This window comes from Benincasa hispida, chromosome 1, assembly GCF_009727055.1.
Source record: "Benincasa hispida cultivar B227 chromosome 1, ASM972705v1, whole genome shotgun sequence".
In the NCBI taxonomy this organism is placed as follows: domain Eukaryota; kingdom Viridiplantae; phylum Streptophyta; class Magnoliopsida; order Cucurbitales; family Cucurbitaceae; genus Benincasa; species Benincasa hispida.
This window is the reverse complement of record NC_052349.1, coordinates 35,328,818-35,400,906: the sequence shown is the minus strand read 5'-3', so window position 1 is coordinate 35,400,906 and position 72,089 is coordinate 35,328,818. Positions and strand designations below refer to the sequence as shown.

General features: G+C 35.4%; 2 protein-coding genes and 1 pseudogene across 2 annotated transcripts; 2 read left to right on the top strand and 1 right to left on the bottom strand.

Moving 5' to 3' along the window:
* The first annotated feature begins 39,008 nt into the window (after positions 1 to 39,008).
* Positions 39,009 to 43,982, top strand: LOC120081338 (polyadenylate-binding protein 2-like). The gene is made up of 9 exons (XM_039036097.1): positions 39,009 to 39,255; positions 40,910 to 41,028; positions 41,142 to 41,798; positions 41,890 to 41,967; positions 42,071 to 42,160; positions 42,344 to 42,481; positions 42,701 to 42,874; positions 42,966 to 43,172; positions 43,451 to 43,982. Exons 1-9 carry the CDS (start codon positions 39,009 to 39,011, stop codon positions 43,700 to 43,702), a joined length of 1,962 nt encoding a protein of 653 aa, XP_038892025.1. The 3' UTR covers positions 43,703 to 43,982.
* A 10,725-nt stretch (positions 43,983 to 54,707) lies between these two features.
* On the top strand, positions 54,708 to 55,445 carry LOC120070195 (40S ribosomal protein S16). Its single transcript, XM_039022059.1, has one exon. It carries the CDS (start codon positions 54,781 to 54,783, stop codon positions 55,213 to 55,215), a length of 435 nt encoding a protein of 144 aa, XP_038877987.1. The 5' UTR covers positions 54,708 to 54,780; the 3' UTR covers positions 55,216 to 55,445.
* A 1,607-nt stretch (positions 55,446 to 57,052) lies between these two features.
* LOC120077078 lies at positions 57,053 to 61,225 on the bottom strand (annotated as a pseudogene).
* Between the last annotated feature and the right edge of the window lie 10,864 nt (positions 61,226 to 72,089).

Genomic DNA, 72,089 nt, shown 5'->3' with positions numbered 1-72,089 from the left:
ACCAACTATTCCATTTGTATGTGTAAAAGAAAAATAAAATTTGTGTTTGCCTTCTTATTTCATGCAATCCAAGTTGGAGAAAAGCAAAATAATAATAATAATAATAATAATAATAATAACAACAACAACAAAAATAATAATAAATTTAATTCAATGGAAATGATTATACGACAAAACATTGCATCATTCTGTGTATGAGAGCAACTTTGGTGATAGATATGTAAAAACATTAAAATAAAAATTGTTGCATTATTACAATATTGAAATATTAACATATTTATTCGATAATTTGGTTAGTAACTCAAATTTTGTCTCATTATACTGTATGTATACATGGAAACATTAAAATAAACATTCTTACATTATCTAACTTCTAAAAGTTTGTGCTAACGAAAACAAAATTGTACAATATTTATTTATTACATGTTAAAAAATTATTATTTAAAAAATAATTAAAACTACAAGATTTCATGTGATGGAGTTAGATACAATTAAAGGAAAAATTCAGGATCATTAAGCACTCTAATTCATCAATTTTAGCAAATTAGTAAGCATGTTCATATCAGAAAAATAGGGTTTTAAGAATTACTTTTGAAGACCTTCTTCAAACTTCAAATTTAACTTGATTCTCCTTAGCAATTTGTAGTAGACCACCATTTGATCTTCCCTACTATTCTCTTGGACCTTAGATTGGTTGGGAATCAAAATGAGTTGAATTTAAGGGGAAAAAGAGAGAGAAGTCTGGTTTTCTGTGTAAATATGAAGAACTCTTCTTCAACAGAATTTTTCAACAAAAATCACTTGCATGACTTACTTCTCAACTCAAATTTGCTGAGTTTTATTCAGCCTCTTCATGCAATCACATTGCATTATTTGAAGGCAACAGCTACTTAGTCAAATTTGAGTAGAATTGAGTGAAAGATGTTGTGTTATTGCAAGTCGGGAGTCAACATTAATTCATTAGTTAATCTAAAATTTTATTAATTTTACAAAAAATTAATTCAATAATTAATTTTTAAATAAAATTAATAATTAACTAAACAATTTAATTAATTCTATTAATTTAATATCAAATATTTAATTAATTAAACACCAATTCCACAACCATGAATCCCTATTCATGTACTTAATATTTAAATCGAAGTTAAATATTATTCAATTCTCCAGTTTCGTTTAATTCGATAATTAAACGTGTAATTATATCGTTCCTTTAATTCGAATTTGAATATTTCAAATTAAACTCATCATTCTGTTCTAAGGTTTAATCCATTTGTGAGCTAGTAGGGGGACCTAATGGACCTACAGATTGTGGGCTCCTATGTTCTAAGATTAATTGGCTAAACTCTTTAAATTGGACTAATCAACATTTGTTAACTACCGGATTACTTCACTAAAGCCCAGTAGTTGCACTCCCCTCACTATAGATATAATTGTGTCCACTCGATATGACCATAATTAGTAAGTTTACCCTTCACAGGTTGTTTGTAATAACGGTTGAGTCAATAGTTGTTTTACCCCCGAGATTACCTCTTGTTCCTTAAACTTCACTGATTCTTTAATGAACAATTAGTTTGTGATTCAATTAGCATATCAAGTCCTTATCGGGCCAATGAGAGGGTGGGACCCCTTGTTCAAGATCTGGAGTCAGCACTTAAGAGAACAACCTCTCTATTATCTCTAAAAATAGGTAGGAGTAAATTCCATCTTGCACCTTATGTCCCCAGCTATCTACCTGATCGTACCCCTAAAATGGGAGGCTTATTGAGCCAACACTATTGAGCCAACCTTCACCCATTCACGAATAAACAGGAGTTCATAGTTAGCTAAGGATTAAGGTCAGGTTACCTAGGTCGTCGCTTTGAAATAGTCAGTCTTAAACAGTAAACATCATTATAAAGTAAGAGTGACTAATTTCTTGGTCCGATCTTATACAAACTCTTTGTACAGGACACCCCCACTCGCATATCTCCATATGAACGAATTAGGATCACTTCGTTTGTAGCAGTTCACAAAAATTGTAACATCTATAAAGTGGGTCATATCCGATAGTGTTACTAGATAAGGTCCAACCTTATTCGTATACTATAAATCATTTTGGCTATTTACTTGAACTTGATCCACTCTTATATCTCCACATAAAGTTTAAGTACTCATGTAATAGCCATATATCTTTTAGTTTATTGGATTTTGATTATTTCTAAAACAAAAGAGTAATTCATGCATTCAATAATAAACTTATTCAATCAATACTTCAATAACATTTTTATTGATCAGCAGAATAAATTTATTGTTTACAAACCACGAGTTTTAGGACATAAAACCCAACAAACTCTCATTTGGACTAAAACTCCAATGGTAACACATATATGTATACATAATATTGAGTTTTGAGTTTTTAGAAAGAAATACAATAAACTAGGGCATCACATGTTGGATTCAAGAAGCAAGCAGAGGAAGTAAAACGGGACCACTAGATATTCTAATTCATTAATTTTGACTTCAAACTAAGTATGCTCATAAATTAAAAACAGAGTTTCAACACTAACCTTTGAAGTACCTTTGATTCATAATCTTCAGTTGTAATCTCCTTCTTCTTTGGATGCGAACCACCACAAGGTCTTCCCTACTATTCTCTTGGAGCCTTAGATTGAGTTATGAGACTGAAAACAAGCTTGAATCAAAGGAAATTGGAGAGGAGGTTGCTGGTTTTACACAGTGTGAAGAACACTTCTGTAGACACAAATTCTTGACCCTCAGCAACGACTGCACTCTGTCTTTTCCACTCAAAATTCCAACCTTATATTGCATGACTTTCATGCAACTAACAGCCTTGCATGAATCACAGCTCATGCTTGAATTATTGAGCTAAAGAGGAATGAAATTGTGTATGAGTTGCTAGGAAGAAAAATGAGAAAATCCCACTTTTCTAATTTTCCTAATTTCTTCTTTTATTTTGATTTCTAAAATAAAAAAGCTATTTCAATTAAAAAAATGAAATTTTATTAATTTTACAAAATCAATTCAATAATTAATTTTCTAATAAAATTAATAAATTAATTAAATAATTTAATTAATCTTATTGATTTAATATCAAATATTAAATTAATTTGTCACCAATTCCATTACCATGAATCTTTATAAATGATTTTAATATTTAAATCATATTTAAATAATAATCGATTCTCCAATCCCGTTTAGTTCCAAAATTAAACGTGTAATTATATCACATATAATTATTAATTTTCTTAATTCTAATTTGAACGTTTCAAATCAATTTATCACGCTACTCTAAGGCTAATCTATTTATGAGCTAGTAGGGGGATCTAGTGAACCTATAGATCATGGGCTCCAACGATCCGAGATTAATTGACTAAATTCTTTACACCGGAACCCTCATTCGTTAACTACCGTGTCACTCCACTAAGCCCATAGTTGCACTCCCCTCACTGTAGATATATTGTGTCCACTCAATATAACCTTGATTAGTAAGTTAACCCTTCACAGGTTTTTCAAAATAATGGTTGCGTTAAAAGGCTGTTTTACCCCCAAGATTACCTCTTGTTCCTGAAGTCCCACTCATCCTCTAATGAACAATTGGTTTGTGATTTAATCATCAAACTAAGTCCCTCTCGGGCTAATGAGAGGGTGGGGTCCCTTGTTCAAGACCCGGAGTCAGTACTTAATGAAACAAGCTCTCTACTATCCCTGAAAGCGGGTAGGAGTGAATTCCATCTTGCACCCTATGTCCCCAGCTATCTACCCAGTCTTACCCCTGAAATGGGAGGTTTGTTGAGCCAACCCTCACTTATGCAAATCTAAGGATAATCCCGAATAAACAGGAGTTCATAGTTAGCTTAGGATTAAAATCAAATTACCTAGGTTATCGTTTTAAAATAGTCAGTCTTAAACAATAAACAACATTATAAAGTAAGAGTGACTAATTTTGTGGTCCAATCTTGTGCAAACTCATTGTACATGACGCCCCCACTCTTATGTCATCACATGTAAAAATTAGGATCACTTCGTTTGTAGCACTTTACAACTCTTTGTAACAACTACAGAGTGGACCGTATCCAATAGTGTTACTAGAATAAGGCAACCAACCTTATTCATATACTATAGATCATTTTGACTATTTACTTAAACTTGGTCCAGTTTTATGTCTCCACATAAAGTTCAAGTATAGTTATGGAACTTTTAGTTTACTAGATTTATTTGTAAAACGAAATAAGCAATTCATATATTCAATAATAACTTACTAAATTTTCAGAATAAGTTTATTGTTTACAAACTACTAGTTTTAGGACGTAAAACCCAACAAACTCCCACTTGGACTAAAACTCCAGTGGTAATATATATATGAATATATAATATTGAGTTTTTGAATTTTACAAAGAAATACAATAAACTAGGGCATCACATACCCATGGTTTGCCTTTAGGTATCATATACCCATGAGTTTTTCTACCACTTGCCCTAAGTTATATACCTTGTAGTCCTAATCTTACTAAGAGATTCTCAAACACTTTAGCCGAGAGAATCACTGTAAACACATTAATATACAATGGATTTCTTATTAAACTATATAGGGAATGCATCTTATTTGCACAACTCTTGTTTCTTGATACTGTCACCAAGACTTGATGACTCGAGTTTCCATTAAACCCAAATAATGGCTAGGAAGTCATACATTCCTCCCATTATATCAAGGTACCCTCAACTCTTTGAGTAAGATGTATTTGACCTGTCCAAACAACTTTTGCTTACAATGTCAACTTTAATTAATAACTCTTATTAATATACGCTTGCTCTTATGGAAACTAAATAATACATGGTGATCTCTTATACTTTTATAGGAAAATTTAGTGTTTGTCAACACAAACACTTGATTTTTATTTTACATGAAAAGTATACTACTTTTTGGATTGCTACAAATAGGCATGTTATTTGAACGGTATTCCAATACTTAAGGTTTCGACACTAACATATGTGCTGGATTTCTGAACTATGTAAATATCTTTTACATTTCATAAAAAACTTTTATGTGCTCTCCATATCTCATATGGTTTTTCAGAAATACCTTTAAGATTGAAATAATGTTCAAAACAATTAAGGCAACTAGGTGTAGAAAGTTCTGATTTGATTTCATGTTCTATCATAATAGCTATAGAAATCTCAAACTTTTTATATTCCTTACTTTGATCCAATCGAAGTATACTGGATTTTATTTTACCTAATACACTTTGAACCTTTCAAGTGTTCTGAACTTATAATATAGGTTAAATAATTGTTTGCCTTTATTGTTTGCTCGTTTTTAAATATCTAAATATTTGCAAATGGCTTTTAAATAGATTGGTTCTAATAGAAGTTGCTTTATAGTAGAACAAATATAACTTTTGCTAACGAACATTTCATTTATAATAAAAATTTTATACAATATGTTCTTTACAACAATATAAAATAACTTTCATTACAATAACAAAAGGTAAATTTTATCTTCTAACAGCAACTGTAACATCTCCCACTGGTCATTTTGAGATATGCTCCTATATACATAATCTGGAGTACTATCTCACAGCAAGTAACCCTCAGGAACTAGTTTCCTTGTTTTGCTTTCTCTGCTCTTTTTTTCACAAGGTATTGTGGGCAGTTTCTCTTCCACTACCCTTCTTCATTGCAGTAGAAACATTTTCCTTTATCTGCAGCATTTGCCTTACCCTTTCTGCCAGTAGTTTTCTTCTTCCCTTTCCCCTTATTTTTTTTTGCCGGAATATTTTTATTCTTTGAAGAAGAGGCAATATCAGGCTTTTTGAGGACAATCCTCTTTTGTTAGCAATAATAATGTTTACTTCTGATTCCAGTCCTTTAGCCCTCATCATGATCTAGTAAGTTTGTAGTTCATTAAGAAGCGTAGTCAAGTTATACTCTATTTTATTCATCAGTGTGTTCGTACAAAACTACAATAAACTCTTCAAAAGAGATTAAAAAATAAAACCAACTTGACTCTTATCATCAACGACAATACCGTTTACTTTTGCTACGTTGAAATGGACCATCATGTCCAGGACATGTTCTCTAATAGAGGCCCCTTCTTTCATATAGCAGTTGTAAACGTATTTGATAGCATCATACCTCAGGAAAAAGGACGGTTGTTAAAACATTCTATGCAGAGATTCCATTATCTCCCTGGCAGTACTCATGCTCTCGTGTTTCTTGGCCAATACATCGGATATGCTGGCAAGGATATAGGCACGGACTTTTTCATTAGCCCATATCCATTTGTTGTATGTATCCCGAACATTTCGGTTTGCATTTAAGCTAGGAATGGGAGGACACTCCTCTGTTAAAATGAACCGAAGGTCATCTATCACCAGTATAGTATTTAGGTTTGATTTCCATGTAGCATAGTTATCTCCAGTAAGTTTATCAGAAGCCAATAGTTATACTCGTCATTATGAAAATATAAACAAATTTAGTTAGAGAATTGCTTTTAAACCCAATCATGTTTTAGCAAAGTGATAATGTACCCAAAATTTCATTATTTTTGCAACGATACTATAGCAAGACATTCTTGACTAAATACTATCCCCAGAATAACTCATATTCCAATAGTCATTTAGCTACCATTTTTTGTTAGAACTTACTAACACTTTAGTAATTTCGTAAATGTAACCCTTCGTTTTTCAGACCTCGGAAATCGGCCCCAATGATGCTACCTAATTGGAAAGTCAAAGTTGAAAACAACCTAAGAAATCCTAACCATTTCTTGAGTTTGAGTTGTTCTGAATCCTATGTTACAACTCTCTGAGGGGATAGCTGTCATTAAACGACTAGCTAGACCGACTTAAAGACAACAAGCAGGCACAACATAGGAATCTCACGGTCCAAATAAACGAAAGAGACCGTAGGATACGTTGACACATATCCTTCACCCACTTACTTTGAACTACTTCCCTCATTCACCTTGATATTGACCTATACAAACACTTTTCGAATGGAGGTTACTCCTAAAGTGACACGAAGTGTCATATGAATCTCACGGTGTGAACGTTCTAGGGATGTGAGAATTGAAATCAATATATCGTATATTTGATTTTACATTGAACAACTTCCCCTCATTCACCTTGATATTGACTCATGCAAACACTTTTCAGATGGAGGTCACTTCTAGGGTGGCCCGAAGTATCTCATGAATCTTACAGTGTGAAACTCTTAGGACGTGAGAATGAAAATCAAAATATCACTTTTGATTTTTTTGTGAATAACTTCCCCTATTCCATAATTTCGATTCATGTAATCACTTTCCGAATGGAGGTCACTCCCAGGGTGACACGAAGCGAAATATGGATCGAGATTGTGAACCCTTAGGGACGCGAGAGCTAAAAAAATAACATATTGTATACGTTATTAATCTCTCATTGAAGCATTCTAAATTCCCACTGAAGTGTTCTATTAACATATCATATATGCTATTAAACTTCCACTGAAGTGTCCTAATATTTGTTTGGGTATAACTTTACTCAGGTTTGTTTCGTCTAATTAAACAACCTAAGTCTATGTTTTAATCCAAGTATAACATTTATATTTGGATTTAACCTATGATGTCTAAATGATAAACCAATTTTAAAATCTCACACCGCTCACGTATTGCTCATAAAATTGGTTAACAATGCTCAATTATTCAACCATAATCTCTAGGTAGGAGGTGTTCCATAGACCATCAACTTAAATACCCTCAACCTTAGACAGGATTATATACCGATTGAGTTTGTAACCATATTGTACAAGATGTTGACCTATTTTAACTATTAAAACAGGTGATTAACCTACATGAGCATGCAACTTATCTTTGTTATAGATTTTAAATGTCTAACCCAATTTTATAACAACTTACAAAAATCTAGACATGCTAAGAATCCATAACATACATCAAAGGCATTCAACATTTAATATAACATTTATATTAAAATATTTGAAACCTTATACATGTATACTATATATTATAACACTTTATAACATAATTTCAATGCATGTAACATGCTTCCTATTGTGGGATTTTAAATCTACATGGCATACTTTATGTACATACAAGATTTATTTAATTATAACATACATCACATTCATAAATAATTAAACATAAACTGATATGGTTTTAGTTTTGGCATTTTCAAGCAAGCAAATGCCTAATTATTACAAAAGGCAGTAAAAACCGATGCCAAAACACTTCTGGATTGCTCGAACTGCCTTGAACCAAAATCGAACCTCTCGAATCGGACCTTCAATGCTGGAAACTATGCTAAACCGGGCAAAAAACTACCGAGTACCATCAAGCATCGAGTATGCCTTCAAGCACCATTGTGTATCGAGTATTTCACTAAATACCATAGAGTATTAGCATCGAGTACCATCGAGTATGGTAACATGCATTGAGTATTTAACGAAATACCATCAAGTATGAGCATCAAGTACCATCGAGTATGACATCGTGCATCGAGTATTTCACAAAATACTATCGAGTTGCTCATCGAGTATGGCATCGTGCATCGAGCATCGAGTTTTGGAGCATCAAGCATCGAGTGTTGGGTAGTTGCTAAAACTTCAGTTCCTGTTGCTCGACCTTCTTCACTTTTTTCTTCAATTACAACCTAATTGCAACTCTAATGACTACATATGAATTACAGACACTTAAACATACATTAAGGCTCATCAAACAAGAGCCAATTACAAGAATTACAACATAATCAGAGAGAAAACAATGCCAGAACTCAGAGAAATCATATCAGTTCATTATTTTCATACAACTTATGAAACAACACACACCAAGCCAAAGTTAAACTGAATTGAATGCTTAAATGATGCTCTGATACAAATTGTTTGATTCAGAAAGCAAGCAACAGAAGTAAAACAGGACCATTAAACACTCTAATGCATTAATTTTGGCTTCAAACTAAGCATGCTCATAAATTAAAAACAGAGTTTCAACACTAACCTTTGAAGTACATTTGATTCACAATCTTCAACTACTCTCCTTATTCTTTGGATGTGAACCAACACAAGGTCTTTTCTACTATTCTCTTGAAGCCTTAGATTGAGTTGTGGGACTCAAAACAAGCTTGAATCGAAGGGAATTGGAAAGGAGGTTACTGGTTTTACACAGTGTGAAAAACACTTTATTTAGACACAAATTCTCGGCCTTCAGCAACGACTGCACTCTGTCTTTTCCACTCAAAATTCCAGCCCTGCATTGCACGACTTTCATGCAACTAACAGCCTTGCATGAATCACAGCTCATGCCTAAATTATTGAGCTAAAGAGGAATGGAATTTTGTGTGAGCTGCTAGGAAGAAAATGGGAAAATCCCATTTTTCTAATTTTTCCTAATTTCTTCTTCTATTTTGATTTCCAAAATCAAAAGGCCATTTCAATTAAAAATTTAAATTTTATTAATTTTACAAAATCAATTCAATAATTAATTTTATAATAAATTAATAAATTAATTAAATAATTTAATTAATCTTATTAATTTGATATTAAATATTAAATTAATTTGTCACCAATTCCATTACCATGAATCTTTATTCATGAATTTAATATTTAAATCATATTTAAATATTAATCGATCCTCCAATTTTGTTTAATTTCAAAATTAAACGTGTAATTATATCACATATAATTACTAATTCCCTTGATCCTTATTTGAATGTTTTAAATAAACTTATCACGCTATTCTAAGGTTAATCCATCTGTGAGCTAGTAGGGGGACCTGGTGGACCTATAGATCATGGGCTCCAACGATCCGAGATTAATCGATTAAATTCTTTACACTGGATTAACCCCCATTTATTAACTACCGGGTCATTCCACTAAAGCCCATAGTTGCACTCCCCTCACTGTAGATATATTGTGTCCACTCGATAAAACCATGATTAATAAGTTAACCCTTCACAGGTTGTTCAAAATAATGGTTAGGTCAAAAGGTTGTTTTACCCCTGAGATTACCTCTAGGTTCTTAAGTTCCATTGATCCTCTAATGAACAATTGGTTTGTAATTCGATCATCAAACTGAGTCTCTCTCGGGTCAATGAGAAGGCGGGCTCCTTGTTCAAGACTCAGAGTCAGTACTTAAGAAAACAACCTCTCTACTATCCCTGAAAGCGGGTAGGAGTGACTTCCATCTTGCATCCTATGTCCCCAGCTATCTACCTAGTCTTACCCATGAAATGGGAGGCTTATTTAGTCGACGTTGTTGAGCCAATCTTTAACTATGCAAATCTAAGGATAATCCTGAATAAACAGGACTTCATAGTTAGTTCAAGATTAAGGTCAAGTTACCTAGCTCATCATTTTGAAATAGTCAGTATTAAACAGTAAACAACGCTATAAAGTAAGAATGACTAATTTTGTGGTACAATCTTGTGCAAACTTATTGCACAGGACGCCTCCACTCATCATGTCATCACATGTATGAATTAGGACCACTTCGTTTGTAGCACTTTACAACTCTTTGTAACAACTACAGAGTGGGCCGCATCCAATAGTGTTACCAAAATAAGGCACCCAACCTTATTCATATACTATAGATCATTATGGCTATTTACTCGAACCTGATCTACTTTTATGTCTCCACATAAAGTTCAAGTACTCATATAATAGTTATGGATATTTTAGTTTATTGGATTTATTTCTAAAACGAAATAAGCAATTCATATATTCAATAACAACTTATTGAATTTTTAGAATAAGTTTATTGTTTACAAACCACGAGTTTTAGGACATAAAACCCAACATTATATACCCATGGTTTTGTCTTTAGTGGGTATACCTTAGGTATCAAGTACCCATAGGTTTTTTTTTTCCTCTCTTACTTGCCCTAAATTATATAACTTGTAGTCCTAGATTCACTAGGTGACCTTCAAGCACTTTAGCCGAGAGGATCGTTGTAAACATATCAGTATACAACAGACATTAAATAATAAAAAAAAAAAATAGGGAACACATCTTATATTCTCAACTTCTTGATTCTCGACGCCAACACCAAGTATTTGATGACTTGAGTTTCTACTAAATCCATATGATGGCTAGGCTATCATACAACTGTCCCACTATGTCGAGGCACTCTCAACTCTTTGAGTAAGATACACCTGACCTGTCTTAACAACTTTTGTTTCAGGGTACGTTTAATCAATAACTCTTGTTGATTTTCTATAACTACTATGGAAACTTTGATACAATAATGCATGACCTTTCATGTATACCTAGTTGGGGGATGCCCTAAATCTCATAGGATTCTGTAGTTTGTAAACACGTGTATGAATAAACATTTGTGATATGAATGAAATATTTTCTTCACTGTTGTCTATGAAATATGAGATGTTTTTGTTGCATTAACCACAAACCAATAAACTAAGATTCCTGGTTATCGTTGTAACTTAAGCATGTATGTGGAGACATACAAGTGGATCATGCCTTAAGTGATAACCTAAACGGTCTGTAGTATATGAATAAAGGAGGGAAACCTAATCCTAGTGACACTACGGATACGACCCACTTTGTAGATGTTACAAGTGTTGTAAAGTGCTACAGATGGTTTGATCTTGATCATTCATGTGGAGATATGTGAACGGAGGTATCCTATACAAAGGAGTTTGTATAAGACCAAACCACGAAATGTTTAGTCTCGTTATATAACGTTTTCATGAAAAATACTTTCATTTCACTAGGATGACCATAGGTAACATGACCTTAATCCTGAGTGAGCTGGGAACTCCTGCCATTGAGGGTGGTCATTTTATTTGCATGAGTACGAGTGGCCAGATTGCCGACTCAAACCTACCACTTTGGGGATTCGTCTAATTGGGGAGTTGGGAACTCAGCTACACAAGATGGAATTCATTCCTTCCCTGAAGCAGGGGTGATTAGATAGATTGCTCCCTTAGGGGTTGATTCTGGGGCTTGAACAATGTGATGCCATACACTTTCTCATAGCCCGAGAAGTGTTCACTCATAGTAGGACTATAATGTATTGTTCATTAGAGGATTCAGTGGTACTTATGGAGTTAGATGTAACTATAGAGGAAAAATGGTAGATTTGCCCAGTTGTACTTACGAGCGATCTATGAAGGGTTATCGTATTATTGATTGATTATATCCAATGGACATAGAAATATATCTACAGTGAGAAGAGTGCAGTTATCAATCTTTAGTGGAGTGTGCATCAGTTAACGGATAGTGGATATCGTGATTAAAGAGTTTAGTCAGTTATTCATGTATCGTTAGAACTTCAAGCTATAGGTCCATAAGGTTCCCTTAGTAGCTCAATGGATTCAAGTTGAGAATCAATTTTTGTGTTAGTTTGAAGTGTTCAAGTTAACAAGAGGGAATTTGATTATATATCATATAATTAAATTATTTCAATTATATGGATATAATTGATTTGATGTATTAAATACATCGATTGGGGGAATTAATATAAATATGATTTATATTAAATAAAGGAGAAAAAAACTATGGTTTATATATTATATATGATGTGATATTAAAACTATAGGTTATAAATATAATATGATAAATTAGTTATTATATTTATTTATAATAAAAACAATTATAAGATAATTGTGATTGGTTTCTCCTTTAACCGTGTAAGTGGGAGGTTATTTTTAGTTTTAATAACTGAAGAATAAAATAACAAGAGTTTTCATTTTTGGACAATAATTGCATTATTACATACTAATCAATCGAGTGAAAAGAGAGAGCTATATGATAGCTCTTTGAGAGAGTGAACGATGAGCAAGTTAGCTACATGACCATCTCGTTTACTAAACGATCAAGTACTCACTATCTATACGATAGACTAACCTTTCTCTCACTTACTCAATCGTATACTTCCTCCTTCCCTTTACCAAATTCACACGGAGCTCACATCTCGTGAATTCTCACTCTGAGAATACCAAGGTTACCGATTGGTAGTGTCGAGTGTTGTTGTTCGAGGGTCGAGGATCAAGTATCACTCGATTGCATTCGAGGATCAAACAGTTCGTGATTACACTGGGTGTTCGTTGTGTTCATGATTGTTTAGATTTTGCTGGGACGCTTGACCAGTGTAGATCAAGGGAATACATGAAGAAGAGTTCTTCAAAGGTATGTCTCTCGATTCTCTTTGTATGTAAGTTAAGAAAGAATGTTGTAATTTTCTCTAAGATGCATAACTGTGGTTGTTTGTTTGTTAATGTTGTATTCTTTCACAATGGGCTTGGAAAGATTTTGCTTCTGCTCACTGGTTCTGTTGAATAAGAGTTCCTTCATACCTCTTTAAGTAAAGTAGCATTTGTCAATACAAATACTTTATTTTCTTCTGGGTTGAAGAAGTATACTATATTTGGGAAGCCTATAGATAGGCATACTATTTTGAATGATGTTCCATTTTCTTAGGATTTGACATCAACATACCTGTCGGTCTTTCCTAAATTCTGAAATATGTAAACATCCTTTACTTGTCATAAACAGCTTTTATAACTTCTCCATATTTCATATGAAGTTTCAGAAAACCTTTTAATGGATTGATGTTCAAAAAGTATATAACAGTCACTACTATATACTCCTAAAACAATTTAGCAACTGAGCATAGCTCATTTGTCAACTGAACCATGTCTAATAGGATTCTGTTTTTCTTCCCAATACACCATTCTACCGAGGCACTAGGTGTAGATAGTTTTTAATGGATTCTATGTTCTATCAAATAGTCCTGAAAATCTCATATTTTTCTATTTTCCACTTCGATCTGATCAAAGTGTCTTAATCATATTACCTAATAAATTATTATACATCTTGAACTTTTCAAGTGTTTTAAACTTATATTTTAGGTAAAGATAATTGTACTTTGAATATGAAGGAACTCTTAAACAAGACTATCCATGAGCGGGTTTACATTTTTCCTATTTTATTGTGACCGAATTACCACACACACATTCTAACAAACAGGTATGCATTGTAACACTAATTATAGGCATGCTTTAACAATTATAATACAACGAATTGAGTAAACGTACCAGTTGAAGACAATCTTCACTAGAACTTAATCCAGCGGAAGAGACTCCTTTACGCTTCTTATCGCCCAGCAATCAGTTTCCTAACAACACCACGATCGTCTACACGAACGGCAATGCACGAACAAGCAGCAACTGGGGACGACACCACCACTCAAAGCCCTTGGTATTCTCAGAGTGAGAATCCAAAGAATGGACTTTGATGGAAATGATAAAGGAAGAAGGAAAGAACGGTCGTGTAGAACGAACAAGCAAGTGAGAGATAGTAGATGACTATCGTATATTCGGGTGTTTGTCGCTTAGAGAAAGGTACGCGATTGTGTAGATTTTACTAAGCGGTCGTCTAGTCAATAGTAAGCGATCATTTAGAAAAGCTCGACGCGCTAACCAATCGTTTAAAGAAAGTGAGCGATCATTTAGAAAATGCGTGCGATCCTTTAGTGCGCGGGTGTGCGATCCTTTAGGCGATGGGCTCTATCGTATAGGCTCTCAACTAAGCGATCGTGAAATTTCCACACCGTGAGCAAAATTTTCGAACTCTTTACAAAATGAAACCAATTTTCTTTTTATTCTTCAGTTATAATAACCAAAATTGATCTTCCCACTTGCGCATGATTTAGGAGAAATTCTCGGTCAATTATCACATAACCGACTAATTAATTAATTATATTATATTCTTAACATATAGTTTGATATCATATATCTACTATCGTAATTTCTCCTCTACTTGATATAAATCATATTTATATCTAATTTCCTCCAAAATATACGTGAATAGTTGACTAAACTCTTTAGCCAACATAGGATTTCTCCAAGCTAAGCACGCTTAACTTTGGAGTTCTTATGATTGAGCCATCGAAAAGGAAGGTGCATCTTGTTGGTATAGGTAGTAACTTTCAATTCTTTTAAGCATTTCTTAACCATACTTTCATGTCCTCAGGATCCATCTCGTTCGGATGTGATACCGGTTCATTCATGTACCCCTCCTGAACTCGGGTCGTTACATGCCCACACTGTAACGACCCGACCCCCTAGGACTTAGGTTAGGTCGTTACTAAAATAAATGCATGCATAGAATTTGAAACAACAATCGGTTATGTTGAAATAAGTGCTAAATAGACAAAGAAGTTCAAAAGCCATTTATTAAATGCAATTGTTAAAACAATAATAGGGTACCCATAATTCGTAAAGACTATTAAAAGTATAAAAAAACAATCCTTCATAATAAGTTTCAAACAATAAAACTAAACATTAAGGGAAAAATAAGGACTCTAAATTTCATGATGCGGAAGCGAAAAAAAGCTAGTCCCAGTGGCACGATCACGAATTCCACTGCGCCATCGCCGGTGCATCTCTACCTTTACCTGAAACATCAACATAAGAAATAATGAGTATGAAATACTCAGTAAGTAACCCCACCACTAGGGTCAGGCTAGGCATCTATGTCCTCTAGATACCCACCTATGGCACATATACACACATGAAACAGGTAAGAGACTGAGTCTTATCCTACTGTAGTTAAGTATGCCCACTACCTTTGGTGAATCCCATAGGAAACACAAACTGGTGAATCCTGAAGGAGACACAAACTGGTGAATCCCGAAGGAAAACACAAACTGGTGAATCCCGAAGGAAACACAAACTGGTGAATCCCGAAGGAAACACAAAACTGGTGAATCCCGAAGAAAACACAAAACTGGTGAATCCCGAAGGAAACACAAAACTGGTGAATCCCGAAGGAAACACAAAACTGGTGAATCCCGAAGGAAACACAAAACTGGTGAATCCTGAAGGAAACACAAACTGGTGAATCCCGAAGGAAACACAAAATTGGTGAGCATCTAACTAATCAGTGAGGACATTCACACAGTCTCAACATTAAAAAATCAACACCGTACGAATCTATGACATACATGTAATCCTCGATACCATGGCTCTACCACATACACATAATCCTCAACAACATATTATATAACATTCATGTATACCTTAACATCATAGATCCACATCATACAAGTATGCCTCAACATCAGCAGATCATATACCAACATATGGAAACACATACCACCTCTTACTAACAATCAAGTGCCTAGGTGTATATTTAAACAAATCAAAACTCGTGCCAGAACATACTTTGATTCAGGTCGTACTATCAATCAACATGCTAACATTTACCATAACATACACTCATCATGCTAGCATACGACTAAAGCCTAGCCTATGGGTAGTTCCAGTGGTAAGATTACTTACCTTAAACAAAACAATACGGATAACAAAATAAAATCAGACGGCAAAACTATGTCAGCAACCCAAAATAGCGGTCCTAATTCTGAAAAACAACTCAAATAATTTCAGTTCAACCATAACAGCCAAACTTCGGACCCAAGTCCAAAATATCCAAAAACTTACCCAAAGGATGAAGATCACTTCCAACCTCCCTTGACGACGCTCCCTCTAAGTGCAAGCTTCGCTAAAACTCACCTTCACATAAAACCCAACAATTATGAATAAAAAATGACGAAACCTAACGTTAATGGCTAAGAGATTGAACCGAACTACCTCAACCTTACCTAAAACAATCCGACGGTGACAAAGGAAATGGCCAACGACGGATTTGGGTCTGGCGAAGTGTGAAGAGGCGGCAGTTGATTGGGTCTGGCCAGCGAGGCGCGAGGGAACGACGGTTGGACAGATCGGACGAACGGCGAGCTAGACTGAGGACTTGAAATGATGGGTTTCTGACAGAGGGGTGTGACGAACGAAAACGACGCCCTCAGCTGGGCGACTGGCGGCGTGTCTGACCGACAGTTGGAGTGGAGTGACTAACGGGGCGTTTGATCGATGCCTGCGGTGAAAGAGAAGAAAAACGAAGGGAGGGTTTCACGTGAGAGTGAGGTGTAAAGGAGAGTTCTTCTTTTTATTTATTTTTTAAAAAATAATAATAAGAATAAAAGGAAAAGTAGTACAATTATAATTAAATCCTTTCCTTATTCTACCTTATACCATTTAAATTTCTTTCCTTTTCTAAGAAAATAAATTCTTTCCATAAATTTCCAAATTGAGTTTGACAATTGAAAAGAATTTGAATAATTTCCACGCCAACACTTAAATCCTCGCACTTATACTTTAAATTCCAAAAATTCCAAACGTGCCCTTCCACTAAGGATAATTACTGAAAAGGGAAAAATTACATTATTATTAAATAAAAAGGCGCGGGATGTTACACTCCCACTTGCTCTTGTCCAACCGCAGGCGATCCTATAGACCCATGCTTTAAAGGTGACCCTCAAACACTGTAGCCGTGAGAGCCTTCATAAACGGGTCAACAACATTGTGCTCCGAAGTAATCTTCGTGATGATCACGTCCCCTCGATACACTATCTCGCGGATCAGATGATACTTTCGCTTTATGTGTTTGTCGCGCTTGTGACTCCTAGGCTTCTTGGAGTTCGCCACTGCCCCATTATTATCACAATAGAGGGTAATGGGCCTAGACATATTTGGAACAACTTCCAGTTCTGTTAAGAACTTTATGAGCTAGACGACCTCCTTAGCAGCTTCCCAAGTCGCTACGTACTCCGCCTTCATAATGGAGTCATAGATACACCCCTTCTTAGTGCTTCGCCACACTACAGCTCCTCCCTTAAGAGTAAAGACTAACCCTAAAGTGGACTTGCGAGAGTCCCTATCAGTCTGAAAGTCAGAATTCGTGTATCCAATAAGGATCAAATCCCTAGATCCATACACGAGCATGTAATCCCTCATTTTCTGAAGATACTCGAGGATTGTTTTCAATGCGGTCCAGTGACCCTGACCTGGGTTAGATTGATACCTACTGACTATGCCCATAGCGTAGCATATGTCTGGTCTAGTACAGAGCGTCGCGTACATCAAACTGCCAATGGCAGATGCATATGGGACCCGTCTCATCTATTCAACCTCTTGAGGTGTCTTAGGACACATGTCCTTAAACAAAGTGACTCCATGCCTGAACGACAGTAGACCCCTCTTGGAGTCCTGCATCGAGTACTTGAGCAACATCTTATCAATGTACGATGCCTGAGACAGTNCATGCCTGAACGACAGTAGACCCCTCTTGGAGTCCTGCATCGAGTACTTGAGCAACATCTTATCAATGTACGATGCCTGAGACAGTGCTTGGACTTTTTTCTTACAATCCTGAAAAATCGATATACCCAGAACAAACTGAGCCTCTCCCAAATCTTTCCTTTAGAATTGGGTCGCTAGCCAGTTCTTAACTGCAGTCAGTAGACCTACATCTTTCCCAATGAGTAGATATCATCTACATACAATACTAAGAAGACTACTGAAGCGTTAATGATCTTCTTGTAGACACAAGGTTCATCAATGTTCTGGTCAAAGCCATACAACTTGATCACAGTATCAAATCGTATGTTCCAAGATCTAGACACCTGTTTCAACCCATAAATTGACCGATTCAACTTGCAAACCTTTTGCTCTTGACCTTGGACTATGAATCCCTCGGGTTGCACCATGTAAATGGTCTACTCAAGATTGCCATTCAGAAAGGCCATCTTGACGTCCATTTGCCAGATCTCATAATTATAATAAGTTACAATGGACAGGAGGATGTAGATTGACTTTAACATGGCAACAGGCGAGAAAGTCTCCTCATAGTCGACTCTCTCTACGTGGGTATAACCCTTTTCCACAAGTCGAGCCTTAAAGGTTTGCACATTCCCATCAGCACCCCGTTTGCGCTTATAGATCCATTTACAACCTATAGGTCTTACCCCATCAGGCTGATCTATAAGATCCCATACTGATTGAAGTACATCGACTCCATATCGAGATCTATGGCCTTGACCCATTCATCCTGATCGACATCCTCTATTGCCTTCTGATAAGACAACGGATCCTCAACATCGCCATCTGCTACCATAGCAAGGATTTTCGTGAAACCCAGATAGCGAACGGGCGGGTTCGCAACCCTCTCACTGCGTCGAGGTTCCTTCAACTCTTGAGGTGGAACCGACCTACTAGATGAACTACCATCAACAACTCTTGCTGATGAAGCAGGCTCTTCAAAACTCTTGTTGAAGTTTCAGTAGTTTTATTGGAAAGCTCATGCAACACGACTTTACTTCGTGGACTATGCTGCCTAATATGATTCTCTTCCAGAAAAGTAGCATTCATGGAAACAAACACCCTATTTTCTGACGGATCATAAAAATAACCCCCTTGTGTACCTGGGGTAGCCTATGAAAAGGCATAACCTCGACTGTTGTTCCAACTTCTTAGAATTTTCCTTAAGCACATGTGCAGGGCAACCACAAATTCGGAAGTGACGTAAATTAGCTTTACCCCCGTTCCACAACTCCAGAGGTGTTCTCGCAACACTATTAAAGGGAACACAGTTGAGTACGTATGCCGCAGTCCACTGCGAAACCTCAAAACAAGCCCGGTAAGGAAGCGTAACTCATCATCGAATGAACTATGTCCAACAAGGTTCTATTTCCCCTCTCCACTACACCATTCTGCTGAGGTGTACCCAACACTGAGAGTTAGAAAACGATTTCATGTTCTATCAAATAGTCCTGGAATGCCGAGTCCAAAAACTCTCCACCTCGATCTGATCGAAGTGTTTTAATCCTTCTATCCAATGCGTTTTCAACTTCAGCCTTGAACTCTTTGAACTTTTCAAAGGATTCAGACTTCCGTTGCATAAGATAAACATACCCATACCTAGAGTAATCATCAGTAAAACTGATAAAATACTCATAGCCACCTCGGGCTCGCACATTTAAGACCACAAAGGTCAGAATGTACTAACTCAAGAGGCTCTTTGGCTCTATAACCTTTTCCGGTAAAAGGTCTTGTAGTCATCTTACCCTCAAGGCATGATTTGCATACCGGTAAAGAATTTTCTTCTAACTCACTTAGAAGCCATTCTTCACCAATTTCTCAATCTTATTGAGATTGATGTGCCCTAATCGAAGGTGCCAAAGTTGGGCATTTTCTTTTGGAGAAATTCGTTGACGTTTAGTTTGAGTTACGACAGTTTTAAACAATTCTATGTTATGGAGGAAACTAATGGCTAATGATCTTAACACATACAAGTAATTTTCCAGATACCCTGTATAAATATTAACACCATCTTTATGAATAAATGCTTTATCTACATTAAATGAAATAATGTATTTACATAGTAGCAAGCACTTTATAGAAATAAGGTTCCTTTTAAGTTCAGGAACAATATATACATCATTTAAAACAAGAAACCTATTATGTAAAGTTAATTGGATCCCTCTCACTGCCACACCTGAGACGATGTGCCCGATGCCTACTCGTATCGTTATCTCACCAGCCTCCAGCTGTCGCCAGGATCTAATCCTCTAAAAAGAAGAACAAACGTGATTAGTGGCGCTCGAATTAATTATCCACGCAGAATCATCATTCTCCACTAAACAAGATTCAAGTACAAGTAAATCATATTTACCTTTATCTGCCTTGGCCTTAGCCTTGGTGGCCTTCCTTTCCTTTAGCCAGCGAGGACAGTTCCTCTTCCAGTTCCCATCCTAGTTGAAGTGGGAACACTTTCCCTTTTCAACCGGCAGTGGACGCCTTCTTGGGGCGACAGGTAACGGGTTAGCAGGCGCCTTTCCTTTCCCCTTACCACCCTTCTTCTTCTTCCCCTTTGCAGAGTTAGAAGTAGAAGGTGCAGACTTCGTTCCTGAAGTTGAACCTCTATAAAACGTCCTGGAAGATAAAGCAACATTTGCCTCAGTCTTCTTCCTCTCCTTACTATTCAATAAAGATTGGTAGGTCTGTAACTTGTTGAGGAGAGTTGTAAGGTTGTATCTCAGTTTGTTAAGAATCACATTACTAACAAAGTGCAGGAAGCTCTCCGGCAAAGAATGCAGGATTATGCTAACCTGACTGCTCTTCTTGATGGTAGACCCATTCAACTCTGCCACATTGAAGTGGACCATCATGTTAAGCACATGTTCACGAACAGAGGTGCCTTCTTCCATTTTGGAGTTGAATATATATTTAAGAGCCTCATGCATAAGCTGTTCAGATAGTTGTCCAAACATCCCTTGCAATGACGACATGATTTCTCTTGCAGCTGTCTCTTATACACATCTAGATGTGTATAAGAGACAGTTCACGAACAGAGGTGCCTTCTTGAATTTTAGAGTTGAATATATACTTAAGAGCCTCATGTTGGAGCTGTTCAGAAAGTTGTACAAACATTCCCCGTAGAGACTCTGATCTCACGTGCTAAGACCATGGGCTCATGCTTATTGGCCAAGACTTCATTAAGACTTGCCAAGATATAGGCTTGGGCCTTCTCATTTGCCCGTGTCTGTCGCTCTTATGCCTCCTGAACATTTCGAGGGACATTCGGGGCTGGAATAGGAGGACAGACCTCCGTAAGGGAAAACATGAGATTCTCAATTATTAGTATCGTCGTGATCATGTGTTTCCATGTTGAAAAGTTATCGCCAGTTAATTTCTCGGCACTAAGCAAAGTTAATGTGGCTATGGCCATTGTCAAAAGATTGTTGCTGAAAAACGAACAAAACTTTTATTAGATTTTGCTAAACCACATTTTAACCAATTAATTTTGCAAAACAGTTTCAAGTACCCTAAGTGAAAGACTTCTATTTTTCAATGATGCCCCAATGAGGAAGGACAAACGTCACCCGTGGGGTGATCAGATGCCCCTTCACTGGGATAAGACCTTCTCAACCATTAGGCATAACCAACTTTTGGAACTGAACCTAACAGCCTCTATTTATTTGCAGAACTGTTAAACTTTAAAAATTCTGCGTAAGTGTGACCCCTCATTTTCGGTGCCAAAGTCTCACCCTAATGAGCCCACAGTAGGGAAGAAGTAGATTAGGACAAGAGACTAAGTAACCTTATCCTCTTACAGGAGTTCAAATAAAGAAACGCGCAAAACTGTCATCCTATAGGGGGACACTCCCGGGGTGTTTCGAGGCGATGCGCAATAACTTTATTCAATCCAACGAGGGAGATCGAGGGATATGCTGTCACACTTCCCACTCCCACTTACTCTGAACTCTCTCTCCATCCACCTTGATATTGACCTACCCAAACACCATCCTTTAGGGGAACACTCCCAAGATGCCACGAGACCAAGGGTAATCTCACGGTGTGGACTATATAGAAGAAACATGAAAGGTTTAGATGAAACATCATGTGCCCCAAGTACCTCCCACTGAATGTTTTACCTGGGGGTTCATTAACCTAGACAATCCGACTACTGATTTTAGTCTAAGTCATCTTTTTAAGTCTGCTCATAAACAACTTTTGTCAATGAAATATGAACAAGTTCAAGTAGTCACATTTAAACACTTTAATAGACTGTCTTTAACTTGCATGCATGCATCAAATCTATCTAATTTACCTTTCCAGGTAAGTTCCCATGTAGGGGTGTTACGTTTTCATCAACTTAAATACCCCAGCCTAGACAGAATCTGCCTTAGACAAAAGGTCCCTTATAGATAAATTTGTTACACTTTAATCTTTTATTAGTCAATTTAATCCTATTAAACAGATTAAACTATTAAAGCCTAAGGATTGCTAATTATATTAGAACCATGATCTTAGGTCTATGTCATCCAAGTTTTAAACATTTTAAAACCATGAATTAAACCTAAGTGAGCATGCATGTCTTTCTTATTGCTTTTAGTTCTAATTTCTCTTTAACCTTTAAAAAGAAACAACTAAAAAACATCACGCACAACTAGGTATTTATAACGCTTATAAAGAAACCTATGTGTCATGCTTCATAGAATGTTCGATCAGTACTATACATAACTTTTATATATACGTAATAACCAAGCAAACATGCTTTCCATACACCCTTATATTGTAACAATTATAATATAAAGATGATGCATGTCAATGCTTTTATGCATGCATAAATATAACTCTTATATTATATGATGCATGAGCATGCTCTTACATAATTAAATCATGCTTCTCTAAATTATAACATTTACAATAAAGAGATGATACATGACTAATGCATAACCTAAGGTAGGATTTACTATATGTGCATACCATATGACATATAAATAACCATACATCTCATGTAATAAACCAAGGATTAATGGACCGGGATGAACCTTTACAAAATTGGAATGAAATAACTCTATCTATTTCATTTTCCATCGAGTAAACCGATTCACAGGCAAACCGGGTCTTGAACCGCCAGGAGAACCTCCATCGTTTAGCAAACGCCGCAGGTAAATGATTGCTTAGCGAACACTAGATAATAGTACGAAAAGCTAAATGATCACTTAGACAACAACGAGGCTGGGAAACCTAATCGTCTAGGTGATCGCTTAACGCGGTGAAAGGTAAATGATTTACTGTGCGTTACTGTGCGATCGTTTAGTCAGTTACTAAGCGATGAAGCTTGTTGAGCTAAACGATCGTCTAGCGCACGCGCGCGTTAAACGACACCCAAGCATCTGATACTCAATGATCACTTACCCCATCGTCTACACGACCCGATCAACCCTTGATCGTCTTCTTCCTCGGAACAACAACCCTTTCTCCGAACTTCTTCATGAATGACTCAAGACTCAAACTGACTTTGAATTACATACTCGATAAGAATCAATTGTGCCCAAAACCGCAGGGGCCTTTACAATTAACCGAAAATGCAAAAGAATTAATCAAACTGAAGGTTACATCCCAGAAAACTCCATTAATCCGTACATCCATAAACAATTTAACAATTAAACAGAGAGCAGATATGCACCCACCGCGAATATATATGCAATTCTTTGCATCAATGGATTTGGAATATAAAAAAATCTAGCTCTGGTACCAATTGAAGGAGCTCTTAAACAAAAGTATCCATGAGCGGGTCCGAATCTTTCCTACTTCATTGTGATCGAATTACCACACACACACTCTAACAACAGGTAGGCATTGTAACACTAATTATAGGCATGCCTTAACAATTATAATACAACAAATTGAGTAAACGTACCAGTTGAAGATAATCTTCACTCGAACTCAATCCAGCGGATGCGACACCTCTACGCTTCTTATCGCCCAGCAATAAGTCGCCTAATAACACCACGATCGTCTACACGAACGACAACGCATGAACAAGCAGCAACTGGGACGACACCACCATTCGAAGCCCTTGGTATTCTCGGAGTGAGAATCCAAAGAGTGGACTTTGATGGAAATGGTAGAGGAAGGAGGAAAGGACGATCGTGTAGAACGAACAAGCAAGTGGGAGATAGTAGATGACTATCGTATAGTCGGGTGCTTGTCACTTAGAGCAAAGTACATGATCGTGTAGGTTTTACTAAGCGATTGCTTAGAAAAGCTCGGCGCGCTAAGCAACCATTTAGAGAAGGTGAGCGATCATTTAGAAAACGTGTGCGATCATTTAGTGCGCAGGTGTGCGATTGTTTAGGCGATGGACGCTATCGTATAGGCTTTCATCTAAGCGATCGTGAAATTTCCACACCGTGAGTGAAATTTTCAAACTCTTTACAAAATGAAACAAAATTTCATTTTATTCTTCAGTTACAATAACTGAAATTGATCTTCCCACTTACGCTCGATTTAGGAGAAATTCCCGGTCAATTATCACATAACCGACTAATTAATGAATGAATGAATATAATCATATTATATTTTTAACCTATAGTTTGATATCATATATCTATTATAGTAATTTCTCCTCTACTTGGTATAAATCATATGTATATCTAATTTCCTCCAAAATAATGTATCTCATATATTTAGTCAATTATATCATATATAATTAACCAGATCAATTATATCATATATAATCGAACTCCCTCTTATCAATTTGAACATTTCAAACTGACCGAAAAACTTATTCTCGACTTTATCCAAGCTACGAAGGAGACCTTATGGACCTGTGACTCGAAGCTTCAACGGTACGTGAATAGCTGACTAAACTCTTTAGCCACGAGATCCACCATCTGGTAATTGCCAGACATTCCACTAAAGACCAACATCTGAACTCTTCTTACCATAGATATATTTCTGTGTCCATCGGATATAACCAATCATGAGTACGATGACCCTTCATAGATGCTCGTAAGTACAGCTTGTCCAATTTACCGTTTTCCCCTATAGTTACATCTCACTTCTTAAGTTCCACTGATTCCTCTAATAAACAATATAACATAGTCCACTATGTGTGAACACTTCTCAGGCCAAAAGAAGGTGTGTGGCGCCACATCATTCAAGCCCTGGAATCAGCCCTTAAGGGAGTTATCTATCTATTGCCCCTGCTTCAGAGAATGAGTGAATTCCATTTTGTGTAGCTGAGTTCCCAACTCCCATATCAGACGAATCCCTAAAATGGTAGGTTTGAGTCGGCGACCTGGCCACTCGCACCCATGCAAATCAAAAGACCGCCCTCAATGACAGAAGTTCCCGACTCACTCAAGATTGAGGTCATGTTACTTATGGTCATCCTAGTGAAGTGCAGTCTCTATCATGAACGGTGTTAACGAGACTAAACATTTCGTGGTCTGGTCTTATACAAACTCTTTCTATAGGACGTCCTCGCTTGCATGTCCCCTACATGAATGATCAGGATTAGACCATCTGTGACAAGTCACAACATTTGTGACCATTCCACAAAGCGTGCCGCATTTGTAGCGTTACCAGGATAAGGTTTCCCTCCTATATCCATATACTACAGACCATTTTGGTTATCACTTAAGACATGATCCACTTATATGTCATCGCATACATGTTTAAGTTACATATAGATAACTAGGGATTTTAGGTTTATTGGTTTGTGGTAAAGCAAATAAAACAAACAACTGAGCAAAATCAAGAAGTGGAGTAAAATATCATATATTATACTTCACAATTATTCGTACAAACTACAAGACAAGAGACTTTAGGGCATCAACCCCAATAGAATAATCATCACTAAAACTGATGAAATATTCATACCCTTCTTGTACCTTGACAGTCATCATACCATAAAGGTCTGAGCACTAAGGGTTCTTTGGCTTTTTAATACTTTTTCTTATAAAATATCTTTTAGTCATCTTATCTTCAAGATAAGACACACATAGTGTTAGAAGATTGTCTTCTAACTTATTTAGATGATCACTTTTAACCTTTTTCTTAATCCTATTAAGACTTATGTGACAAATTTAATTGCCAAAGATAATTACTTGAAGAAACCTTTGCCTTATGTTTTCAGCTGTTTAAATATCTAAATATTTGAAATGGCCTTCACTTTGGTTGGTTTTAACATAGAAGTATAACAAATAAAAATACTTCTTTTGCTAATGAACATTTCAGTTATAACAAAAGGATACTTTTAAGACCATTTGTTCTTTACAAAAGATAGATACAAAATTTTTCAATACATTAACAAGAAGTTCATTATCTAATAATGGATCCATCTTTTGATAACAACTTCAGGAACTCCCACTGGTTTTTCTAAGACAACCTCCCTTATTCATAACTTTGAGAGCTATCTCTTCTTTTGCAAGCAATCTTCAGAAACTGATTTCCTTGTTTTGTTTTTTTCGCTTTCTTTTCCACAAGGTACTTCGGGCAGCTTCTCTTCCATTGCCCATCTTCTCTATAGTAAAATCATTTTCCTTTATCTGTAACTTTAGCCTTGCCTTTGTGGCTTGTAGAAGCCTTCTTTTTCCCCTTACTATTTTTTATCTAAACAGTTTTATTCTTAGAAGAAGAAGTAGAGTCAGGCTTTATCTTAGAGAACGATCCTCTTTTATCAGCAGTGGCAACATTTACCTCTGCTTCCTATCCCTTAGTTCTTAAGATGGATTGAAAAGCCTGAAGCTCATTGAGAAGAGTGGTCAGGTTATATTCTATTTTGTTCATCAATGCGTTAATGTGGAATTGCAAGAAGCTTTTTAGAGGAGACTCTAGAATAATACTGACTTGACTTTTCTCGTCTATGACAGCTCTGTTTTCTTTTGCCACATTGAAATGGACCATCATGTCCAGGACATGTTCTCTAACAGAAACCCCTTATTTCATATGGTAGTTGTATACGTATTTGATAACATTATGTCTAAAGCAGAAGGACGGTTGTCCAAACATCCCCTACAGTAATTCCATAATCTCTTTAGAGGTATGCATGTTATCATGTTTCTTCACCAAAACATCAGATATGATGGCAAGAATATAGGCTTGGGCTATTTCATTTGCCTTTGTCCACCCGTCATATGTTTCCCAAACAGTTCGATTTGCATTTAAGTTAAGGATTGGAGGACATTCCTCAGTTAAAATAAACCTGAGATCATCTATTACCACTATCGTATTCATATTCAATTTTCATGTAGCATAATTGTCCCCAATAAGTTTATCAGAAGCCAACAACTATATTAATGAGCTAATCATTCTGAAAATATAAACAAATTCAATTAGTGAATTGCCTTTAAATCCAATCATATTTTAGCAAAGTAATAATGTACCCAAAAATTCATTATTTTATTTGCAACAATACTATAGTGAGTCAGAATAAGTGTTACTGAGGGGAAATCAAATACTCCTTCACTAAAGCAAGACATTTTTTTACTAAATACTATCTCCAGAATAACAATTATTCCTATAGTCATTTAGTTACCGTTTTCGGTCAAGAACTTACTAACACTTAGTAATTCTGTAAGTGTAACCTTACATTTTCAGACTTTAGAGTTTAGCGGCCCCAACGATGCTACCAATTTAGAGAGTCAAGGTTGGGAATCGACCTAAGAAATCCTATCCATTCCTGGAGTTTGAGTTGTTCTGAATCCCATGTTACAACCCTTCGAGGGGATAGTCATTGTAAAACAACTAGCGTAGATCACATAAAGTTGAAAAACAAATGCAAGATAGGAATCTCACGATCCAAACTAATGGAAGAGACTACAAGACACGTTGACACACATCCTTCACCCACTTACTATGAACTACTTCCCCTATTCATCATGTTATTGACCCATACAAACACTTTTTGAATGGAGGTCACTCCCAGGGTAACACGAAGTCAAACGTGAATCTCACAGTATGAATTCTTAGGGATGTGAGAGCTAAGAACAACATATCGTATATGTTATTGGTCTCCCGCTGAAGTGTTCTATTAGATTTGGGTAAAAATTTACTTAGGTATGTTCCAGCTTATTAAAACAACCTAAGTCTGGTTGATTTTTCAAGTATAACGATTATATTTGGAATTAACCTACAATGTCTAGGTGATAAACTAGTTTTAAGACCTCACATCGCTCACCTATGCTCATAAGATTGGGTTAATAACGCTCAATTATTCGGCCATAATCTCTAGGTAGGAGATGTTCTGTAGACCGTTAACTTAATAACCTCCAGTCTTTGATAGGATTATATGCTGGTTGAGTTTGTAACCAATGTTTTACAAGATAATAATCTATTTTAACTATTAAAATAAGTTGTTATTTGTTAACCTATGTAAGCAAGCGACTTATCTTTGTTATGGATTTTAAATGTGAACCCAATTTTATAACTACTTATAAAACTTTAGACATGCTTAGCCTCCACAACAATCATCAAGCATTATAGGATTTAATATAACATCTTATATTAAACACTTGAAACCTTAAACATGCATACTATATATTATAACTCTTTATAACATACTTTTAGTGCATGCAACATGTTTCCTGTGGTGGGAATTTAAATCTACAAGGCATGCTATATGCATGTACAAGATTTATTTAATTATAACATACATTCATAATGCATAAATAATTAAATATACACTGTTATAGACCAGTTTTGGCATTTTAAGCAAGCAAATAGCCTAAATTATTACAATTAATTATCAAAATTGGCTTCAAGAAGCTTCTGGACCACTCAAACTGACCCGAATCGGACCTCCAAGGATTGTAAACAGGTTGAACTAACCTAAAATGGGTTGAACTAAACCTCCCAGACCTGAACTAGCTAAACCGATTCACTTGAACTGTCGGTCGGGTCACATGTGCGCTTTTTAAACTGGATGAGCAGCGTTGCAACACTTCCTCCCAGCGTTACAACACCTCAGGTTCTTGAAGAATAGCATTGCAATGCTTCCTGGCAGAAGCTTCACTCCCAATTTTCTACTGCTGACCTTCTTTGCTTCTTTCTTCAATTATAACCTAAATGCAACTCTATTGACTCCAATTTTCAGACCCTTAAGCACACATTAAGGCCCATAAAAAAAGAGCCAATTACAATAATTAACACTTAATTGAAGAGAATTTAATGTCAAAACTGGATAAAACCATATTTGTCCATCATTTTCATACATCATATGAAAATCATCCACCAAGCTAAAATTAACTTGAATTGAGTGTTTAAATCATACTCTGATACCAATTGATGGAGTTAACATGCAATTGACGGAAGAATTCATGATCATTAAGCACTCTTATTCATCAATTTTAGCAAATTAGTAAGCATGTTCATTTCAGAAAAATAGGGTTTTAAGAATTACCTTTGAAGACCTTTTTCAAACTTCAAATTTAGCTTGATTCTCCTATGCAATTTGTAGTAGACCACTACATGATCTTTTCTACTATTCTCTTGAACCTTAGATTGATTTGTGGGAATCAAAATAAGCTAAATTTGAGGGGGGGAAAGAGAGAGAAGTCTGATTTTCTGCATAAATATGAAGAACTCTTCTTCAATAGAATTTTTTAGAAAAAATCACTTGCACGGCTCACTTCTCAGCTCAAATTTGTCAAGTTTTATTCAGCCTTTTCATGCAATCACATTGCATGAATTGAAGACAACAGTTACTTAGTCAAATTTGAATGGAATTGAGTGGAAGATGTGGTGTAGTAAGTGGGAAAATCCCAATTTAGTGGATTTCTTCAAAAATAATTTTTCTATTAATTTTGCAATTCTTTTTCAAAATATTAAATTTTAGCATTAATTCATTAATTAATCTGAATTTTCATTAATTTTACAAAAAAAAAAATAATTCAATAATTAATTTTTAAATAAAATTAATAATTAGTTAAATAGTTTAATTAATTCTATCAATTTATTATCATACATTAAACTAATTAAACACCAATTCCACAACCATGAATCCTTATTCATGTAATTAATCTTTAAATCGAATTTAAGTATTATTCAATTCTCCAATTTCTTTAATTCAATAATTAAACGTGTAATTATATCACATATAATTACTAATCTTTTGATTCAAATTTGAACGTTTCAAATTAAACTCATCACTCTATTATAAGGTTTAATCCATCTGTGAGCTAGTAGGGGACCTAATGGATTCACAGATCATGGGCCTCAAAGATTTGAAATTAATCAGCTAAACTCTTTAAACTGAACTAATCAACATTCGTTAACTACCGGGTCACTCCCTTAAAGCCCAATATTTGCACTCTCCTTACTGTAAATATAATTATGTCCACTCGATATAATCATAATTAGTAAGTTAACTCTTCACAAGTCGTTAGTAACAACGGCTGGGTCAATAGCTGTTTTATCCTCGAGATTACCTCTTGTTCTTTAAGTTCCACTGGTCCTCTAATGATCAATTAGTTTGTGATCTAATCAACAAACTAAGTCCCTCTTAGGGCAATGAGAGGGTGGGACCCCTTGTTCAAGATCCAGAATTAGCACTTAAAGGAACAACCTCTCTACTATCCCCAAAAACGAGTAGGAGTGAATTCCATCTTGCACCCTACGTCCCCAGCTATCTACTCGATCTTACCCCTGAAATGGGAGACTTATTATGTCGACGTTGTTAAATCAACCCTCACCCATGCAAATCTAAGGTTAATCCCAAATAAATAGGAGTTCATAGTTAGCTTAGAATTAAGGTCAAGTTACCTAGGTCACCTCTTTGACATAGTGAGTCTTAAATAGTAAACAACATTATAAAGTAAGAATGATTAATTTCTTGGTCCGATCTTATACAAACTCTTTGCATAGGACGCCCCCACTCCTATGTCTCCACATGAACGAATTAGCATCACTTCGTTTGTAGCACTTTACATAAATTGTAACATTTACAAATTGGGTCGTATCCGATAGTGTTACCAGAATAAGGTACCCAACCTTATTCGTATATTATAAACCATTTTGGTTATTTACTCGAACTTGATCCACTCTTATGTCTCCACATAAAGTTCAAGTACTCATGTAACAATAATGGATCTTTAATTTATTGGATTTCGATTATTTCTAAAACACACTAGGTTCATACACTCAATAACAAACTTATTGAATCAATACTTCAATAACATCTTTATTGATCAACATAATAAGTTTATTAGTTACAAACCACGAGTTTTAGGACATAAAACCCAACATTATGTGCATTGCACGTATTTATTGACCAATATTTATACTATATATCAAGGATGGAAAAATCACAATTGTGGCTATATATATCACAAAAGTATTGCCAAAATTGTGAAACCAATAGAGAAACATAAGGGTTAATTTTTTTTTCTAAAAAAATCCATAATATCGCTAATTTCGTCGATCTATCATTTTGTGGATATATCTATTGATATCTTTATAGAAATGTGGAAATACTGTTGAAATATTGTGAATAAGTTGCCAAAATATCATGGATATATAGCCTAAATATTGTAGATATATCGTCGACATGTCTTCCGATTGTCTTTGTATGTCTTTTTTTTCTTTTTTTTTTTTTCTATTTCCAACTTTTTTAGTTTCTAGCCTTATCTTTAATTCGAAATTTCTCATTGTCAATATTGAATTTGGAAAAAAAAAAAAAAAAAAAAAACTACCATAAGTTTGCAATCGTAAATTAAACCTTTTGAATTGATATGAATTTTGCTTTTTTGAAATGACACATGTGTGCTGCAAAATTCCACATACAATTACTTTGGAAGAGCAACAATTAGATCAAGGACAATAAAGTCAAGGTCAAGAAAAAAATGAAGGTGATGATGGTAAATCCTAAACCCTTTCATTCATAGAAGAACAACAAATGATGATGCTCAAGTTGATGCATACTCACTTGTTCCGAGTATAGAGAGAATAAGTCTGGAAATTTAGTATGGACATGGACAATACGCTTGTAACAGTAATAAGTACGGTCATTGCAATAATAACTATAGTGATCATTGAAGTGACTATTGTTGTCATTGTTGCAATCGTTTGAGCGATTGCGTTAACCTGCCATTTCTTCGCTCCTGTGTAATTAATTGCGATGCCTTGAATTAAACTCATCATCGCAGTCATCTGGCTCTGCAGGGATGCAATGGCCCCGTTGTTTGCGTCATTATCTTTAATTCTAAATCTTTGATCGCTTTCTCATCAATCCTCATGATTTTTAGAAATGCGATCAAGTATACTCTTTGCCTTCTCATATGTTTTGTCGAGCAGACCACCAGCGGCTGCCGCATTGGCAGCGGTCTGCGAAGAGGGATTCAGTCCTTGGTAAAAAAAATCTCCATTTGCAGGCAGTCTTGGTAAAGCCATTATATGGATGTCTCTTACCAGCTGCTTGAACCTCGCCCAGGCATCGTTGAACGATTCGTCATCTTCTTGTTCAAAATTCGTTATTAATTTCCTTCTCCTAGCATTTTTTGTTGGTGAGAAATACTTCTTCATAAACTTTTCTACCACCTGTTCCCACGAAGTTATCTCCTCCAGTTCAAGAGAATATGCCCATGTTCTTGCCTGATCACACAAGGAGAATGAGAACGGAGTGAGTCGAACTTCCTCGGTTGAGATGTTCGGGAACACAAAAGTGTTGCAGATCTCTATGAAGCTCCGGAGGTGGGCGTGCGGGTCTTCGCCATGCCTTCTCCAAACTGCCCAGCAGCCTAAATCATCTGCAATATTACCGGCTTCATTTTAAACCTCAATCCATCTAACGCTGGCCTCATGATTCCTGGAGAGAAATCATAGAGGTTGGGCGACACATAGTCCCGAATGGGTCTATTGTAGTCATTCGCCAGAAGGATAGGGTTGGCCATTATATTATTCGCGTTTGTGGCCTTTTTTGCCAGTTGTTCCGCCATTCTTGGTGTTCTCTCTTATTATTGGGGTCTCTTAATCTGTGTTGAAATGTTCTCTCAATCACCGAGTCGTAATTCGCCAGAGATTGAGAGTCTGCAAAGAAATCAGAAAAATTACCATTAGCACACTATTTTGCCAAAGTCCCCAACAACGGCGCCAAAAACTTGATGGTTGTTTTTATGAAGTGGATTATGGATGATATGCGATGGTGAAATTGTGTTGAGCACTCAAGTTTCCTCAACGGAATCCAAGTGAAAACTCCATTGAGTTTCCTGGTAAGTCTAGGGTCGAACTTAGGGACTTGTGAAAACAGGTTGCGATGGTAATTTTTATGAAAACCTTGCGGTAACCTAATAAATCAATATTTGTTGAAGTTTGTTGTTTGCGGTAATGAAAAGTAAACAAATGCGGCAGAGTTTGAAAAGAGTTGATAAATGGAAGATACGATGAATATGCGGTGAATGGATTGAGAAAGGTTTCGGCTAACACTTCCTAGGATGCGTTCATACCTTGCGATCATGCAACATGCACAGTGTGAATGCCACGGCTTCTAATGCTAGAACGCATGCGATATATGCGATAAGTCTATAGGACCTAAACATAAGCCTCTATTCTTATTTATGCGATGACAGAATGACACTTACACAAATAAGGCGACCACATAATATCATTCCCATCTCTAGGATGCATGTGATGCAGGTTGGCAAACAGAGCTTATCTCTAAGTTCCCATCTCTTGTTTATACAGTTCTAATCTAACTCTCCCGAGCCTAGATTCTGACCTAACCTTCCCAAGCCTAGATCCTGTCCTTAGACTACCCTTCCGAGTATCCCTAATGGACGAATGAAGCACACATAAATACAAGATAATTGCAAGCAATGAAGATCCTAGGTCATGTTAGCTTAGTTCTTCTCAACCCATTCGACTAATTTAGTTACTCATGCGTGCTAAGAGAGTGAACAGATGTAGAATAAGAACTTCCATTGTATAAATATAAAGATGAAGTACAAGACAACAATGCAAGAATAGAATAAAGAGCTTGGTAGCAATCTCTTGCTTCCCAGGCTTTTACACCGTCTTTTCTACTCGTGTTCAAAAGATAATCTCGCTCTCGCGAGAGTCGGCCCGCTCTTTGCTTCTTTGCCTTAGGGTTCTCGCTTGAGTTGCCCTGAGTGATCTTCCGGCGTATCGACTCTTCCCATGCTCCACTTTAAAGATAAAAGAAAACTATGGACAAGGCTAAATTCTAAATAAATTTATCTAAGTATCCGAACTCCTTTTCTGAAGGATGTGGTCTATATTTATATAGCTTCGAGGTGAAGGTGGCTTCTTTTTTATGATTGCACAGATAGGATGGCTTTAATTCCCTGACTGGTGCACCAAATATTTGTCACCGAAAAGCTGAATGTACTTATTATCGTTAGCGGCTGTCAACTTAATTCGGATTCGACTGTCATCAGCTTTCTGTCCCATCACGATTAATTATGCTTTTCACCCAAATGCACCCAACAAGTTGCGCTGACCAAGTTGCACTCCTTCTTGAGCAAATGTTGCGAACACAATCACCGCAAAGCCTTACGGTTGTGCTACGCTCGACCAATGATTTCTTATGATCGCAATTTTCACCTTGCGTCAACGCATATTCTGCATAAAAATACAAAAATCAACTGTTCCTATGCGATGAACGCATGCGACCGCAATATAATGAATTTAATGCTTTTTGGATGAAATCTAACATATTTTATCAACGCAAGCCAGCATTGTTTAAGAACTTAGCACTAAGATAAAGTGCATTTCTACCTGTTATCACTAGCTACATCCAAAGGGGTGTATTTTTTTTCGTGCATGCATATGATATAGACCATAGATATGAAACATCATGTTATTTGCTCTGTTAAAACTATTTGAGTTGAAGGAGTTACACAACGAAGTGGTAAATCTTTCCATGTTTGGGTGTAATGTAGATCTACATAAATATGAAAAATCACAATCTAACGATGGATATATATTTGTTCGGATAATCACATCTTTTACCTCATTGCAACTATTCAAGCAGAAGTGATACACGATGAAGTGGTATATCATTTTGAGTGTGATTTAGAGCACATACATGAAACATCATGATCTAACAATTGAGATATGTTTAGCTAACAATCATGTCTTTCTCTTTAAATCGTTACAACTATTTGAATTAAGCAATGTAAAAAACTATTAGGAAAAATACCTTTTTAGTCACTGAAGTTTGAGAAATAGGTGCAATTAGTACTTGAATTTTTAAATTAGCCATTTTAGTCCTAAAGTTTTGAAAAATAGATTTTAACGGTCCCTTACCTTCTTTTTCTCATTTACTACTATTTTCTTTTATTAATTTAATTATGAATGGACATTTTAATTCAAGGTTAGGTGAATGACCCTCATCATTTGGCCTTTTAGACTTGGTGTTGGGATTGGTGTCCTAATTCTCCCGGAGTCTCGTACGTAAACACTGTACATATTGTTATGAATAAAATAAGAGTTATTTTATTTTGCATTTACTCATATCCAATAAACAAAGCTCCATGGTTATTGATGAAAACTTAAGCATGTATATGAGATATACAAGTGGATCTTGCCTTAAGTGATAACCTAAAAAGGTTTGTAGTATAAGGATTAAGGAGGGATACCTGATCCTTGTGACACTACGAATACGACCCTCTTTGTAGAGGTTTACAAGTGTAGTGAACTACACAGATGGTTGATCCTGACCATTCATGTGGAGATATGCGAGCGGGGGTGTCCTATACAAAGAGTTTATATAAGACCGGGCCACGAGATGATTTGTCTCTTTATATAACGCTGACCATAAATGACATGACCTTAATCCTGAGTGTTTTGGGAACTCCTGCCTTTGAGGGGGTCCTTTGATTAGTATGAGTGAGAGTGGCCAGATTGTCAACTCAACAAGCCTACTTTTTTGGGGATTTGTCTAATTAGGGAACTGGGAACTTAGTTACACAAGATGGAATTCACTCCTTCCCCGAAGCAGGGGTAAGTAGATAGATTGCTCCCTTAAAGGTTGATTTTGGGTCTTGAACATAGTGGCCACAACTTCTCTTTGGAAGAGAGGACTCAGTCATAGTAGGATTATGACTTATGTTCATTAGAAGAATCAGTGGTACTTAAGGAGTTAGATGTAACTATAGGGGCAAAATGGTGAATTGGCCCAGTTGTACTTACGAGCGATCTGTGAAGGGTTATCGCACTGTTTATTGGTTGATATGGACACGAAATATATCTGTAGTGAGAAAAGTGCAACTATCAGTCTTTAATGGAGTGCCCGATAGTTAACGGATGGTGGATCTCGTGACTAACGAGTTTAGTCAGTTATTCACGTACCATTGGAGCTTTAAGCTACAAGTCCATAAGGCCCCCTTGGTAACTCAATGGATTCAAGTTGAGAATCAGTTCTTGGGGTTGATTTGAAATCTTCAAATTGACAAGAAGAAACTCAATTATATATGATATAATTGGTGTGATGTATGAGATACATCGAGTGGAGGATTAATGTAAATATGATTTACATTAAGTACCATGAAATAGAAAAAAAACTATGGTTTATATATTTCACAAGATGAAATATTAAAACTATAGGTTATAAATATAATATGGTAAGTTGATTATCATATTTATTTATAATAATATTAATTATTTGATAATTATCTCTTTTTCTCTAACAACCAATTAAGTGGGAGCTTATTGGTGGTTTCATGGTAAATGTTTTTCTAAATTTGGTTACTTGATTCAGAAAGAACCTCACGGTAAAGCTATCAAGTGAAAAGGTTTCACTAAGTGATAACATTAGAGAGACTAAACGATTGTGGACATTATCTATACGATAGTTCATCAGTTGGCCGTAGCTAAACGATCGCGTGACATTGATAGACTGTCATCTTCTACATGATTGAGCACATCGTCTATACGATAGACTGTGTCATCTCCCACTTGCTCAATCATCTACACGATTGTTGTCCTCCTGTCTCTTCCTCTAACCGAAATCATACAGAGCCCACAACTTCTGGATTCTCATATCGAGAATACCAAGGTAGCCATTGTGGTGGTGTCCTCACTCAACTCGATTGAGTTCGATATTTTGGAGGTTGTTCGTTGGATTCGTGTTGTTCGTGAGGTGTTTGTTGTGGATCGTGTTGTTGTACCGGTTGTTGTGTTTGAGCGTTGCTGTGTTTTGGACACTTGGAGACTGATCGAGGGAGTTTGAAGAATGAGTCTTCAAATGTATGTATATTCTATCCCTTGATTATCTTGTCAGCATGCTGTAATTTCTAATTGTTGCATGACCTGTTAGTTTTCGTTCTTGTACTATAATTGTGTATGTTCAATTTCGAATGGAATTTGGAACGATCCTTCCGCTGCTCATGGAATTCCTCATGTCTGATTTCCTACGCTTTGATATCCTTTTTCTCTATTAGTTAAGAGAAAAATAAGACCTCCATTGTTTGATTTAGTTTTCGTTTATTCAGTAACTGAAGATTATAGTTTCAAATTTGGTTTCCAATCCAAAAAATCCATTGTTTGATTTGCAAAATTTTAAGGTATGAATTGGTTCGTACGTCAAAATTATCGTAGATGAGATCATGGTTGTTCATGCGAAGGGGAATAAGTTCAAGCGATTGAAGGTCTATTGTCACTAGTGCTAGTCGTGTTAGTTTCCCTTTTCCAGTCCAAGTCCCGCTCACTATCTCTTCTAAAAAAAGTCTCAATTGAGATCCCAATGGATGTAAGTTGTAAATCTACAATTCTACACCCAAGTGCTTCTTCAAGAATTCATTTCTACTATCGTCCCGGTAAAACATATAATGTACTTTGTCCATATGCCAAAGGTTAAACTGAGACATCCATTATCGAGATGAAAGATATTGATGGACCTCTTAAATCTATTTTTCAAAATTTAAGGACTAAAATGATCAATTTGAAAATTTAGAACCAATTGCACCTATTTCTAAAAATAATCGAAGATTAAAAAATGTTTTCTCATAGTTATTTGATAATTAAAATCTTTTAAATCTTTTTTATACGGAGTAAAATAAATTATAAATTTCACGTAGATCACATCCGATCACATCCGTTGGGGACTAGTATATTGAAACTAAGACTTTTTCATAATTATTATTATTATTTTTTTTTATAGAAAAGGTCTTTTAAAGTTTTTTGTTGAGATATTTTTTACAAATAAGTTTCAAATTTGATTATCTATTCTTCCTGAAGACCGTCACTGCCAACCGAAAAAAGTTACCGTTACCGGTTACCTACGGATTCCCGACTTGACCTCGTCAGATGCGCCACAGTGCATTGCGATGGACGGTTGAGATTTCGTAGGTAGATTTTATCTCTAGGGTTTACCCACAACTGCCCACATATATAAAGCCTTACGCCTTCTTCCTCTTCCTCTTTCTTTTAGTGCAGTTTCATCTGCCCTCCAAACCCTCGCGTTTTTTGTTTCCGTCTCTTCCTCCGTTGCTCTCTACGTCACGCGCCGCCCCGTTTTCCGGCGGCTAATCATTTCTCCACTCGGATCCTTCCGATTATCTATCCGGTTCTCGTCCTTCCCTCTCCTTTTTTTTTTCACTATCTTTTCTCATCCTGAAAAATCAAAACAATTATTCGTTTGTTTAGGAGTAGGAAGATTTTTCGTTGGGGGTTGTTCATTTTTGCTTCAGTTTCTATTATCTTAAGGGTTTTTGTTATCCTCCCCGGTTGTTCGTTGCGTTTTGCTGGCCTTTTTTGAGTGTCTGAAGATTCGCCGTTCATTGATTCCTTCTAGGGTTTGTTTCTGAATAACAAAATTAGGAGAGGGAAGTGAGGAGAAAAAAAAAAAGGCAAAAAAATTAATTTATTGAAAGATTCTTTTTGAACAGTAGTGAAATTATTTCCAGTATGGCGGCTCAGGTGCAAGCTCAGCCTCAGAATGCTATTTCCGGCGTCAATCCTGCGGCGAACGGTGGTGCCAATTTTGTGACTACTTCTTTGTACGTTGGAGATCTGGACCTGAATGTCACGGATTCGCAGCTTTATGACATTTTTAATCAGGTGGGTCAGGTGGTTTCGGTTCGGGTTTGCCGAGACTTGACGACCCGGCGATCTCTCGGTTATGGTTATGTCAACTACAGCAACCCACAAGATGGTCAGTTCGCTTCACTTTTTTTTTCACTGCCCTCTGTTGTTTAATGTACTTTGTTTATTGTATTAGTGCAATTTTCGCGGTGAACATTTCTTGTTCGGCTGATTGTTTGGCTAGTAAAATGCAGAGTTGATGTCTTAATATTAGGGTGGATAATTTCTATTAATTAATTGATGTATCAAGATATTTGAGCCATACGAATACCAAAAAGTTAAGCTTGTAGCAATCTAATGTAAGTCGGGGAAATTAGTGCTGCCAAAGTGGATTGCTGTTGTAAAAGGTTGGGTGGTTGCTTTCGGGGTCTAACGAATAATGTTTACTGTTTCATGGTAATTTCCTTCTATAAGACATGTAAAAGCCAGCCTGTTTGTTTTATTCTATGAAGAACTGGAACATGCGCCTGTTTGGTGGACTGGGAGATGCTGAGGGTCATTTTATTGCATTATGATGTTTGGTCTTCACTCTTCAGGATATTAATTTTGCATTCTACGGTTTTGAAGTGCATCTGTTTAAAAAATGATCAATGCAAATGTGCATGAATACATCTTATGTCCTATAGGTTTGGCTCTTGGTTCCAACGGGATGATCTGAAGCTAGCCTTGTGTAGCTGTATATTTTAAGTCGATGACTGCTAGTTTCACCACTGGGCAGATCTGGATATGTTACATTGTGATGCATATTTTATGATTTCAGATAGCTTTGAACCAGAAATTTGATACAAAAATCTAGTGTTATTATTGAAAACTCTATGGTGGCATGTCCTTCATTGAATGGCAAATGTTCCATGTAAAATCAATTATTTGTTTTCATTGCTCTACACTTCTAGCAATTGAATTGTTTAAGCTTTTATACTGTTTTTTGAAGCACGGAGGCCTTCTTTTTTATGAATTGTCAATGTCCAAAATATGGGTCCAACATGCTAAAACCTTATTATTTATTCTTGATTTTGAACACAAGAGGGACACACACAGACATTGCAATGGATACACACAAACACTTAAAAAACCCCCAAAACTTTCAAATTGACAATGGCATTGGATGGGGTGCTTGGTGTCGGCAACATTGATCACAAGAAGTAGCAGCAAAGGGTGGGAGATCGGACAACTTCGACAGTGGCAGTGTAGAGAGAGAAGAATTGGGGTAGGAGGTTGGAGAGCAAGGGGTGGCTGTGGATGTGAGAAAAGCAGAATGTTGGATGGAAAAGGGAAACATTATTTAGGGTTGGGGTTTTTACTTTTAAATGGGCTTTGGGTTTTATTACATTCCATGTGATGCATCCATTGGGTTTTTATTATTTTTTTTGATGCCCTTTTCTTCTTCTCTATTGTTCTTTATAAAAACTTTATTTTTAACAATTAATAAAAAACCAAAGCAATTTTGTGTTTGATCTTTTTTAAGCTTGATAAAATAAAATGTGTCCTCCGTTTTCAAAAGTTGGTCATCATGTCCGTGTATGTGCTCCTTAGATATTGATGGAATTGGAACGAAGATTTTAGGACTTTATTTAGGTCCTTGCCCTTTCTTGTCATTTGACAAGCAAATTATATTTCAAATTATCATGTGATCCAAAACAGTGATTATTTCATATTTTTATATGTCATTAAACTTTAAATGGCCACATCCTTTTTTCTAATGTAATCCTATTTTGCTTGAACAGCTGCAAGAGCATTGGATGTGCTGAACTTTACCCCTTTGAATGGAAAGCCTATTAGAGTTATGTATTCTCACCGTGACCCAAGCATTCGCAAAAGTGGGGCTGGAAATATATTTATCAAGGTATTAGTATTTTTCATTTTTATGAATAATTCATGTTTATATCTTGTTCGTTTTATTCAAATTGTTTATTTGATTCTGTTCCTGAGTTAACTTTGCACTTTAATTTTTTTCAGAATTTAGACAAGGCCATTGACCACAAAGCTCTACATGATACATTTTCTGCATTTGGTAGTATCCTGTCTTGCAAAGTGGCTTTAGATTCCTCTGGCCAGTCAAAAGGCTATGGTTTTGTGCAATTTGACAATGAGGAGTCTGCTCAGAAAGCAATTGAGAAGCTGAATGGCATGCTGTTGAATGATAAGCAAGTTTATGTAGGACCCTTTCTTCGTAAACAAGAAAGAGATGGTGTTGTTGACAAATCCAAATTTAACAATGTATTTGTAAAAAATCTTTCTGAGACAACCACTGAAGAGGATTTGAACAAAGCTTTTTCTGAATTTGGGACACTCACCAGTATTGTTGTGATGAGGGATGCTGATGGCAAATCAAGATGCTTTGGATTTGTTAATTTTGAAAATGCTGATGATGCTGCTAGGGCAGTTGATGCCCTTAATGGAAAGTTAGTTGATGATAAGGAGTGGTATGTTGGGAAAGCACAGAAAAAATCTGAAAGAGAAGTTGAGTTAAAGCACCGGTTTGAACAAACTATGAAAGAGGCAGCTGACAAGTACCAGGGGGCAAATTTGTACATTAAAAATTTAGATGATAGCATTGGTGATGATAAGCTTAAGGAACTGTTTGCTCCATTTGGCACAATCACCTCTTGCAAGGTTGTAATTATATTGAAGTGTAATTCATTGCACTGCCTTTTGGTTTAAGCCTTCTGTAGTTAATGTTTTATGGTTATTTTGTGTGTTTCAGGTCATGCGTGACCCCAATGGTATAAGCAGAGGTTCTGGATTTGTTGCATTCTCAACCCCTGAAGAGGCATCTAGAGCTGTGAGTAGATATGCTTATTATTTATTTATTTTTCTATATATGCCTGTGATTAATGATACAAAATATGGAAGGATTGTAATAGTTCACTTGGTGTAATTGATAGCTTATTGAGATGAATGGCAAAATGGTTGTTAGCAAACCATTGTATGTAGCACTTGCACAGCGGAAGGAAGATAGAAGAGCCAGATTGCAGGTACTTCCGCTGATGTTTTCATACTTGATACTTGGCATTGCCATTGCCGTTGTATTGTAACTTCAATTGTCAGAACTTGGCCTTAAGACATATAACTCTTTTAATTGCTGCTTTCCCTTTTTGGTTTTTATTTGCGTCAAACATTTCGAGTCACGATTTAATGGCTTTTACTATGTTCTGTAGGCTCAGTTCTCTCAAATACGGCCAGTTCCCATGGCTGCTTCAGTTGCCCCTCGGATGCCAATATATCCCCCTGGTGGTCCAGGTATTGGACAGCAGGTGTTTTTTGGTCAAGGTCCTCCTGCAATGATTCCTTCTCAAGTAACTACTTTCACCATACCCTTTTATGAACATTTTAATTTCAAATTCCCATCTTTCGTTTTTGCACCAAATCAGTGGTCAATTGTATTGATGTCCTTATTTACTCATGCATCTGTGACTCAATCCTTTTATCCTGCCTTCTGGAAGGCGTGGTGTGCATATGATTAGCCACTTTCTGAAGGTTTGTTTTGTTTATCTTACGGGTATTATTTTTGCCAGGGTGGCTTTGGTTATCAGCAGCAGCTTGTTCCTGGTATAAGGCCTGGTGGAGGACCAATGCCAAATTTCTTTGTTCCAATGGTTCAGCAGGGTCAGCAAGGCCAGCGCCCTGGTGGCAGACGTGCAGGAGCTGTCCAGCAAACTCAGCAGCCTGTTCCAATGATGCAACAGCAGGTTGGTGATTTTTCTATCCTCCTTTTCTTCCGTCGTTGGCTTCTTGTGTTATTTAATGGCTGTTTTGGTTGGTTGGTTCATTGAATGATAGATGTTGCCTAGAGGAGGACGTGTCTATCGCTACCCCCCTGGAAGAGGTTTGCCTGATGTACCCATGCCTGGTGTTGCTGGAGGCATGTTTTCCGTTCCATATGATATGGGAGGTATGGCATTGCGTGATGCGGCACACTCTCAACCTATCCCTATTGGTGCTCTGGCTTCTGCTCTGGCAAATGCTACACCAGACCAACAGAGAACAGTAAGCATTTTCTATACTATAAACTCAGCAGGGTTCTTGGATGTCAGATAGTTCCTGTTAAGCATGTACAAACACCTTCACGAAAGTTTGGGCTATTGTCCAACTTTGTGTCTTAGATCTTCGAATTATACTGTTGAACATGAAGTTTAACTAAAAAAATGGAATGTAAGTAGATGTTCCATTTTCTTTTCTTTCAAAGTATATCTAAGGGGTTTAGAGATCTTTTATAGTGTAGTTGGTGGTGTTTAAAGTCTTACTGCCTGTGATTAATGTTGTAGATGCTGGGAGAGAATCTTTACCCGCTAGTGGAACAGCTGGAGCCTGAAAATGCGGCCAAGGTGACTGGAATGCTTCTGGAGATGGATCAGACTGAGGTTTTGCATTTACTCGAGTCCCCAGAGGCTTTGAAGGCAAAAGTAGCCGAAGCTATGGAGGTTTTGAGGAATGTTGCCGCAGCTCAGCAGCAACAAGCTGGCAATGCAGCGGATCAGCTAGCTTCTCTGTCGCTGACTGAGAACCTCGTGTCGTGAGTTGCTTGTGTGTTCATAAAGCTCCCCTGATTCATGAAAAGAAACGTGTAGTAGTTGTGTGATACGATTGACTGGTTTGTTTATTTGTGGAGACTGCGGTACTGACATCATATTTGTTTGTACTGGTTTTTATCTCCTGAAGACTGCTGACATTTTCTTTTGTTTTTAGTTTTTGGTACTCTCTTTTTCCGTAGGATGAAGGCTTTTTGTTTTTGTTTTTTTTTGTTTTTTTTTTTTCTGTTTTAACATTAATCCGAGGTAGTGCTACTGTCTTCTGTTATGTGTTTCCCCTATTTTCCCCCCTCCCTCTGTGTGGTGTGACTAACACGAGCAGGCAAGAATGGTTTGTTGTTGGCTTCATTTTAGATTCAAAAAGTGGGAGCGAAAAATATTTGAGACTGATTTTCTTATTTGTTGGCGAACTGTTTGGGTTTTAATTTTCTTTTAAGCATTTGAATGATTCCTTTTCCTTATTTTCTTTCAGAGCAGGGGTCTGGTTCGTAATGGTTAATTTTTTAGGGGATATATAATTGTGATCCCTTCATTGCTTTGGAGAATTATTAAGGAATAACGATTGTGATAGAAATTGCAGATTTAGGTGGTGTTTTATTGAAATATGAAGTACTTGTAAAATAGGCTACCAAATATGTCTAACAAATATCTTCTAACCGATGTTTGAGATATTGATGGTAATGGAAATATTGATGGAAATTGTTGTCATTATACTTGTTGACAATGGCCAAATTTAGATGTCTATTGTGAATGTTTGTGAAAATGTTGAAAATAATAAAAATTTAGAAAAAGTAACACATAAATAAATTTGAAAATTTTAGTTAATATAGTTAATTAAAAATCAAAATTTTTTCGAAAGGTTGAAATTTTTCATTTTTTTTTCAAAATCTTAAAATTTTGTTGGAAGGGAGGAATCAGAATATTCTCGAAATATTTTCAGAATTTTCGAGTTTGTCAAAATTGGGGAAAAATGAAATTTCAAAATATAAAAAATAATGACGTCTCTAATTAAAAAAGAATCTAAATATATTAAAATAGGTGATATTATCCATTATTAGTGTCCATTCTTATCTAATTATTCCATGGGTCGTCCCATACGTCTCAAGATTACATAATATCATTATTGGTGAGTCTCAAGATTACACAGTATCATATTATTGGTGATATACTCCATGTGGTATTTGGTGGATTTTGGAGGACACATATTGGTGATCAATCCAAAAAGATGGAAGAAAGTAGAGAAATTCATTTTTTGTTGTTTTATTTATTTTATTATTATATTTTATTTGTTTTAATATTATATTTTATTAGTATTTGTGTTCCCGTTATGCTCCTCAAATTTACAACCCGTTATCCGCACGAGCTCCTATCTTTTTTACTGTTGCATAAAGGCATGTCGATTTTTTTCCTCTTCATTATAATTAATAAATTTAATGTTATTTTTCATATTTAATATCTAGTATAAATACAATATTTTATGATAATGTTATCATGCCAAATGTCACAAAATTAGAATTTGCTGTCCTTGATATAAGGACAATAATTATTTGTCATGGGTGCTTGATATCGAAATCCACCTGGATGCTATGAATCTTGGAGAGACTATTAAATAAGGAAATACGACATCCAGTCAAAGACAAAACAAAAACTATGATTTTCTTTCGTCATCATCTCCACGAAGGACTGAAAATGGATTATCTTACAAAAAGAGATCGGAAAAATTTGAAAGAGAGGTATGACCATTAAAAAATAGTTATTCTTCTTAAAGCTGTTATGCACTTGAGGCTACAAGATTTCAAACCAGTAAGTGATTACAATTCTACATTATTTAAAATTAGTTCAAAATTGTTGTTATGTGGAGAAAAAATTACCGATTTTGATATGTTAGAGAAGACATTTTCTATATTTCATGTCTTGAATATGCTCTTGCAATAGCAATATCGAGGTTTTAAACAATATTCTGAACTTGTTTCATGTCTTCTCGTGGTCAAACAAAAGAACGAGTTATTGATGAAAAATCATGAATCTCCACTAACCGAAACGACACCATTCCTTGAAGTAAATGCTGTGAATTTTAATAATAATCTTGGTCGAGGTTGTGGTTGTGGTTGAGGTCAAGGTTATGACCATGGCAGAGGAAGAAATAATTATTATTTTCATGGTGGTCGTTCTAATAATTCAAATTTCAAAAAAACCACACAAAATGATGATTACAAAGAAAAAAACTCCACAAGATAAGAGTTCATGTTGAAAATAAATGCTTCCAATGCTGAATGATTGGGCATTGGTCACGTATCTATTGTAAATGTGGAAGCAAATTTTGCATACCAGAATAATGACATATTTGACCCATCCCATATGAAAAATTTGGATGAGCGGACTTCTTTGAATCTTCTGAAGAGAAAATCAACATTAATGGAACATCAAGTGTTTTCTTTGACTTTGAAAATATCTAGACTTACTGTTGTGTTTTTTAAAAAAATTCATCTCCATGTTTTTTCCCCTATTAGTAGATATTAACCTTCGTATATTCCAAATGTTGTTTTTCTTATTGTAATTATTTTCTTTTAATGAAGAAACCTATATCATTTTCATATGTTGGGTGACTAAAAAATGAGTAAAGAAAATCTACGACTCGCATACTGTGCAACTACACATACAATATTTACAAGTAAAAAATATTTTTCCAAACTGACAATGTTGGAAGCAACAGTCAATACAATATCAGGTTCTACAAATCTAATTATAGGATTTGGAAAAACAAATATTATTTTGCCTAGAGGAGAAAATTTGTAATTGGCAATACATTGTTCTCTAGTCAATCAAAGAGAAATCTGCTTAGTTTTAAAGATATACGTTGCAATAGTTATCATATCGAGTCTGATAGAAAGAATAATATGGAGTATCTTTATATTATATCTATTGTCTCATATGAAAAACGTATATTGGAAGAGTTGTCTGCTTTATCTTCTGGATTATATTATACTCATATACGAGTAATTGAATCATATGCAATAATGAACCTGAAGTTCATGAATCCAGACATATTTACAACTTGGCATCACAAATTAAATCATCTAGGGTCTATAATAACGAGAAGAATTATTGAGAATTCAAATGGACATCCATTGAAGAGTCAAAATATTCTTCAATTTAATGAATTATCATGTGATGCTTGCTCTCAAGGCAAACCAATCATTAGACCGTCACCAGTTAAAGTGAGAATTAAATCACCTGCATTTTTAGAACAAATTCATGGTGATATTGAAGGAACTATGTAGTTCCGTAGTGGAAGCGGGGATCAACCTAATTTTTAATTTTTTATAAAACACAAAATTACAAAACAAAGAATTATGCATTAATTGGACAAATTTACAACATGCATAAAATAAAGATGAAGGAAGAAGAAATTATATACCCTTGAAATCTTCACGAAATCCCCTTCTCCATGAATGATCATGAACAAGAAAACCTCGATCCACGAAACCAAGACATCACCACAAAATCTTCATATGTATTCTCCTTAGGGTAGGGTGAAAATAACAAGAGGTGTGGGCTTTGCAGAATTTTAAAAGAGGGAGAAAAATTGAGAGAGGAGGGAATCTGGCCACTCTCACTCATACTAATCAAAGGACCGTCCTCAAAGGCAGGAGTTCCCAAAACACTCAGGATTAATGTCATGTCACCTATGGCCGTTTAGGTGAGATGTAAGTCTCAAGTATCAATTGTTGGGAATGTCCTAGAACTCGCGGTACGTGTTAAACATTCTATTTATCAATAAAAATGACTTGTTGATTTTGCAACTTATTATGAAAAATCCAATAAACGTATCCTTGGTTATAGTCTGAATGTTATAACCTGTAACTTTATGTAGTGACATAAACAAGATCAATTTGATAGCCTAAATGGTCTAATAAGTATATGGATGAAATTGGGTATCTCATCCTTGTAACACTATTGGATGCGGCCTACTTTGTAGTTGTTACAAGAAGTTGAGGTACTACAAATGATGCGACCCACAAATCTTTCACGTTGAGACATGTGAGTGGGGACATCTTATGCAATGAGTTTGCATATAGACTGGACCACGAAAATAGTCTTTTCTTTATAACGACTGTTTACTGTTAAAACTGATCAATTTATTTATCATATAGCCTAGGTTAACTCGATCTTAATTCTGAGCTAACTATGAACTCCTGTTGGTTCGGGATTATCCTTTGATCTGCAAACGGTGAGAGTAGTCCAACAGCACTGCTCAACAAGCTTACCATTTTGGGGATAAGACTGGATGAATAATTGGGGACATAGCCTTGCAAGATGGAATTCACTCCTACCCTATTTAGGGTTAGCAGATAGGTTGTTTTCTTAAGTACTGATTCCAGGTCTTGAACAATCGGGGCCTCGCCTTCTCATGATACAGAAAGAATTTGATTCATAGAGATTATGAATCAGAATTGTTCATTAGAGTGTCAGTAGGAACTTAAGGAACAAGATGTATTCCCATGGGTAAAATGGTAATTTTGGCCTAGCTGTGATTACGAAGAACCTGTGAAGGATCGACTTACTGATTATGGTTATTAAGTGGACATAATATATTTACAGTGAGGGAAGATCAACTATGGGTTATAGTGGTGTGTCCCATTAGTTAACGAATGAGGTTTAGATCGGACTAATGAGTTTAGCCGATTAATCTCAAATCGTTGGAGCCCATGATCTGTATATCCGCGAGGTCCCCCTACTAGCTCGTAAATGGTTAAGCTTTAGAGTAGCTTGAGAAATTAATTTGAAACGTTGAAATTAAACAGAATAGGAGAATATATATTTAAATATGATTTAAATATATGAAGATGATTATTGTGCTAAAATTAATTTAATATTTGATATTAAATTAATTTTAGAAAATCATTTTTCAGTTTTATAAATCAAAATGGTTTTGAAATCAAATTTTGATTTTAAAAAGAGAATTGGAAAATCGGTTTTGCATGTTCAAAAATGGAAAATGTTGATTTTCCAATATCATCTTCTTCATGCTCACATAAAGTCTATTTCCTTCTCTTCATTAGTACTGCAAGCATGAGCTGCCAGCCATGTAATTCTCTTATTTGCATGTTCATCTGCAATAAATAAAGAAGTTTGGAGTGATTTGAAGGCATGCTAACACAAAAATTTTGAGATAAAATTTTAGTGAGAAGAAAGAGTTCTTCCAATTGAGCTGTTGTGAGTTCTTCATTGTTCTTCATCATTTCAAGTTATTCTTGAGTCCCATAACCCGGTCTAAAGCTTCAAGAGGATAGTGGGGAAGATCTTGAGGTGGTTCACGGTGATCTTTGGTGAAGACTGCTGCTATACAATCAAGTTCTTTAAAGGTATGATCTTAAAACCTTCTTTTTAGAAGAGCATACTTTAACTTCTGCCAAAATTAGTGAATTTGAATGCTTATGGATCCTTGATACTTCCGCTGCATGTTATCTATCTCTAACATCAACGATGTTATATAAAGAGACTAATCATCTTGTGGTCCGATCTTATACAAACTCTTTGTATAGGACACCCCCGCTCGCATGTCTCCACATGAATGGTCAGGATCAACCATCTGTAGTAGTTCACAACACTTGTAAATCTCTACAAAGCGGGCCGTATCCATAGTGTCACCAGGATAAGGTATCTCTCCTTAATCTATATATTACAGATCTTTTAGGTTATTACTTAAGACATGATCCACTAGTATATCTCATATACATGCTTACGTTTTCATACAATAACCATGGATCTTTGTTTATTGGATATAAGTAAATGAAAAATAAAATCTCTTATTTTATTCATAACAATGTGTACAATGTTCACAAACTACGAGACTTTGGGAGAATTAAGGCACCAATCCCAACATAAGTAGATGATATGAATTGATTAAGAGCCAAGTTGAGGAACCATACTCGAAATATAAGGGAGCATGCAGTGGAAACACCATCATGGGCGCACAAAGAAAAGGTTGAACGCATGGAGGAGGATGGATGATGCTACCATGCGCCCAACTTAGGTTAAGTATGCGTTAATGGGAAAATTTAGCGAGTAAGGTCGGATTGACAACAATATGAGGTACGTGGCTCAATCAAGTGAAGTCTTAGCCAAGCCAAGGATGAGGTGCATGCATAGTATAACATGAAGAAGCGCAGAGTGACACCTAAAAAAATGTTATGCGTTGGACTAGGTTTGTGGATGACACTTAAGCTTTACATGCAAGGAGAAGGTGTCAAGGAGGATGTGTTGGATCTTGTATGAGGTTGACACATAAACTTGCCCTACAAGCAAGGTTTCATGCGTTGGAGCATAGGAATAGTGACAAGTATCATCTTGTAATGCCTATAAATACCCCGGGAGACTCTCTTTCATTTCACAACTCAAATACCTTCAAGGAGACTTAAAAAGAGAGGAAATTGGAGAGAATTGAGAAACTCAAGGAAGAGGGTTGCGTTAATAGCACTACCATGGGTTAATGGTAGTATGACTATGTGTTGATCAAGCTTGTTGGTGTTGAAGGAGGGTCCATGCGCCAATTAGCTTGTAGGGAAGTGACTTCTTGTGCCAACACAGTCTTGGTTTGTCCTAGGGTGTAGTTTAGAGCCTGTTGGAGTTGGTAAGATAGGGCTAGGGGAAAGAAGGTATGTAAAAATTGTTTTAACACTAAAATATAGGATTCTAAGTTGATTTAGGAATTAACATAGGTTCGGAAGCATGAAAGGACTAGGGAAGCGGGAAAAGATCAGGAGAGAGAAACTCTTGCGGGTGAACTGTGAGTGGTTATATTTTCAATTATTCTGAATGATTCTATATACATATATGTTATGATATGTATGGTTTGATGAAGCTAGCATGATTGGGAATATGTTCTTTCGGAGTTAAGTTACCAAGTTTTCGTTGTTGGCATAAATGATTGAGTAACTTTGTTTTTGCTTGATAACATGTTTGTAAGGATTGGTGGGAAACTAGAATTGTACCCTGGGTAATTGTTAGCATGTCTCAAGCACGTCTAGTGAAATATTGTCTGCATGTGCATATTCAACGGGACATATTGGGTACTGGGATTGTTTCCTCGCACAAGTGTCTTGGTTTGATATGGATAACTTGGGAAATACATGATCATGCTAGTAGTATCTCAACGGTCAGGGTGGGATGGTTATATCTTAATTCTTGATGTTGTTCGTGTTTATTGCTTGTGAAATTACTTTAAAACGAATTATTAAAAGAAAAACCTAGTTTCCTAAATGCCTTACCACTACTGAGCTTCTAGCTCATGTTTTCCAATGTTTTATTTTCCCCCCTAGATAGTGGAAGAGGACATTTTAAAAGTGCCACATGAGGTTAGAATCTGCCACTCTAGCGGAGCGAAACCCTAGATTTTACGGCTATAGGAAATTACCAGAAATCACAAATTATATGTTGTAACCTAGTTAGTATAAAAGTTGGAAACACTCCATTTAATTGAAATTAAACACAACGTGTTATAAGAATGATCTAGTATACAAGAATAAATGGACAATAAATATCACAAAAGGGTGGTATCTGCCGTCTTCACGCCTCCTTCCGGATTTAGGGAGTAAGAATGAGGAAGGTGTGACACTAAAGATTTGAGCTCATTGTTTTCAATTTCAAGAAACTTAATTCTATCATTTAAGACACATTTCTCATCACCACAAAAGCTATCATCAAACAAAAGATCATTAGTTGCTTTATTTTTCAAACTTGTATTTTCATTTATCAAAGATTTATTTTCAATAGATAATGCCTTAAACTTCTTTGAAAGTTTTAGATATTTAGAGCTAACTTCTTCTAAATCATGTTGCATACTTACAAATGCATCATACACTCATCATAAGATAGAGATTGACTTACCTCATCTTCAATGGTCTCATCACCAGAGTCATATTTCAAATGGGCCATCAAGCATAAAAAGTCATCACATTTTCCATTTTTCACTTCATGAAACTTTTCTTGATTATTAGAATTATAATTATCCTTCACATCAAATAAATCATTAGTACTACAAGGAGAATTTTCAATACTAAATATATTATCAAGAAAATTTCAAATATCATATGCATATTCAAAATGTAAAATTGTATCATATATTTTTCTATCCAATGCACAATATATGACATTTATGGCTTTAGCATTAAAAGTGAGCAACTCATTATTCAAATGCAATTTAGATAAGTCATGCTCACAAACATACAAAATGTTAAAACCTATAGCAAAACATAAAAGTTTTCATTCTATTTTACCAAGTATCATAGATTTTATTACTATCAAAGAATGGAGGTCTATCAACAGTTGCCATAACTTTAGCAATTAAACTTTCAAATAATTTTTCAAAATATTAATAAGATTCTTTATATATCAAAATAATATTTAAAAAATAATTTATGTAGAAGAGCTCATATACCAAGGAATGAGAACTCAAACAATGGGTATCAATCTAAAATGATTGATATCCAATTAGAGAGCAACCTAATACCAACTGTAGGATCGATATGGAAACCCTAGAAGGGTGGATAGGGTTTAATCAAACTAATTCAAAACTTTCTACTAATGTGGGCCAAATTAAATAAATTAACAAACTTTTCGCCAACAAATAACTTGAACAATAATTCATGCAAATAAATACAACCCAAAATAGCCAAGTAATTAAAACTAGTACTTTTAAGCACCCAATTTGATTTTAATAAAAAGATTGATATGAGATATGTAAAGATCAATTCAACCAACCTAAATAAACATTTAAGACCCCGTTTGGTAACCATTTTGTTTTTTTTTTAAAATTAAACCTCTTTCATCCATATTTTTATAATGATTTGCATTTTTCTTAAGTACAATAGTTGAATTCTTAGTCAAATTTTAAAAACAAAAGTAATTTTTTGAAAGTTACTTTATTTAGTTCTAAAAAATTGGCTTGGTTTTTTAAACCATTGGCAAAAAGTAGATAAAAAATGAAGAAATTTGGAAGTGGAAGTAGTGTCCATAGGCTTAATTTTCAAAAACAAAAACAAAAAACAAGATAGTCACCAAACGGGGCCTAAGCAATTAATTTAAGGGACAAACATTGCAATTAATTTTATGCAATAAAATATAACAACAAATTAATTGCAAAATTAAAGTAGGAGAGGGATAGAGAAATTAACACTAGGAATTTTATAGTGGTTCAGCACAATCGACTTACGTCCACTTCTCAAGCTCCTCTTGGATAGTTCATTAATCTTTGACTTTTTCCACCGCTTAGAGTCGAACCGCTACAACGTTCTTTTTCCAGGCGCAAGAACAAACCCGATCCTTTCCACGGTTGAGGATCAAACCGTTACAACAACTTTTTTTTCGAGATCATGAGCAACCCTTACAAAATGTTTGTAAAAATAAAGAGCACACTTGACAAACTCTGTACAAGAATGGATTTACAAAGTGTAGCATTCAACAATTTAATCCTCACAATATAAAATATCTCTCTCAAGAAAAGATGAAAAGAAGAAAATTGAAGCTCAAAAAGAGTAATAATAGAGGCTTTGAGTTATGAAGGATTGAAAAATAATGTAAAATTGTTGTTATAATTTTGAAGAAGATGAAAATTTAAATAGAGAGGAAAAAATGTTGAAAACCACATTTAATTTAGATAATTGGATGTTGGTAAAAAGAAATTGAATGGTGAAGATTTAAATTCAACTAGCCGTTAGATTGGAACAAAAAAAAAAAAATAATATAACAACATATATCTTTTCAATCATTTTTTTTAAATCCAATAAGAGGCAATTTCCACTTTGTGTCCAAAACTAGCTGTGAGATATAAACATATATTAAATTCACTTTCTTTTCAAAACCAATCTAAATATCAAAAGCTCATAATGTGTCATTTCTTCATTTCTCCAAGTAGCACATTTAAATTGGTCCATTTTGATGAGAAAAATTATGCCACGTCATCCGCTCGGATTTCATTAAGTTTATTTTAGTCGTATCTTCTTCGTTTGAGGTGTAATTTAGGTGATTCAAATTGCGTTTGAATCGTTATTTCGAGCTCTATGCAATAAACGCTTCAAAACACTCAAATTATTAATAAATAGAAGCAAATTTGTTATCATCAAAATATTAATTCATTCATTAATTAAAATTAAATAATTTGGAATTAAGGGGAAAATAACGAACCATTCACACCACAAATGACATTTTTCTATTGCAACTCCACGTCATAGAATGACTTAATTTAAGTAGCTACTTTGAAAATGGGTGAATTAGCATATCGTCGAGATAATAAATTGGACTAAATTATACTTTCTACCAAAACGCATTCAATTCAAATCTAAAAGTTTAAATCTTTTTCTTATATTCTAAAATAAAACAACCGTATTTAAATATGTGCCTACACTACCTTTCCAAAATTAATATATTTTAAAAAGAAGCTCTAAAAAGAGTATAATACAACGAAAAATTAAAGTTGGACAAATATATATACTCCTAAATTTTAGTGGTGGTATCAATTCATCAAGTTCTGTAAATGTATCAATTTACATGTTCAATTACGTTCCGTTTGGAAAAATTTCGTATAAAACTTATAAATCAATTAAACTCTTAAACTTTCACAAATGAATAAATTTAGACTTTTAGTTACAATTTTCTTTAGAAATCGTCCCTGCATTTTCGTAAGTGTGTATTGTAAAAATTGACATTTTGAAGAAGTTTTGAGATGATTGAAAATCAATTTATGAATAATTTTCGAAGGTAATTATAATAAAAATTTAAGTAGATTGTTGTATATAAATTTTGGGGTTGGATTTACTCAAATAATAATTACTTTCACACCAAATATTGATTGCAATATATATATAATATTAAAGAAAGATGGTGCATTTTTTTTAGTGCTTGGGGATTAGTTTTGTAATTTATGGATAAACTGAGGGTACTTTCGCAAGTCCAAAACCCTAACAAAGGAATCATATAAATAACCTTCAGCAGGTTTTGCCCTCCGCCTTCACGATCTGTTTAATATTAAAAGGCCTTCACTCCGGTAGTCCTCTCAAGCCTTAGCAATGGCGGCTCCGATCGAATCGGTGCAATGTTTCGGACGTAAGAAGACGGCGGTGGCCGTCACCTACTGCAAACGCGGCAGGGGTTTGATTAAGATCAATGGCTGCCCAATCGAGCTTGTTGAGCCAGAGATCTTGCGCTTTAAGGCCTATGAGCCCATCCTCCTCCTTGGACGTCACCGTTTCTCTGGTGTCGATATGCGCATCAGAGTGAAAGGTGGAGGTCACACCTCCCAGATCTACGCCATCCGCCAGAGTATTGCCAAGGCTCTTGTTGCTTTCTACCAGAAGTACGTGGATGAGCAGAGTAAGAAGGAGATTAAAGACATTCTGGTCAGGTATGATAGGACTTTGCTTGTTGCCGATCCTAGGCGCTGTGAGCCCAAGAAGTTTGGTGGTCGTGGTGCTCGTGCTAGGTTTCAGAAATCATATCGTTGATGGGAACTATGGCGGATTCGCATTAGTGGGTAAAATTATGGTTTTGTTTATGCTATTTGGAGTTGTAAGACTTTGACTTTCCGTTGATATTGACGGTGCACAACCAAAGTGCTTTTTTGAAACATCTTAATTTTCTGCCCATTATTTCTGTTCGAGTTAGATTATTGTGCGGACAAAAATGAACATAGTTATCTTATGCGATATTTTTGTTCAAGTTGATCATTTGCCTATTGAACGTTTTGTTATTGGGTCGAATTATTAGTTGTTAAGACGTGAGTGCCTCGAAATGTTTTGATTAAGCATTTGTCTATTCTGCTTCATAGTTTCTGAGAAGTTCTTAGTCTATTTCTTCTTTGGTTTCTTTATTTCTAATGTTCTTCAATGCGTGTCTGCAAGTACTACATGGGTTATCAATGCACTGCCATTGCTGTGAATTTTTTTTTTTTTTGAAACATTGGTGCTAACGGGTCTGGTTAACTGTGGAAAAGTTATCCAATGCTATCACAATTTAGCTGACTCTTGATAGCCGGTGGATATAGATTAAAAAATTTGCATACCCGGCGTTCCTTCCAACTCTGTGAACTCCGGTTTGCTAAATGGCAGTTGTTTTTATGTAAAGTTTGATGCATTATTGATTAGATGTGTCGATTTTCTTTTCCTACTGTGAGGAATGGTTTTGACTTGGACAAGTTTTGGATATGGTCTAGCATTGTTTCTTGGTTTAGACTCCATCATGGATATTGGGAAGAAGGATCAAAGGTGTTTAACTTGTGTGTTTTTTTGTGTATGTAGGTTAGTCGGTTAATAAGTTAAACTTGTGTGTAGGTTTTCTAATTCCTCAATGCATAATAGTTTAGATATATGAATGCACCTTTTATACTATTACCTTTTACAAACCATGAATCTACAAAACTAATATTGGTTATTAAATTAAATTTTTTTTAACTCATCCCCTTTCAGTTTTACATGATACAAATAGTCTAGAGCAAAATGAACCAGGTACTTGCTCTTTCCTTTTTCTCCATTTATATTATTTGCAGAGGATATAGTTATTGTGGCTTGTAATTAGTTTGTGGGATTGGATTTTGAAGAATTTAGTGTCTGATAGGGAGGTTAAAAGGTGTACTTTTGGGATAAGCAAACCTACCTTCTTAACATAATCGATCTTGAGCCATTTTTCTAATTTATATTATGCTTTAATGGGCTTGTGCTTATTGTACCCCTTGATGTATAGCACTTGTTTTGGAGAAATTGTTCGAAAGTATTTGACTTTGTATTCGATTATTATTAAGGACAGCAGGTTTTTTTGAATCCGTTGGTGTGAACTAGTCATGTTGTAGTTTGTTCATTGAATAGTTTTTTTCCCCTCTCCTTACATTTTTATTCAAAGTTCATGTTTTTTTTCCTAAAAAATCCACCGATATCTCAATATTGAAACAAGTCATTTTAGTAACAACTGAAATGTTTGGCAACCACTCAAAATAGTTTTGGAAAGTTTAAACAAATTTTACCAAAATAGATTAAATAATAATGATTTTTTTTTAAAAAAATATTTTTTTTTCACTAATCAATCCAAACATTGACATTTTTGTTTAAAAGATTATTTGATTTGTTCTATTTATTTTACGAATTGAATTGAATCAATACTTTTGAAGCGCTAATGTAATGTATTGTAAAGCAAAATCCACAGTATAATGAATATAATAATAATACAAAATAGAGGGGGTATTGTTTTTATGCATTGAACATCTCTTGTCCCCAGCACTTGATATGTAAAAAACAAATTCATACAGTAGGATGTGGTTTGTGGGCGGGCAATGTTGATCTGTGAATCCTTTTAGTTGATCTGACGACAAAGAGTGATTCTGAGCTCTAGCACAAAGTTCCTATAATATCGTACATATTTATGGATGTTGCCACAACAGATCCATTCCATAGGGTGTTGTGGTAGCGATTACTCTTCCAACTTTGACGAGATCAATTAGTCTATTGTGGTAGTTAATATAGTTGTCCTTATCGACATCCATGAAGATGAAATCATGTCCCATGGTTTTCCTCCTAAAATTGTTATTAATATTAATATTAATATCCACCCACTAAAATTAGTAACGAAGTGATTCTCGTTTTCATCCAAAGGCTTTTAAATTTCTCAAACCTATCTTTAATTATTAATAAAAAATTATGTATTAGGTCATTTCATAAAATGATTTATGTTTTTGGGTATGTGGATATATGCTACTTGGATGCTACTTACCACACCAATTCCCAACTTGTTTATTAATAAAATCCAATCCATTTACTACCAAAATCTATTTATTTCAAAGTGGCATGTCTTTGTTTACAAATACTTAAATCAAATAAATAGTAGTATCTTTCATTAAGTGGTATCCTCACGTCTACTTCTATTTTTTTTTCCTACTTATGAAGAATTATGTAATATCTTTTCTTGCTACTTCAATAGAAGCTTGGGAGAAGAATAATTTTGATGTGATTTTAAATGAAATCAAGTAAAAAAAACGGTTGCAAATCACTTACCAAATGTATAAAGATGTATTTAGAATACATTTTCGAGTGTTCAATTTAAAAAATAAATCATTTTGGAAGAAATTGGAGTGTTTGGTAATCACTCAAAATAGTTTTTCAATGTATTTTAATATATATTTTTTTTATAAAAAATGTTTAAATAAAAATGAGTTTTTTGAAAAACATTTTTTCTCAAGATATTCTAAACGGGCCTTGAATTGGTTCACTAATCAAACTTCTAATAGTTTAACATTTTAAATGATTTAAGTCCCAAAGCTCAGGGATATAAACTAATTTCTTCCCAAGAATTTTAACTTGTTCTTTTTTGGCTTACTTGAGAAATTTTCCTAAAAAATTGTATATGTAATAATAAAGAAAGATAAATACAACTAAAATAGCATAATTTAACTGACGTAGAACTTGTACTATTGACTCAAGGTTTGATCGGGGATAGAGAGGGTATCCCCGCCCTATCCCTGACCCCATCCCGACCCCAATTTATTTTATTTATTTTTTTAATGATGTGTTATATATATATTATATTAATTTTACAAATAAATATATTTAATAATTATATATATACCCTTAAATTATATATAATTTTACATTATAAATTATATTAATTATATATATTACAAAAAAAAAAAAAAACTGCGGATGGGTTCCCATAGAGACCCGTTTCCCCCAACGGGGAATCCCTGTCTCCATCCCCACCTTTAAGTTGCGCGGATGGGGGTAGGGATAAGGGAAATACCCTTGCGGAGACGGGGATAGGAAATGTCCCCCGCTCTTCCTCGGCCTCGTTGCCAATCCTAAGGTCCGAGATTCCTCCCCACTCTACATGTTGTGAAAAAAATGCTTACATCAGCGTGGAGTTGATCGAGTATAGGGAGAGCTGGGCCTTCTTTGAATTCAATCTTATGTGCCACACTAGCTTTCTGGATCACCAGAGGCCCAAGTTCATAGTTTTCTCTGTTAATATCCATTGGTAGTATCTGTGTAATTATAAAACCAATTTAACCTTTTTTTTTAAAAAAAGAAAAAATATCTCTAAGATTATTTTCCATTAGAAATTATTATAAATTAAAATAGATGAAATGACTGTTGGGTTGTATGCCCTAAAACTTGCAGTTTGTAATGTTAAATGTATTCTATTATCAATAAAGATATTATTGACATTTATTCAGTAAAACTGTTATTGAATATGTGAATTGCACTTGTAAAGTCTAAATCCAATAAACTAAAGATCCATGGCTATTATATGAATGCATGAACTTTATATGGAGACATAAGAGTGGATCAAGTTCAGTAAATAGCCAAAATGGTCTATTGTATATGAATAAGGTTGGGTACCTTATTCTGGTAACAATATCGGATGCGGCCCACTCCGTAGTTGTTACAATTCCGATATTGTTACAATTTGTTGTAAAGTGCTACAAACGAAGTGATCCTGTTCGTTCATGTATTAACATGAGGAGCGGGAGCATCCTACACAATGAGTTTGCATAAGATCGGACCAAGAATTAAGTCACTCTTACTTTATAACGCTGTTTACTGTTTAAGACTGACTATTTCAAAGCAATAATCTAGGTAACTTGACCTTAATTCTGAGCTAACTATGAACTCTTATTTATACAGATTATCCTTAGATTTTCATGGGTGAGGGTTAGCTCAACAGCGACAACTCAAAAAGTCTCCCATTTCAGGGGTAAGATCGGGTAGATAGCTAAGGACATAGGGTGCAAGACCGAATTCGCTTCTACTCGCCTTTAGGGATAGTAGAGAGGTTGTTCCCTTAAGTGCTGACTTCGGGTCTTGAACAAAGGGCCCCACCCTCTCATTGGCCCGAGAGGGACTCGGTTTATTGATTGGATCACAAACCAATTATTCATTAGAGGATCAGTGGGACTTAAGGAGCAAGATGTAATCTCGGGGGTAAAATAACTTTTGACCCAACCGTTATTATGAACTTGTGAAGGGCTAACTTACTAATCATGGTTATATCGAGTGGACATAATATATCTACAGTGAGGGGAGTGCAATTACTGGGCTTTAGTGGAGTGACCTGGTAGTTAACGAATGGTAGTTAATTAGGTTAAAGAGTTTAACCAATTAATCGAATCGTTGGAGTCCATGATCTGTAGGTCCATGAGGTCCCCCTACTAGCTCATATCGATCTAAACCTTAGAACAATGCGGCGAACGAATTTAAAGGGGGCAAAGTGTTAAATATATACGACATATTTAACCTAATGTTTAGTTGTGAATTAAACATAAAGAGAGAGAAAATAGGAGATATATAAATAAGATTTAAATATCAAGATTATGAATAGTGATTATTGTGATTAGTGTTGGATTTAATATTAAATTAAATTAAATAAATTGTTTAATTCATGATTTAATATTAATTTAATTTTTAAATGGATTATTATAATTAATTTTGAAATTAAATTGAGTTGGTTAAAATTGCGTCAAAAGTCAAATTGTTAACTAGGTTAAAAATGCAATGAAAGTCAAATGGTTGACTTTTGACTTTTGAAAGTCAAAAAGTGAAATTTATTGACTTTGGACTTTGAAAGTCAAATTTTAACTAAGTTAGTGGAAAGATCCAACATTTGTGAGTGGAAAATGCCAACTTTTGCATGGTTAAGTATTGTCTTCATTTGAAGATACTTGTCTCATTAAATCCCACTTTGAGTTAGTGGATTTTTTAGTGTCAAATTCTCATCAAACTCAAAGTTGCATGTTTTACATGTAATGGTTTTAAGAGGGAGTGTTTAATGAATTTTAAAAACTCTTGGCCATAGTGAAATTTGATTAGATTATGTGATAATCTCATACCTTTTTCTCTCTCAAAGTTTTAGCTTTTTTCCTCTCCAAATTAGTCCCTCACCATATTTCACCATCCTTTTCTAAGGCCCGAGGATAGTCGGGAAAACTCTCGTGGTGGTTTACGAACTGTTCGTGAGGAGATTGAAGCTAATTTGAGAAGATTCAAAGTCTACAACGGTCGTATTTTTTCCTCCCCTTCTATTTGTTTCAATTGCATGCTTATCTTTGTAATTAACTTAATTAGAGTACTTTAGATTTGTTTTTCTTCCGCAGCGCATGTATTCGTTTCATCAATAACTTTATTCTTAAAAAAAAAACACACGGAAACAAAAATAGCTACCAAACATTTTGTAAATAGTTATCCAAACATGTTTCATAGGCGACCTTTCCATCGTCGGGAAGAGCGAGGGCAGTGGCGAGGAGGGAGTAGCCAGTATAGACACCAATCTCCATGGTGTTCTTGGCATTGATCAACTTCAAGAGCATGTTCAAGAACTGACCTTCATCTATTGACGAAGAATTCGTTACTGGGCCAGAGAGACTATCTAGACTTACATAGTAAGTTAGTCTTAAGAACCCAAAACATGGGTTCTGATACCAATTGTAACGACCCGGCTTCCTAGAACTTATACTAGGCTGTTACTATAAACACACATGCATACAATTCAAATTGACATCTTTACATAACTTAGTAAAACCAAATAAATAATATAAAATAATTAACTTTATTAAAACTAAAGAACAAAATTTCATTTAACATAGTACCCTTAAAATCATAAAGCAAAATTAGAAATTTCTTTTAAAAATTCTAAAAGCACAAATACCAAAACTTTGAGTTCAAACATCAAAACTAGAAATTCTAAAACATAAAATACTGAAAAACATGAGCGGAAGCATATGACTGGCCTCGGTGGCTCGAACACGGATTCCGCTTGTCATTTGCCAGCGTGTTCTTATCCTTACCTGAAAAATAAACATGAGAAAGAATGAAAGTAACCCCACTATCGGGGTCAGGCTAAGCATCTATGTCCTCTAGATACCATGCTTTAGTGGGACGTGCATAAACCTCTACTTTCCATGGAATGACTAGCTAGTGGATAGTTGAACCCACTCTACCGTAAGTGAAATGTACCCACAAACCTCTAGTGAATCTCGAAGGAAACACAAATCTTCGGTGAAGTCCTGAAAGAGATCATCACCTCTAGTGAATCCTGAAGAAATCACATACCTCTGGTGAATCTCGAAGGTCACAACCTCTATTGGGTATTGTTACAAGTAGGGATAACTACCACTATCATAAACATAACATGCATCATAAAGCATGGTTCCACAACATGCAAATACATATCATCATGCTCAATGTTCATCTAGAAAATCATAATAACAAAATAACTTAGTTCATGCTAGCACTCATTCAAAATATAATAAAGATCAGTGATTTAACAAGGACTTGCCCAAATTTTCAAGTCAAACTAAAATACACCTACACAGAGGTCACCAAGGCCTAGAACTTACCAATTTTCACCCAAATCGAACTTCAACACCTGTTGGATAGCAGCTCCATTCCTTCGAACACTTTAATCCAAGCTTCAAACATCAAAATCAAAAGATTTAGGCCAAAGAAAATTTGTTGGGTATTCAAGAAAATTCAAGAAACCCACAATAATTACCAAACCTTACCTAAAAACAAAGATTCTGGCCAAAATCGGCAACTGGACAGCGGATGCGCCATTGAAGATGAAGAACGTGGATGGCGGTGTGGCTGGAAGACTACGACAGAGACGAGTAGACCTGATGGCTTAATAGACGGAGCGGTGCGGCTCGTCTAAAACTCCACCGGCGAGAAGAAACGCAGAGAAGAGAGAGGAATAGGCGACTTGATGGGCAGAGTGGCACGACTGCGTCGATGCGAGGTGGGCAGAGGCGTGGAAACTTCAGTGCTTGGAGTCGGCGGCAAGCAAAGGCGCGGATGACCAATCTGGTGTACAAATGAGCGGCTGAGAGAGTGAGAGATCGCGCGGCTGGATCTGGGCGTCCTCGGCTAGAACCGGTGGTGCGACCGATGGAGGACCTTCAAACAGCGAAGACGGCGTCGGACGACTGAGAGGAGACGACGGCTTCAGAACTCAAGCGCCCAAATTCTTTTGGAAAATCAAATTTAAACCAATTTACCCAATAATTCGATTTAATTTTAGTTACCTCCTCCAATTTATAAAATAAAACCAAATCTTCCGATTTTAATTAAATTCCCCAAATAAAATTAATATTGAAGTCAATCGCAAATCCTTCTTAAATTAAATTTCGATTCCAATACCTTTACTTAAACAAATTTTAAAATTGAATTATCGCTTCACAATAATTCAATTTACCTTTAGAATTCAAAATAACTGAATCTAAATTACATAAAACAAAAAAAATTTGGGATGTCACGTTCTTCCCTCCTCAAGGAACATTTGTCATAGAAAGTTTACTCCTAAAAAATCTTTGGGTACTGGGCTCTCATCTCATCATCTCGCTCCTTTTTAGCCTTCTTGAGCTGGTGATTCTGCCACAGAGCTTTCACAAGTGCTATCTCCTTATTGCGTAAATTCTTCACCTCTCTGGTGAGAATTTGAACCGTCTTCTCCTCCTAAGTTAAGTTTTTAATCAGTTGTAAAGGTTCAAAGTCCATCACATGGGACAGATTTGCCACATACTTCTTCAACATTGAAACATGAAAAACATTGTGAACGTAAGAAAGGGATGGTGACAACGTCAACGGATAAGCTATAGGACTAATTCGCTCCAAGATCTCAAAAGGCCCAATAAATTGTGGACTTAGCTTCCCTTTTCTTCCAAATATCAGAACATCTTTCGTAGGTGCCACTTTTAAGAACACTTTATCACTAGTTTCAAACTCTAGTTCTTTACGCCTAACATCGACGTAACTTTTATGTCTGCTCTGAGCTATTTGCATGCATGCTCTTGAAGGATCCCTTTGAAGGGATCCGCAACGGAAGCGAGATCATCCCAATTTTTCCAAAATTTCATAATACATAATTTTATAGAGAATAGTACAAAAATCATGCATTTAATAGAGATACAACATGCTTGTGAATAAATTCAAAAGAATGAAATTAGGGTTTTAAAAAACTCTTACATTTGAAGAACTCAAAACTTCATGTATCCTTTCCCACGAACAGTCACGAACTGTAAATGGCCAATTGGACACCACCATAAGGAGACCTCGATATTCTCTGGTGAGGATCTAGGAGGAGTGAAAGCCTTGGTGATTTTGGAGTTTGAGGGAAAGAAAGAGATCGAGAGGAAGAAAGAGATATGATATATCTATAAAAACACAGAACTATTCTATATCTGTATCTCACCCTTTTCTGTTTTGTAGGGTAAAGAAGAGGAACTCCTATCTCCACACAACTGCCCACTTACGTGGGTGGAGAGAAAAAGGGAAGGAAGTTAATTCCCTAAAAAAAACATATATATATAATTTATTATACATATACATATAACTATATGTTATATCATATGTAACATATAACCTATAATTTTAATATTGTATTATATACGATATAGCCTATAGTTACAATTTTCTGTCACCAATGGTATTTAATATAAATCACATTTACATTAAATTAAACAATATGAATCCAATTTATATAATTAAAATTTGAATCATATTCAAATATTTATTTCCTCTCATAAATATAATGTATCAAATATATTATTGTAATTACATTATTTATATAACTAAAAATAATTAATTATATCATATATAATTAATTTCATAAAGTAATTTGAACAATTCAAATTAATCTAAAAACTGATTCTTATTCAATCCCATTGAGCTACCGAAGGGACCTCATGGACCTGTAGCTTGAAGCTTTAACGGTACACGAATAATTAATTAAACTCTTTAATTAGATTATTCACCATCCGTTAACTGTCAGGCACTTCATTAAAGACCGACAACTGTATTCTTCGCATTACAGATATATTTCTGTGTACATTGGGTATAATTAATCAACAGTACGATGACCCTTCACAAATTACTCGTAAGTACAGCTGGGCCAAAATTATTGTTTTGCCCCTGTAGTTACATCTAACTCCTTAAATACCACTGATCACTAATGAACAATAAATCATAGTCCAACTATGATGGAACCCCTCTCGAGCCAGGAAAGGGTATGACACCACATTGTTCAAGCCCCGAAATCAGCACTTAAGGAAGCAATTTATCTACTTGCCCTGACATTGGGTAATGAGTGAATTCCTTCTTGTGTAGTTGTGTTCCCATCTCCCTAGTCAGACGAATCCCCAAAATGGTATGATTGTTGAGTTGCGATCTGGCCACTCTCACCCATACAAATCAAAGGACCGCTCTCATAGGCAGGAGTTCACAACTCACTCAGGATTCAAGTCAGGTTACTTATAGTCATTCTAGTAAAATGTAAGTCTCTATTATGAACGGTGTTATATAATGAGATTAAACATTTCGTGGTTTAGTCTTATACAATCTCCTCTATATAGAATATCCCCGCTCACATGTCTCCCTATAAATGATTAGGATCAGATCATTTGTAGTACTTTATAACAATTGTAATATCTACAAAGCAAGCCATACTCGTAGTGTCACCAGGATAAGGTATCCAACCTTATCCATCTACTACATACCATTTAGGTTATCACTTAAACATGGTCCACCCATATGTCTTTACATACATGTTTAAGCTACAAGATAACCTTGGATGTTAGTTTATTGGTTTGTGGTTAATGCAACTAATTTTGAAATAAAATATCAAATTTTTTATTACATAAATAAAAAATTTATACATTACAATTACAAACTATAGAACCATACGAGATTTAGGGCATCAACCCCAATAATCTCCCACTTGACCTAAAGCTAGTGGGGTGTACAATGTAAAAGTAAAACAATAAACTAGGGCACAAACCACCAAGTAAAAAATCTTTCACTTACTCTAGTCTAAACGTGACCTGTCCCATAGGCCCATACTCTAACACTTAAACACCTTAGCCGTGAGGGCCTTTGTAAACGGATCAGTAACATTGTGCTCTGAAGCTATCTGCATGGCGATTAAGTCTCCTTGATGCACAATCTCTCAGATGAGATGATACTTTCGCTCGATGTGTTTGCCGCGCTTATGACTCTTAGGCTTTCTGGAATTAGCCACAACAACACTATTATGACAATAAAGTGCGATGGGCTTTGACATGTTTGAAACAACATCCAAATCTGTCAAGAATTTCTTGAGTCAAACAACTGCCTTAGAAGCTTCACAAGCCGTTACATACTCAACCTCCATAGTGGAGTCAGCAATGCACCCTTGCTTGGTACTTCTCCAGACTTTTGCTCCTCTGTTAAGAGTGAACACTAATCTTGATGTGGATTTTTATAAAATCCTTATCAATCTGAAAATTTGAGTCCGTGTGTCCAGTAAGGATCAGATCTTGACAGATTTTAACTTCAATCAGTAGACCTACATCATTCCCAATGAGTAGGATATAGTCTACATATAATACTAGGAAAGCTACTAAACTTTTGATGATTCTCTTGTATACACAAGGCTTATCAACATTTTGATCAAAGCCATAAGAATTGATTGCAGTATTAAACCTTATGTTCTAAGATCGAGAAGCCTGTTTCAGTCCATAAATGACCGATTAAGCCTGCAAACCTTATGCTCTTGACCTTGGGTTATGAATCCCTCGGGCTGCTTCATATAAATGGTCTCTGATAGTTCTAAAAAAGAGCTATTATTCTTAGCTTAATTTAGACTTATTAATGGATTTTATGTGTTTATTGTGTTATTTTATAGGTACCGAGCAATCAAGAGGTAGAACTAATCATTTGGTGAAGAATGGGGTTAATTTGAAGCAATTTGGAGGTGATTTGAGCATTCGAGCTTCAAAAGAGCGAAAATTACGAAAATACCACTGTCACAGGGTTGCAACACTAGCCTGGTGCTTGCCTGACATTATAAGGCAGAATGTGCAGCATTGCAACGCTTCGAAGTTGCACAACACCAGCGTTGCAATGCGCTTCCCAGCATTGCAAGGCTATAATTTTTTCTCCAAAGTTGCACAACACCAGCGTTGCAATGCGCTTCCCAGTGTTGCAAGGCTATAATTTTTTCTATAAATATCTCCCTTCGTCTTTAGGTTAAAGGATGCTAACTTTTGGGGGCTGAATTGATGGAGGCCGAAGTTAAGCTTCAATCTTCTTCTTTTCCTTTCTGATTTTAGTATCTTTCGGTTAGTTTTTCTTTTTGTTTTGGGTTTTAATCGATGGATTGGATGTGTATCTTGGATTTGTCTATGAATTAAGAGGTAACTTCTATCTAATTTCTTTAAGCAAGAGCCTTATGTTTAATTTCTTGAAGGATATTTAGTTAATTTAATTGAATTGTTGTGAACTCTATGGGATGATTTGATTGAATCTTAATGGAATTTTTGTAAATTGATCTGACAAATTAGTTTATTGAAATTCTTGTTTGCTAAATCGTCATAGCCTAAGCATATATTGATTGATTTAGTTGCGCATATTAGGATCGCATTTGTGAAGTCTAGACTTTTTCTAACCAAATGCATGTACAACCTAATATAATCTTTTCCAAATAAATCATGCTATAAGATATGGCTTTTCCGGCTTGTAGTATATCTCAACAATTGAACCCTTTCGTAATGCAATTCAATTTTAACTTTCATGTCGCTAAGAAGGAAAAGTTGTTAATTGAATCAGGACTAATTTGGTTTAATATCGAATTTGGCTAATTGGGCTATTAGATTTTCTAATAGGTTGAGGGGTTGACAGATTCAATGTAATTAATTGATGCCTAATGAAAGAAATTGCATAGGAAACTCTCTCTTGCTCTAGAAATTAGATAAGACTCCTATTTTAGATTACATTTATTCTTTTTATTATAATTTCACGCATTTGTCTTTTTCACACCAAAACTTCCCATTCATCGCTCTAGTTAGGAAATTAACTTAACGAAACAAATCGCGCTTCCTTGCTGATCGACTTGGACTTACCACTGTTGCTACGTTTCAGTAGTAATAGAAGTAGTTCGGTATATTCAAATTTTATTTTGATCAAGTTTGAAGGTTATTAACGACGTAAGTTTCGGGCTTATCAGTCTCCTCAAGATTGCCATTCAGAAAAATAGTCTTGACGTCCATCTGCCAAATCTCATAATCATAATATGAGGCCATGGATAGGAGGATTCTGATAGACTTCAGCATAGCAACAGGTGAGAAAGTCTCCTCATAGTTGACTCCCTTAACCTGGGTATAGCCCTTTGCCACCAGTCTAGCCTTGAAGGTTTGCACTTTTCCATCAGCACCTCATTTTCTCCTGTAGATCCATTTGCAATCTATAGGATTTACTTCATCAGGTTGATCTACAAGATCCCATACTGAATTGAAGTACATTGACTCCATTTCGAGATCCATAGCTTTAATCACTCATCTTTGTCAACATCCTCCATTGCCTTCTTGTAAAACAATGGATCCTCAATATCTTCGTCAGCTACCATAGCTAGGATTTCAGTTAAATCCATGCAACAGATAGTTGGGTTCGCAACCCTTCTACTGCATCGAGGTTCCCTAAACACTTAAGGTGGATTTGACCTATTTGATGATCCAACTTCAACAGCTCTTGTTGAGGTGTTAGGTTCTTCAACAATTCTTGTTGAAGATTCAGTAGTTCCTTTAGAAAGTTCGTTCAACACAATCTTATTGTGGGGTTTGTGCTCCCTTATGTGATTTTCTTCAAGAAAAGTAGTATTTGTCGATACAAACACTTTGTTTTCTTTAGGGTCAAAGAAGTAACCACCTCTCGTTCCTTTGGGGTAGCCTACAAATAGACACAATTTTAAACGAGATTCCAATTTCTTAGGATTAGCCTCAAGCACATGTGCTGGGCAACCTTAGATTTTGAAATGACGTAAACTAGCTTTACGACTATTCCATAACTCCAAAAGTATTCTGGTAACACTCTTGGATGGAACACAGTTCAAAATATATGCTGCAGTCTCTACTGCATAACCCCAAAATGAGTCAAGTAAGGAAGCATAACTCATCATATACTGAACCATGTCCAATAGGGTTCGATTTTTCCTTTTTGATATACCATTCTACTAAGGTGTACCAGTTTCTGAGAGTTAGGATATAATTCCATATTCTATCAAATAGTTTTGGAATGTTAGATCCATAAACTCTCCATCTCGATCAGATCGAAATGCCTTTATTGTTTTATTTAATGCATTTTCAACTTCAGCCTTGAATTCTTTGAACTTTTCAAAAGATTCAGACTTATGTTGCATTAAATAAACATACCCTATCTTGAATAATCATCAGTAAAAGTGATGAAATATTTATAACCTCCCCTAGCTTTTACATTCAACGAACCACAGAGGTTTGAATGTAATAGCTCTAGAGATTCTTTGGCCCTATGACCATTTCCAGCAAAGGGTCTTTTAGTCATTTTGCCTTTAAGGCATGACTCATACACAAGCAAAGAATTTTATTCTAACTCGCTTAGAAGTCCATTCTTCACCAATCTCTCAATCCTATTGAGATTAATGTGTCCTAGTCTTAGGTGCCAAAGTTGAGCATTTTCTTTAGGAGAAATTTTAAGTCTTTTATATTGAGTTACTGCAGTTTTAAACATCTCAGTGTTATGAAGGGCTTTAGTAGCTAACGACCTTAACACATGTAAATTATCTTCCATTCCAGCTGAACAAATATTGACACCATTCTTAGAAATAAACACTTTATTTACAAGAAAATTAATACAATATGATTGTTCTAGCAAACACTTTATAGAAATTAAGTTCCTCTTTAAACCAGGAACTACATATACATTTTCTAGTAAAATGAATTTACTATGTAAAGTCAATTGGAGACCTCCCACTGCCACAACCAAGACGACGTGCCCAGTTCCAACCCGCATCGTGATCTCACCAGCATCAAGTTGTCGCCAGGAACTAATTCCCTAAAATGAAGAACAAACGTGGTTAGTGATGCCAAAATCTATAATCCAAGCAGAATCATCATTTTCTACTAAACATGTTTCCAATACAAGCAAATCACATTTACCTTGCTTGGCCTTCTTCTTTTTTACCAAGTACTTGAGGTAGTTCCTCCTCTAATGGCCATCTTGGTTGCAATGGAAACAGATTCCCTTTGTAGCCTTGGCTTTCTTTTGAGCAGTGGCCGATGGGTTAGCTTTCCCTTTTCCATCATTATTCTACTTCCACTTTTGTTGCTGGAGGAAGAAGGTACAAACTTTGTCCTAGAGGTCGAACCTCTGTGAAACTTTTTAGAGCTACATTTGTTTCACCCTTTTGTCCCTTGCTTTTCATCAAGGACTGGAAGGTCTGTAGCTCGTTGAGGAGGGTGGTTAGATTGTAGTCAATCCTATTCAAAACAATATTGCTCTGGAAATGAAGGAAACTTTCAGGTAAAGATTCCAAAATAAAGCTAACTTGGCTAGCTTCATCGATGACGGACCCATTAATCTCCACCACATTGAAGTGAACCATCATTTTGAGAACATGTTCTCAAACAGATGCCTCTTCTTGCATACGAGCATTGAAGATATGTTTGAGAGCGTCATGCCTGAGCTATGCGGACGGTTGTCCTAACATTCTTTTCAGGGACTCTATGATCTCACGGGATGTGAGCATGAGCTCATGCTTCTTGGCGAAGACTTCAGAAAGACTAGTGAGCCACGAATTGAAATAAATTTTCTAAAGCATACAAATTATTATAATTAGTTTTTTGTATTAAACCATTAAGACAACCAATCAGTTTTTAACAATAGTTTAATGCACCTAAGTGACAACTATTTTGCAATGATGTTTCAGTGAGTTAAGACAAAAGTCACCGTAGGGTGATCAAGTGCCCCTTCACTGAAATGAGACATTCTCAACCATTAGACAAAAACAACACTTTGTCACTATAACGAACAGTCGCCATTGTTCGGTCCAGAATTTGTTAACTTGCTTAACAATTCTTATAAGTGTAACTCCTCTTTTTAGATTCTAGAGTTCCGCCCCAATGAGCCAACCATAGAGAAAAAACCAATTGGGACATGAAACTAAAGCAAACCTATCCATTTCTGGAGATCGAATAAAGCGTCATGCAAAAATGCTATCCTTTAAAGGAACACCTATGGTGCCACGAGGCCATGCACGAAACTTTATTTCAACCTAATGAGAGAAACCGAGGGATGTGTTGTCACACATCCCGCTTCCACTTACTATAAACACTCTTCCATTCAACTTGATATTGATCTATACAAATGCCACACGTAGGGGGACACCCATGGTGCCTCGAGGCCGAGTATAGACGTCACGGTGTGAATTTTAAGGAGAAATGAAGCATCATATACCCCATTTTCTTCCCACTGAGTATTTTATCTAGGGTTAATTAACTTAGGAAAATCCGGCTATTGATTTTATCTAAGTGTTTGTTTAATTTGCCCAAAAAACAACATTTGTATTTGGATAGTTAAATAATTTTGATTAAGGTCTATTAAACTCTTTAATAAATTTTAATCTAACTTGCATGCATGTAACAAATCTATCTAATTCACCTTTCCAGGTAAGTTTCCAGGTAGCGGTGTTACGTTTCTGTCAATTTAAATACCATAGCCTAGGCAGAACTCGCCTTGGACAAAAGGTCCCTTATAGATATATTTGTTACATTGTTAATCTTTTATTAAGATCAATTTAATCCTATTAAATAGATTAAAAGATTAAACTAAGATTTCTAATCTCATTAGAAACGTGATCTTAGGTCAATGTGAATCATATTTTAAAACAATTAAAAAAAATTGATTATAACCTAAGGTTTGCATGCAACTCTTTATTATTAATTTTAAATTCTAATTTCATTTTGTAATAATGATTATAAACAAATGAAATAAATTAAAACCATACATCACATGTTTTGACATACTTTAATAAATTATAACATTTATAAATTAACCTAAAGTCGTGTCATGCTTTCATTACTAACATATAACAATTGTATAGAAAGGTAATGAAATTATTAATAACATACTATAAACATATAATTCATACAATATATTATAACTCTTATAGTATAAATGATGCATGTATATGTTATTAATGCATGCATGCATGTATTATACTATATGATGCATGAGCATACTATAAAATTTTAAATCATGCATATACACATATTATAATACTTATAATATAAAAGATGCATGAAATAAAATACATAACCTATGGTGGGATTTAATTCTATATGACATACAATATGACATATATTTAAGTATAAAACATAACATATTTATTAATAATAATAGTTAATGGACCAGGATAGGACACCTCAAAGTAATTTAAAAGCTAACTATTAAAAGGATAAAAGACATTCGGTTCAAAATAGGTGAACCGGGCCTTGAACCACTTAAACTAGACAAGCTAGCCATCGAACCGAACTTAAACCACTTGAACTGACCAAACCGAA

Coding starts and splice junctions, on each gene's coding strand:
- LOC120081338 (XM_039036097.1), top strand. CDS start 39,009: ATGGCGGCTCAGGTGCAAGCTCAGCCTCAGAATGCTATTTCCGGCGTC. Junction 41,029..41,141: donor CTGGAAATATATTTATCAAG/GTATTAGTATTT, acceptor AATTTTTTTCAG/AATTTAGACAAGGCCATTGA. Junction 42,482..42,700: donor CTGCAATGATTCCTTCTCAA/GTAACTACTTTC, acceptor TATTTTTGCCAG/GGTGGCTTTGGTTATCAGCA.
- LOC120070195 (XM_039022059.1), top strand. CDS start 54,781: ATGGCGGCTCCGATCGAATCGGTGCAATGTTTCGGACGTAAGAAGACG.